The following is a 65,112-nucleotide window of genomic DNA, read 5'->3' as shown; positions in this document are numbered from 1 at the left end:
CTCCAAAGTAGGATGGATTCCATCTCTTCCTATCAGGTTCGGTTTTCCCCAGAAGGATCTCCAATAATCAATGAAGCCCACCTCGTTTTCTGGACACCACCTCGATAGCCAGCGGTTAAATGAGGACATGCGGCTATACATGTCATCACAGTGTCATTTCCTCATTGCTCATTGTCAGCTTGAGGATCCGCCCACTTCCTGGTTTCCCGTCGTGAATCACTAAACCCTAAAGCTTGACTCTGTATAATTCATCCAATCCATCATAACATGCTGAACAAAAAATTATTTTGTTTGAAAAAACTGTACCCATCAGACCATATTTTCTTTGCATTTTGCAAATAATATGAAACCAATGGAACAATAAGGAAAGACACTGGAACAGAAATCAGCATACAAATGCAAACAAATTTCAAAGAAAGAGTTTCATCTGCCATGCAAACTACTGAATGAAATGGACTTTCGTCTCTTGAAAATGTAAAATAAATATGATCCTACTGAAATGTAAATGATATGTTTATTATGGATTTTGTTTGAAATGCAAAGATAGATTTGTTTAGAGAATATAACTGCAGAACAGCAGCGTGTTTTGCTTGCATGATGAATTCATGTTGGGTGTGGGATACATATGTATGTGTATATACGTATATATGCATATGTGTGTATCCATAAAATGAAGAGTCCGTCCTTAAGACTGCTCTACTGTAAAGTGCCTTGAGATACCATTGGTTATGATTTGGCGCTATACAAATAAAGATTGATTGATTGATTGATTGATTGCTTCAGTTACTGATCTGACTGCCGGTTGGTCTTTGAAGGTAGGATGCTTGTTGTCTTATAAAAGTTTTGACTGGGTTAAAGAGAAAAAAACAAGATGCATTCTTGTGTTTCTTACCTATTATAAAAGATACAAAAAAGAAAAGAAAAGAAAGTACTTTTTGCCAATGTTATTAATCAAATTTAACAGCAGCTTTTATCTGTTTAAATTAATGTTATTAACTATTAATGTTAAGTTAGTTAAATGCAATCCGTATATACGTTTTGGTAATGTAATTGTATCTGAATTTGGGACTTCAAGTTTCCTCAGGAAAGAAACATGTTATCATTCTGTGCCATAAATACATACAGTATATGAATATATACAGGGTCGGACTGGGACTCATTTTCAGCCCTGGCCCACTTTAGATCAAAACATATTATTACAAAAATCATGTTCTAACCTTACATATTATTTCAAGTTGAGCGCACATCTCTAACATTAGTCTTTACAACACGTCCTTTTCAAAAATAGCAGATTTTACACTTATCAATTGAAGGCAGTGGTTACAAACCATTTCTGCTGTACCCCCCTTAGAAAAATGAAAACCTCTCAGAGCCCCCCCATCGTGACAAAATGCTAAAAAAAAAAAGTGTAACCTTTTTTGAAAACAAACAAACAAAAAATTGGACTATTTTTTAAATCTCATAGAAAATAATGTACAATTTGCAATCACATATTTTAGAACAGTAATACAGCTTTATATCAATACATTGCAAAGAAAAAACATTTTCATTAAATATATTTTATATCAGCATCACTTATAAGAGAACTAGAATGGATGAAGATGAGATCTTTAGGACATGACCATTGTGCAGCCCTCCAGGACCGCGTTTGGACACCCCTGAAACTGACAGAGTGCACGGATGGAATGAGTCAGCAGTATTATGATTGAGGATCGCGTGTGAACACCAGTGTCACGGACTGAGTTTTCCTGGTACTGAGATAGATTATGAGTATATATGTGCATGCGCACTACCAGAGAAATATTTTTTGCCAACAAAAATTATAATTCAGTTTTGTTTATTTTTGTTTTCGAAGTGAACGGACACGTGTTTTATTAGTTTATTGGATTAGGTTAGGGTTAGAGTTACGGTTGCATGCACATATATGCTCATAATCGATCTCAATACCAAGTAAACTAAGTCCACCCAGTGCGGAACAGCAGTCCCCAACTAAGGGTGCCCCGGACCTATCCACCGATCCGCAGATAGCAGGACAGACCTACCAGGCAACCGACGGCAACCGCAACCACCGGAACAGCTAGCGCCGCCCCCCAGCAAACAGCATCATCTCGAAGCGCCAAGCAACCCTGCCCCAACCCCGATACAGAAGCCAGCAACCCCCAGCGTGCCCACCCCCCACACCGGCGAGATAGGCCGCCCCAGGCCCACACACATCGAGGACAGCCCCCAAGGCGACCAGGAGACGAGACATGGACCAAACCACATCCATAAGGAAGAGGTACCCCCAATCCCCGCCGGGCCGACACTGCCCGGAGAGAACCAAGCCACCCAGGCCACCCCACAAGCCCAGGGAGATCCAGGTCTACAGTTTGATTAGTGTGTTAGAAAAGAGTGGTGCTGGCAGTTCGCTTGCAGGCTAGATCATTAGGCTAAGAAATCAAGATTAAATGCAGTTAAAAAAGGAGTCCAGCGCTCCTCAAAGCAGGTTATTTCATTTTTTCTGAGAGCAGACATCTTTTCCATGGAAATATATTCTATGAGGAGATTTTGCCTTTGGTTTATGTTTAAGGATTTTTTTATCTTTCCAATTCACTAATATTGTTTTCTTTGCTATGGTGAGTGTCGCGAGGATGGATTGTGATCTGTTTGCTGGAAGATCAAGCTTCGACAGGTCTCCTATCTACGGTGGCTGGGAAGTGTCAGGTGAATGCATTTACAGAAACAAACACAAATGCAAACAGGTCACAACACGAATGCAAACCGGCCACAACAGAAGTGTTTCCGACGGACCGGTATTACAGTCGGACGGGTATTATGATATGATAGCCTGATATGAAAAATATAAGAGTATCCTAATCAACTTTCACTTACTTTCATACGCGTTTCGATGTCTTCTTCTTGTTCTTCTCTGTTCTGGTGGGTTAAAAACATCCGCCAGAAACGTGTCCGTCTGTAATACCGGTCCGTCGGAAACACTTCCGTTGTGGCCATTTTGCATTCGTGTTGTGACCTTTTTGCATTTGTGTTCATTTCTTTAAATACATTCACCTGACACTTACCAGCCACCGTAGTTTGGTGCGGAATCCAGATTGAAATTGTTCGAAAAGGTGATTATTGTTGAGATGGGATGTGATTTGTGAGGCATTTGTCTGTGTTAAATGAGTGGGAAATGTTGTCACAGGGTTTGAGGAGTTTGTTGACGGTGGAGAAGTGAAGTGGAAAAATCATGAGGAGAGATGGATTTCAGGTTTATAAAACAAATGGTTCGCTTGTCCTTGGGGTGGAGGGTGGGGAGGTGGAGGTCCATGGTGATAGCCAGATGGTCGGAGATGCAGAGGTCAGTACTGGAAAGTTGCTGGATGGTGAGACCGGTGGAGCAGAATAAACCTAGGGTGTGACCATTGGTGTGTGTGGGGAAGTTGACTTGCTGAGTGAAGTTGTGGCAGTCCAGTAGAGCAAGGAATTCAGAGGCATAGGGGCAGTTGATGTTGTCCAGATGGAAGTTGAAATCGCCGAGGAGGAGAATGGAAGGTAAGATGGGTGAGAGCTGTGTGATAAAATCAGATAAATTGGTAAAAAAAGATGGATTGGGTTTAGGAGGGCGGTAAATGACTGCAAAGACGAGGTCGGGAAGGACCGGGGAGTTTGAAGGTGATGTGTTCGAATGACTGAAAGGATGTTATGGATATGGTGCTGATGTTGATGGCTTTTTTATGGACTGAGGCTACGCCACCACCCCGGCCAGTGAGACGGGGCTGTTCAATGCAAGTGTAACCAGGGGGAGTGGCTTGATTTAGTGAGAAATAGTCTAGAGGTTTATGCCAGGTTTCAGTGATGCAGAGGAAGTCCAGGTTATTGTCAGTTATGAATTCATGTAGGATGAGGACTTTATTGTTAAGTAAATGGGTGTTAAGGAGAGCCAGTTTCAGTATTTTCAGTGTTGGGGTGGCTATGAGGAACAAGGGAGTGGACGGAAGATGGGATTAGGCCGTTTTATACGTTTAGTGTCATTTTTGTAGGGTTTAGGGGGGCTGGCTGTGATTATGGACTGAATGGGAAAGGTGTGAGCAGAGGGATGTCGTAACGGGTGGAGCCTGTAGGGGGAGCTGTGGCAGGAGGAGGCGCTTTGGTGGGGCACAGTATGTATGTATATATATATATATATATATATATATATATATATATATATGAAATACATCAGACATCTTGGTCCAGAAAAGTGCAGTTCTAGGAACAGCAAAGATACTGCGCAGAACCCTCAAGCTCCCAGGCCTCTGGTAGAGGACCCGAGCTTGGAGGAAAAAAGAGACCGCCCAGCCTGTTTTTTTTTTGTTTTTTTTTAATATGAAAGACTTAATATATATATGAAAAACCCGGACGCCATCTTCGTAGTCATTTATATCATTCGTGACAGAAGAGATAATGATAGGCAGACACTGTGCGATTTTTTCAATCGTTGTATCAGCTCCAGCTCAAACTCATGTTCTCACACCTCTTTTGTGTTGAACGATTCTGAGTAAATGGGCTAAAGGTTGACAAGTGGGTATTTTAGATTTCCTGTACACCTATCTTAAAATATAAGTGATACTGGAGCTTCTCAATGTTTTTTTTGGGCGAAAAAAAAATAATTTGAATTAGAAAACACATGATCATGTCGGTCAACACTAATCAACTAGTACAAATTGCTAATTTTTTGCAACATATCAAGCATGCATATTAAGCATGTCGGCAGTTAAATACAGTGGTATGAAAAAGTTTGGGCACCCTTGTAAATGTTCATGATTTTCCTTAATAAATAATTGGTTGTTTGGATAACAAATTCCAGTTAAATTTATCATATAGGAAACAAACACAGTGATATTTGAGAAGTGAAATAAAGTGTATATGATTTACAGAAAGTGTGCTAGAATTATTTAAACAAAATTAGGTATGTGCATAAATGTAGGCACCCTTGCATCTTATTGATTTTAATACTCTTAGCACTAATTATTGGAACTCAAAATTGTTTTGGTAACCTCAGTGATCCTTGATCTCCATACACAGGTGAATCCAATCATGAGTCAGGGTATTTAAGTAGGAAAATTCTAGGTGTTTCCTCTTTGCATCTTCTCTGATTAGTGGCAACATGGGAGCCTCAAAACACCTCTCAAATGACCTGAAAACAAAGATTATTCAACATCATGGTTTAGGGGAGGGATACAAAAAGCTATCCCAGCGATTTAAGCTTTCAGTTTCAACTGTGAGGAACATTGTGAGGAATTGGAAGACCACAGGCACAGTTCTAGTTAAGGCCCGAAGTGGAAGACCAAGAAAGATCTCCGAAAGGCAGTGGCGCAGGATGGTGAGAACAGTCACAGTCAACCCGCAGACCAGCTCCAAAGACCTACAACATCAGCTTGCTGCAGATGGTGTCACTGTGCATCGTTCCACTATTCAGCGCACTTTACACAAGGAGATGCTGTATGGAAGAGTAATGCGGAAAAAGCCTTTTCTCTGCACACGCCACAAACGGGGTCGCTTGAGGTATGCTAAAGCACATTTGGACAAGCCAGCTTCATTTTGGAACAAGGTGCTGTGGACTGATGAAACTAAAATAGAGTTATTTGGGCATAACCAGGGGCGTTATGCATGGCGGAAAAAGAACACAGCATTCCAAGAAAAGCACTTGCTACCTACAGTAAAGTTTGGTGGTGGTTCCATCATGCTGTGGGGCTGTGTGTCCAGTGCAGGCACTGGGAATCTTGTTAAAGTTGAGGGGCGCATGGATTCCTCTCAATATCAGCAGATTCTGGAGAACAATGTCCAGGAATCAGTGACAAAGTTGAAGTTGCGCCGGGGCTGGATCTTTCAACAAGACAATGATCCTAAACACTGCTCAAAATCTACTAAGGCATTCATGCAGAGGAACAAGTACAACATCCTGGAATGGCCGTCTCAGTCCCCAGACCTGAATATTATTGAAAATGTATGGTGTGCTTTAAAACGGGCGGTCCATGCTCGGAAACCATCAAACCTGACTGAACTAGAGATGATCTGCAGAGAAGAATGGTCCAAAATACCTCCCACCAGAATCCAGACCCTAATTGGAAGCTATAGGAAGCGTTTGGAGGCTGTTATTTCAGAAAAAGGAGGATCTACAAAATATTAAGTATTTTTTTTCTTTTGTGGTGCCTAAACTTATGCACATGCCTAATTCTGTTTAAATAATTCTAGCACACTTTCTGTAAATCGAATAAACTTTATTTCACTTCTCAAATATCACTGTGTTTGTCTCCTATATGATAAATTTAACTGGAATTTGTTATCCAAACAACCAATGATTTATAAAGGAAAATCATGAACATTTACAAGGGTGCCCAAACTTTTTCATACCACTGTAAATCTTTCCCAACACAAATAAAATCTATTTTCTTCCGGAATAGTATTTTTGTTTGTTTTGTTATCTTTCCAGAGTTATAAAACTTAAGGTTAGCCACAGGTGTAAGGAAAGTTAATGGTCTGACTCTGTAGAGAGGTTGCAGGAGGTGAAGTGGCAAGAAGGTTATTTTTAGGTTAACAAATTGTTTTATCATGATTTTATTTTGAAGTTAATGTCAGTAATAATCAATATCCTCTTTTAAAAATAACATTTCATTTTTTTGTTATTTAAAAAGCTATTGGGAGCCATACAAAAAGAGTCAAAGAGCCTTATGAGGCTCCAGGGCTGCAGGTTGCAGAACCCTGCTCTAGCACAAAATATAGGACTGCTGAATGTAGGCTTATGAGTATTAAATGATTAAAGATTGAATGTATTGAAGTGATTGTCCAAATATTAAGGTAAAACGTTACATTTCTAAGAATTGTAGCTTAATTATGCATGTGCACACGCTCACCCCTTTAGTTTGCTCCATCTTATTTTAATATCAGGCTAACCCATGGCTGTGACAATATCTTTGCAGACATATCTTACCCAAACTAATAATCTCAACACATGTGAAAAATAAAAAAAAGCATAGCTGTAAAACCTCTTAACGCAATGTGTTTTTTGAGATTAGACGCTGAAGTCTTATAAGCTGATATCACCGTAGGAGTCAAACAAAGTTCACACTGCTTCTGGACGCTGTCTCCTTTTTTCCTTCTGTACATGAAACATTCCTCCAGGTATGGCCCCGGGCACTCGCACTCCTCCGTCTGTTCTTCCTCCTTTTCAGTGTTGAAAGTGTTGTCTTCTGTCTCCATTTTGGCTTTGTTGTCTCCAAATCTTCCGTCCTTCTTCGCTGTGTAGATATGCTACCTCCAAAAACCTGTACCTGCTGCTGCAGTGAAGTTGTCTTTTTGTTATGTGATAGATTCAATGGCGTGGTTGCGATCCGACGGCCTGTATGGTGTTAAGTGTACATTTCAGAAAATATTTGAATATTAATTCAAAATGTGGGCGTACTTAGAAACGACTTTTGATTTTAAAAGTAGCAAAGTAGATTACATGGTGTAAATTGTACTCAAGTATGAGTAAAATTACACACTTGAAAAAAATACTCATAAAAGTACAAGTACCCCAAAAATCTACTTAATTACAGTAACGTGAGTATTTGTGATTCGTTTCTTCCGCCCCTGGTAATTACTGGTCTCTCTCCTGGTTAGTTCTAGTCAGACAGCACACTGATAGCACACACTACTAGGGACTCTCCCATGCTTTGACTACTACTATCAGCATCATACATAATGTAGCAGCACTAGGGTGTCTGCAGACAAAATACCCTCTGATTGGTCTCCTTGTTGGGTGGGCAGTATAAAACGGGAACGCTGGGTGTCATTTCCTCATTGCTCATTGTCAGCTTGAGGATCCGCCCACTTCCTGGTTTCCCGTCGTGAATCGCTAAACCCTAAAGCTTGACTCTGTATAATTCATCCAATCCATCATAACATGCTGAACAAAAAAATATTTTGTTTGAAAAAACTGTACCCATCAGACCATATTTTCTTTGCAATTTGCAAATAATATGAAACCAATGGAACAATAGGGAAAGACACTGGAACAGAAATCAGCATACAAATGCAAACAAATTTCAAAGAAAGCGTTTCATCTGCCATGCAAACTACTGAATTAAATGGACTTTCGTCTCTTGAAAATGTAAAATAAATATGATCCTACTGAAATGTAAATGATATGTTTATTATGGATTTTGTTTGAAATGCAAAGATAGATTTGTTTAGAGAATATAACTGCAGAACAGCAGCGTGTTTTGCTTCAGTTACTGATCTGACTGCCGGTTGGTCTTTGAAGGTAGGATGCTTGTTGTCTTATAAAAGTTTTGACTGGGTTAAAGAGAAAAAAACAAGATGCGTTCTTGTGTTTCTTACCTATTATAAAAGATACAAAAAAGAAAAGAAAAGAAAGTACTTTCTGCCAATGTTATTAATCAAATTTAACAGCAGTTTTTATCTGTTTAAATTAATGTTATTAACTATTAATGTTAAGTTAGTTAAATGCAATCCGTATATACGTTTTGGTAATGTAATTGTATCTGAATTTGGGACTTCAAGTTTCCTCAGGAAAGAAACATGTTATCATTCTGTGCCATAAATACATACAGTATATGAATATATACAGGGTCGGACTGGGACTCATTTTCAGCCCTGGCCCACTTTAGATCAAAACATATTATTACAAAAATCATGTTCTAACCTTACATGTTATTTCAAGTTGAGCGCACATCTCTAACATTAGTCTTTACAACACGTCCTTTTCAAAAATAGCAGATTTTACACTTATCAATTGAAGGCAGTGGTTACAAACCATTTCTGCTGTACCCCCCTTAGAAAAATGAAAACCTCTCAGAGCCCCCCCATCGTGACAAAATGCTAAAAAAAAAGTGTAACCTTTTTTGAAAACAAACAAACAAAAATTTGGACTATTTTTTAAATCTCATAGAAAATAATGTACAATTTGCAATCACATATTTTAGAACAGTAATACAGCTTTATATCAATACATTGCAAAGAAAAAACATTTTCATTAAATATATTCTATATCAGCATCACTTATAAGAGAACTAGAATGGATGAAGATGAGATCTTTAGGACATGACCACTACACTAACTTCAGCTATAATTAATCACCTGCTTCATTTATTATAAACAAGATGGCAAATCATATCAAATGCATAGATTCCTTTTTTTTTGGAAGCATAATTAAGTAGGGATTCAAGGCTGATGGGCTGTGGGGTACAAATGGGAGGGGGTGTGGCCGCACCTCATGCACTATGCCAGGGGTGTCTAAATGTGGTCCACCAGGATGTCAATGTGTCCCTGCTCCAACACTTCTGATATCCTGAAACAGCTTTTCTAACGAGTTTCCCAGCTGTGCAGCCCTCCAGGACCGCGTTTGGACACCCCTGAAACTGACAGAGTGCACGGATGGAATGAGTCAGCAGTATTATGATTGAGGATCGCGTGTGAACACCAGTGTCACGGACTGAGTTTTCCTGGTACTGAGATAGATTATGAGTATATATGTGCATGCGCACTACCAGAGAAATATTTTTTGCCAACAAAAATTATAATTCAGTTTTGTTTATTTTTGTTTTCAAAGTGAACGGACACGTGTTTTATTAGTTTATTGGATTAGGTTAGGGTTAGAGTTACGGTTGCATGCACATATATGCTCATAATCGATCTCAATACCAAGTAAACTAAGTCCGTGACACCGGTCCTCGCAGTCAAATCATCAGACAGGCCCACCGGGTATTGTCCCGGTCCTCCCGATTAGCCACTCCGGGCCTGAATATATAGATTTTGCCATTTATCTGTCACAGAGGAAAGGTGGACTGCCCCAGTGCACTGCAATGGAAGCATTTTTAGCATTAATAGCTTTGCTCTAGAACGCCACATTGGTAGTAATCTGGGCGTGGGAGAGTGTTGGCCTAGCCTGCAATCCTCCAGTCACATGCCTGCTTCTCTCTGTTACGTCATCACTATAGTGGAGTACTCTGGATATCGACTATTATATATTTGCTCCCTGAGACAGAAGTGCTAATCTCTACAACCTGCTGCTCTGTATGAATACAGTTTTGTGATTTTAATCGACTATTCTTTCTCAGTGTTGTAACAGTCATCCCGAACATGGAAGGAAAAGTACAACTCATTGTTATTTTAATAGGTGAGTATGCATTCAGAAACTCTGTATCATTTACTACAGCTTTGTTTGTGTAGTTTAATCTGCCTCAAGACCATGGACATCATCAGAAAGATTTTCTGAGGGGGGGTGCATACTTATCAATGATTAGTCCAATTGGCATTGTAAAACATGTTATTTTTAATAATCTTTTCTTTTTTTTTAACGGTCATTTTCATATATGACAAGTACGATTAAATGTTTGATGTTTGTAGTGATGGTGGAAAATGTAAATAAACCTAACAATTTTCAAATGCATGTGCTGCTGTCAGCCTGTGACCCCAGTGTTAGTTGTTTTCCCTTCTGCAATTCCCCACCACCCTGGTGAATGAGAAGTCAGTGGTTGTTTCTTGCACCATCGCCTGTTTCTTGCATGTCATTACTTCACAAACACTATTACAAAATAGAGAAGTTGTCAACTGTGTAACAAGTTTCTTGGCAATAATCAGAAAGATTGGAGCAGAAATTCCGAAAACTGACATGGCCATGCCTGCTATAAGCGGATAAGGTCTGGTCCTGCTGAATCAGAAAATGAGCAAAATAGTTTTCTGTTCATTTTTATCATTATTTTTTTTTACATACAGCGAGCAAGTCTTTTTTTTTAGTGTAGTTCTTCTCTTTAGGTTTGGCAGGCTTGGTGCATCAATGCTGTTCTTACTATATCTGCTGTTCAATACTCGGCATAGGTGTTGTATTATTAAACTACTTCAAAACCTAAAAATACTCATCTGCACCAAATTTACCTTTCCTAAACCCGGACCCCTCTAACACACCTTTGATGATTTAACCATCACTCACTCCCCCAGCCACATAACCCTGGTAGCATCCTGGACACCACCTTCAGTTTTGATCCTCATGTCAACTCAGTCATCAAAACCTCCAACTTTCAACTCTGCGATATCGCTAAAAAACAACCACTGACTTCTCATTCGCTCATTGTTTTGATCATTAATGTAAATGTACCTCCTGTTGTGAGGCAGAAGCACTAACCACTAGTGTTGAAATACTCGAGACCAGCCTTAGTCTCAAGACCACATTTGAAGGTCTTGGTTTTGTCTTAGACTGACTAGACTCTGGATTTCCTGTCAAGACCAGCACTGGATTCTGATGATTTTCAACTTCATTAATGTAATGATGAGGAAAATAACTTGGTGAAAAGATAAATATCTTCAATTTAATGTGTTAATCTGTCCTGTGATACTGCAACCTTCCAAATGTTGGGACTGAGTGACACACACGTGGTGTCCAAAGGTGGTGAGCTTGGATTTTTAGTGTTTTTGTGTTTTGTTTCTGAAGTTGTTAAGGCTGGGCATTTCATGTTATTTACAGTTAAAATGTTTCTGATTCATTAATGTTGAAATTTAAATCAAGAAATTCCCTGTGCGTTCACTGATTGTTTTTCCTCCTTGAAAATATTTTTGGTTGCCATATATGTCAGACACATGCAAAAACTGGGAGCATCCATCTCTTTTCTAGTCAGAAATATCTCTAAACACTTACTGTATATTCACCTGACGAATAGAAATCTTGTTTTTTTTCAGATATTTGAAGTAATTGTTGACTCATCAGTGGCTTTTTAATACATTGAAGATTTTCTTTTACCCCCAAGAATTTAGTGAAACCAACTTGTTAACAATTGAGATTTTAAATGTTTTGCTTTGATAGAGTTGCAGACACCTTTTTTGGTCTGTCAAATGTATTTAAAAGAAACTGAAACTAAAGAGAGAATGTTCTTTGTTTTACGTGTAAAATATGTGCCTAATGTCTTCCCATCATTTCAGAACTTTGCTTTCTGCCTGCCTGTGATCCACGTGAATACAACCTTGTTAAACTAGCATTCACCTGGACTGAAGCTCAAAACTACTGCAGGTCTAAATACACTGACCTGGTCACCATTGAAAACTCAGAGGAGAATGATAAGGCTATCGACGTTTCTCGTGAATTTTACACTGGTCATGTCTGGATTGGACTGCGTTTCTATCCTTGGAAGTGGGAGTGGTCAATGAAAAAGAAATCTAAATATGCAATAGATTTCAGCAATTGGGCCAACAATGAACCCAATAAACCCACAGACGGGAGGGAGAACTGTGTGGTAACAAGGAATGGTTTATGGTTTGATACCTCCTGTGATGGCACATGGGGTTTTTTCTGCTTCACAGGTAGGAAAAAATTCAAAGAGTCAAAAATCGTTGATTTGTAACAGTTGTCACGGCAAATTTACGGTTATTTAAACTCAGTTGTAAATGTTCTGTGTTGAAAAATGAGATCCAGACAAGGACGTGATGCCACCGATATCTGTCTTTGATAGTGTGTGTGCGTCAGTTGGGGTGCGTGTGTGTGTATATATGTGTGTGTGTGTGTGTGTGTGTGTGTATATGTGAGTGTGTGTGTGCGTGTGAGCATGTGCATGTGTGAGTTTACCTCTGGCCTTGGAGAGGCAGCTGGTGTCTTATCTTGTGTGTGGATGATGATGAAGTCATGTGACTGCCATCTAACGCTCTCCAAAGAAAGAAAGGAAAAACATTTCTGTAGAAGAATCACATCTTATTATAAGTAGGCACACATATTATGAATAAGATACATAAATTAATATGATATATTAAATTTGCTATATCACAGTCCAGAGTGAATTGTTGTATTTACCTTCAACATGAAAAATAGTGACATAGTGACTTTAGATAGAAACTCATGAGTTATGGGGACCACCTGAAATTGAAGCAACAACAAAATTAGATAAATCATTTTGAATGTGACACTGATGACATTGTCATACAGATTTTCTAATGAAAAAAAAACTAATTCTCTTTTAAGGATCTTCAGTGTCTCCCAATTTTAAGTTCATCAGCACTCCCATGAACTGGATCACAGCAGTGGAATACTGCAGAAGGCATCATGTTGACCTCGCTGTTGTCAGGAACCTAACCGAGAACAATCAGTTGAAGGAAATGGTTAAGGATGAATTTACCTGGATTGGTCTCTACAGAGATCCATGGAAGTGGTCGGATGGGAAACCTATTTCATACACAAAGTGGAACATTGGAGAACCAAACCAGGGTGTAAATGGTCCCTGTGTTCTTTTACATAACGGCCACTGGGAAGATCATACGTGCGAGCGTACCCTTTTCTTTGTCTGCAGCAAATGTAAGATTTTAACAACAATTAAAAGTAATGATGATGAATGAATGTCTGATATAATCCTGTCCTAATAGATCCAGTTTGGAAGAAAATAGTGAGAGTGAAAGTCACTCCAACGTCAATCACTGAGAATCTGCATGAGTCAGCAGAAGACATCGTACTGCAGGTAATGACCATGAGCTTATCGTGTAGTTTGAACAAACAGCTCATTATTTATAGTAAATAGAAGGTGTTCAACATAAACAAAGAAGATAAGAGACTTATATTTTCGTGTTTACAACATTAATCACTCATTTTCTTATTTTTTAAAACCTGGTGGTGTAGTGATTCATGCTTCTGCCTCACTCCAAGTAGTTCTAAATTTGTTGCCCGGGTGATTCTGGTGGTTCCCTGCAGAGCCGGCCCTACCACTAAGCAGATTAGGAGGCTGTTTAGGGCTCTGTGGTCACCAGAGGGGTATTCCATAAAGCGGGTTATGTTCAAACTCTGAGTATGTTCAGGCTCAAATGAGGGAAACTCTGAGTATCTCATTCCTAAACGCGAGGTATGTTCTTCTCTGAGTATGTTACCATGACAACATTGTCCATGAACTAAACCTGGTCGCTGGCAGGTTTTATCAAAGAAACCCTGGGTTTCTACCTGGCTCCGCCCACCTGAACACCTTTTCTGAACACTTTAATGAACCTTAATACTCTTCTCTGAAACACATTAATAACATCACACACCACAGACGTGTTCACATCATTAATGTTGTGATGCTTTACGTTTTTTTTGTTTGTTTGTTTGTTTTCTTTATAACATTGTGGATGTAGATCATTAAGTGAAACACACTGAGGTTGATCTGCATTAAAACATCAACTAACGTCTGTAGTAAAGTTCTCTGAATACAAACCTGTGGATAATAAAGGAGGAGATGATAATTTAAATTAATACATTTTTAAGGCTTGATTGTTTTTTTTATATTGTTATACAGTTAAATCTGTAACTCACATCTCTTTGAAGGTATGATGGTGCAGTGAATTGTGATGCTGCTCTTGAAAGTGACGGGTTGCGGGTTCGCGTCCCGCATCAGTGTTCTTTTATGACATTTTTTAGGACGTTGACATGACTCTGGCGACAATATTACAATAAATATCAATATAAATGATGAAATATCAAGCAGCATTTCACCCATTACGGTGAATAAATCACTATTTTCCGGGTGGTTGTCATGGCAGCTGAAGTCATCTTCGATCCATTGATGATGGCTTTTTTATCGCGCGCGTGCACGTAAGTAACAGAAGGTTTACATACTCAGGGTTGATTAACCCACTTCATACCAGCTGTAATGGAATCCGATACCCAGAGTTTCCCATCGCGGGGTATGTTGACCCAGAGTTTATGGATAGACTCAGAGTTTGTTAAACCTCCTTTATGGAATACCCCTCAGGGGCCCCCACACAATGGCTGTCTGTCACACTTCTTTAACCTGTTATTTACAGCGAACTGCAACCTACTTGTTCATGTTTATGCTTATGTTTATGTTTATTAAGAACCCCATTAGCGTCAGCGGCTTACCCCTTCGGCTACTCTCCTGGGGTCTTTTTTTTTTTACAACAAACACATTTTTTTTAAATGCAATAAGTGTAAGCAATCATTTTGATATGCAAAAAACACAATCAAGCTTTTTGTTTAGTTAAAACAGTAATTCAAAGAATTTTTTTTAGAATTCTTCTAAATGCCCATGAGCCACTATCATATTATAATTTGAGTTGCTTCTTAAAGCTATAATTCATTGTTGTTTGTTCTTTAATATAGTGTGGTAAGTGATTTCATTCCTGCATGGCTCGAAACATAACTGTACATTGGCTTAGACTAGACTTGCATATTGGCAGAGTGATACACTGCCTTTCTAATAATAATAATAATATAATAATATATAATAATAATAACAACAACAACAACAACAACAATAATAATAATAATACAAGACTTCTGAGTGTTTTGTTAAGTAACGATGTGTATTTCTACTAAAAGGCAACTTTTGGTAAACCATAAAATGTACTTGTGTAGCAATAATATTTCTTAGAAAGTTACTTATTGTACACAACCATCTCTCTTTCACCCAAAAACAGGCAAGATGTACATGCATTTTTTTTTTTTACACTCGTTCCAAAATCACATTTTGTAATTATTAGCAAGAAGAAATAAAATTAAAAAAAGTGGTTGACGATATTAACGTTTAATGGTTTTCTTGAGAGAGCCGGAGATTGGCACCGGCAGACCCCCGCGACCCTGTTAAACGGGAATAAGCGGGTATGAAGATGGATGGATGGATGGTTTTCTTTTAAATTCTAAACAATATTTTAATTTATTTGGATGTTTAGATTTCTTTTGAGGCTCCTTTTTTATATAAACAATTACATTTACCACTTTATGAATATTATTCACATTTATTTTGTTGTAATGACTGATTTTTTTTTTTAATATTTATATATAATCGTATTATTTTATCATATTGTTTCACTTGTTTTTTTGTTTTAAAGAAAAATGTGTTTTTGAAGTGTTTACCTTGTTCATTGTGTTTCTGCTAAGTAGAATAGCTCAGTATGAAGTATGTATGCATATTTGAAGGAATCTCTGATGCAAATACTTTCTTATTGGCTTATTGAAAATAGTCATTTATGAATACATTTAAAATCCGGCTTTAACATTCACTTCTATTTATTTATTTTTCATTATAGCGGCTTTGCATACATTTTATTTTACCCTCAAGGTTAAAGTGGTTCCTCATCATTGTTATTGAAAATGTTTGACACTCAGGAACATTCAGACAGTAGAGGATCAGTTAGTAAACTATAGACATCATGTTCATAGAGGGAACACTGTAATTCATTTAGTTTATAATAGTATATCGGCAGTGTGGGGGCCCAAAAAGGTATCCCGCTTTGGGCCCCAACATGTCTAGGGGCAGCCCTGGTTCCCTGTGTAGAGTTTGCATATTTTTCATGAGCTTAAATGTGTTTTTTCAATCTAAAAACATGTACATGAAGCTGATTTGAGTCTGACATTTGCTGTTAAAAGTTTTTTTTTTTTTTTTTTAATTAGAAATGATGAATGGATGTTTGCTAGGTATTAACATTAGACATTGTTGACTAAAGGCCAGTTAAAACAGCTCTTGTATTGGTATATCTCTTCATGTGTGTTTCTTCTTTTTAGTGGAATCAGAGAGTGAGGGCGCTTTACCCAGGACATGACATCAGGTTCAGTTGGAGGAAGCAGCCTGATGGAAAGATCTTTCACTCAGAGAAAAAGGAAAAAGAGGAAATCTCAAACATGTGTAGTTAATACTTACCAACCGATGCAGTTTACCCATGTTTATTACAGATGTTTTGCCTTTCCAATAATAATGCGTGTAGGAAATTACATTTTCTACTGTTCACTTTTGTTGCTACTCAAGTGCTTCCAATTCAAAATGTTCTGGTCCTCAGAATGCTAAGGCAGAAATAGGATTCTGTCATTCTATGAGTGATTTATTAATTGTCTTTAGTGAGAGTAGTAGTAAAACTAACTTTTTTCCTAATGTGCATATTATACATATAATTGAATATATCTGTCAAATATTTAGAAAAAAGATCAAACGTCTTCATAAAGTCAGCTTTTTAGTGACATTTTATTTTTTAAGATAATTAGGAATAAGCCACACATAAGGATGTTTTTGTTGTTTCTTTTTTTGGTGACGTGACCACTGTCTGCAGTTCTCAATGATGATACATTAGGGTAAATATAGCACCAAGTCCAGGAACCATGAAACACAAACTATGTCTGCATGACAGTAACTTCATTTCATGTGTAGTTATCAGAAAACTCTTATGTACATACACACAATATAAAATTCAAATAGTTTTTTATGGAGTCAAATGTCTTTTACTGATCTGTGGTTAACCAGCCACAGGTGAGAAGGTTTCCCAACCAAACCACAATGTTTTAGCATGCATCATGGCTGGAAATTCAAAAAGGGTCTTGCTAATGGTCTTGGCTCCTGGAGCAGTGAAGTCAATGTTTGCTAGTTTAGCCATTAGCAAAAACTTTTTTTATATTACGACAGTTGGTCGTTAGATCAGAATGTGGTTTGGTATGAATACTCTATGAATGAATAGGATGAGACACTCAGAGCCCTTTTTTGAAAAATTTCCAGTAATTTCCAAATTTATGGGAACATAATCGTGTGATACATTGTTTCTTTTTAGGCAATTTCCATTAAAGTTGTTTTTTTATTTATTTGTGAGGCAAATATTGCAACAGTTGGTGGTACCGAATCATTAACACATAATATATGAATGGAGCCCATTACTCCATATGTGCCATTTTTCAAATAACTACTCTGTTAATGTTCGTTGAATCGGGCTGTAATTTGACATGGATATTCTATGAGCGGATGTCAAGAGCCTCTCTGAGACCTTTTTGAAAGGGGTGGGTGGGGGCAAACCCCTTTTCCAGTAATTTCTAAATTTATCATAACATAGTCGTGTGATATATTGTTTCAACGTAGATTACAATTTTACGTCGCACAGATTCATTTGTTTTACTCAGTGGAACCGAGTCATTTCACTGAATTCTCTGGAACGTTGTATGTGCTATTTGGCACAGAGACGTTCTGCGGGCCTGGCCGTTGTTCTTCAGAACTTGAATGTCACCGACTACTGCCAAACTTAGGACTGAAGGCATTGTCATGGACCAAATGCATCAGTCCCAGAACATAAGGTGAAGATTTACACAAATAGATGGAATTTATCCATAAATTATTTCAAATTAACAAAAAAGTGCAACTGCAAACAAAACTGATAATCTGATAACCTACGCATCCTAACGAGCCTAACATAACCAAACATTCAGACATGAGTGAACTAAAGCTACTGATCTATTATCAAATTTATCTTGGGTGAAATCACTACATTTAAAATCTGGGGAGACCTGCACGCAAAACTAACACATAATGAGTTTTCAACTTAAAAAAAGAAATGTTACAGAAAAACTGGTAATTGAAATGTGTGCACTCAAAGTAACTAACAGCTGTAAATAAATGTGTTTGAAATAATGAACTGTGTGTGTCATCTTTGGAGACAGAAAAAATATTTAACTTAAGTAGAGGCACATAGTGTGTCCACCACAGGCATGTTATTTCAGTTCACAAATACTGTGTGCTTCCTTTGTAGAAAATGAATATTCCTAAGAGAACTGAAGGAATCATTTTACTTCTTGATTTAAGTTGGAAAATACATTTGTGGGAGTCCCTTAAGACAGAGGGGTGTTTTACTTGACCTAGAAAACAGGTTAATTTTCTCTTTTAATCAAAGGGGAACATTAGTTATATGGAGATTAAATTAGTTCACTCGACCTGACCAGAGGCCTGAAATATGAGAGCTGGATGTCCTCTTATCCAGGTAACTTCAGGGTAAACCCAAGGTTTCCTGTACTGTCCCTGCCTCCTGACCAATCAGTTGCCTAACCCAGGTTACAAACAGTTACAATAAATAGTATTGAAATACAATAACTAATTGAGAATTCATAACAAAACTTTTGATGGCTACAAGCAACATTTCCAACTGGGAATGATATTCTGGGCCCAATTGTTCAAAAGGTGTAATCTGGATCAAAACTATCTGGAATTAGAATCTTTACTATCCAGGACAACGTACGCCATCTTAATGTTATCCCAGCTGTTCAAAGCAAATATGAATTGGATCAGTCTGATTCAGATCCAAACCTTTTGGGCCAGTTATTCAAAACATTTAATCTGGACAATATTATCTGTATTTTACCGTTAACATCCCGTATTTTAATGTAATAATAATTAAAGATGCCTTACTAAACTGAACGCCGTCACTAGCCTCGCGAGAACTGCCACCTGAAATGGCCTGAGTGGCAGTTCTCGCGAGATTAGTACCGACAGCGGCAACAAACCCGGAAACAACTCAGAAGAGAGATGATGAATGAAGACGTTCCGGCAAAAAAACCCAAAAAACTGGTGTAAATACGCTGTGAAATGGGACAGAGTTTATCTTCCTAAAGAGCAGTATGATGGGACACAGTTACACGTTCTGTTAGATTAGTAACTGAGATTTTAACGTCTCCCACAGCGGAAGGAATGACGTAAGTCACCATGAAAAATCAGCCAATCACAACTTACTACATTTGGTTAAATTATTTGGAAATACTTGAAACTACTCACATTGCTCTGTTCTATGTCAACAAACATTGTAATAGTTGGTGATGTAAATATTCATATTGACAACACTTCCTGCCATCTTGCCAAAGACTTGGATTGTCTTGGCCTCTAGCAATTTGTGAAGGTACCCACTCACACCAGGGGCCACACATTAAACCTGGTTATCACCGGCAAAGCCCGCATCAGCTACTTGGAGGTGTATGATCTCGGTGTCTCTGACCATTTGGTAGTATTGATGGCCTTCGCATTTTCATTATCTGCAGTGAGACCTAAGCAGCAGATAACTTTCTGGAACTCGAAACAGATTGACCCGGCCATTTTGAGCAAGGACATTCAACATACCCTCTGTTTTATTCCGGCAACAGTGGATGAACTAGTGATGCGCTATAATACTTCTCATTGTGCTGTTCTTGATCTCCACACCCCCATGAGGACATGCAAGGTTAGTTTTGAAAGTTCTGCTCCCTGGTTTACTAAGGAACTGCCCTGCATGGAAACGGCCAGCTGAGTCTTTGAACGTTGATACAGACATACTGGATTCACTGTGCATAAGCTCGTTTTTCATGATCAATGGTGGGCTTACGCCAAATCTTTGAAGGATATGCACTCTAAATTCTACTCCAACCTTGTCAGTAAAAATGCGGGAAATTCCAAGCACCTCTTTTCAACAATAAACTCTCTGCTGAAGCCACAAATGCCCCCAATTAAGGAAGCAACAGAGGAGCAATGCAACCGCTTTATGACCAAAAATACGGAAGTTATTCTGGTAGCTGGAGAGGTGCCCATGCAGGGCACTTCTCGAGCACTGCCGAAGATTACAGTTGATTCAGAATAGTGCTGCAAGAACCCTAATGCAAGTACGCAAGTATGAGCATATCACCTCCATTCTATACTCCGTCCACTGGCTCCCAGTCCCCTTTTGTATTCAATACAAAACTCTCCTTGTTATGGCCAGGGCCATTACACTCACTCATTAATGTATCAGCGGCCATGGTCCATCATACCTACAAGAACTCACTCCTCTCCAAAGCTCCACCCGCACCCTGAGATCATCCAGCGGCCGGTTCCTCCAGGTTCCCTCCACTAAGCTCTGAACCATGGGGATAGAGCCTTTTGTTCAGTTGCACCCCGGCTCTGGAATAGCCTCCCTGTGGAGCTCAGAGGAGTGCAGAGTCTGGACTCATTTAAAGCTGAACTAAAGACATAATTATTTAGGAAATCTTTTAAGTGTTGAATCTTGTGTAGTTTTATTGTGTTTTCAACTGTAGCACTTTGAGATTCCTTGGAATGAAAAGTGCATTATACATTACATTTTTATTATTATTATTATTACAGCCAATTGATCAGCAGTTTTGCGCAATGATCATGTGATTTTAATTACAATTATTAATATAAAACTGTATTTGTAGGTGCACGCACGCACTTCACTCACTCCATGGGGCTTAGGTATCATTTCTTTCCTCCTTTGTTTTATATCCTTCATATATGATGTGCTGTGAAATGTGCAATGTTCCATTATTTCACACAAATGTATCAATTTCACAGAGCTGTCTCTAAGGTCATTTTTCTCCTGTTGGGGTTGGGGTTCCCTTTTCTCATTATTTGGTCCGTATGACAGGGTCAGAGCTTCCATGGAGGTACTATATCTCACCAAGTTCGTTTTTTAAAAGTCCCAAACATTGCTTACAAGTAATATGCAGCATTTCTAAATGAGGCCCCAGGTCAGTTGAGTATAGCACTTTATAGGCTAATCTTTACACATGCCTGTGTGACAGGGTGGAATGCTTCCTCCCTCCTCCTACCTGCTTCTTGTAGCGCTCCTCCCTGCGCACCTGGGTTGTCTGCTGATTACAGGGCGGGCACCGAATGGATTTAAGTTCAGGTCTGCTGTGGCTCAGATTCCTTGGTCGCTCCTGTGCGCGGATCTCTCCTCCTCCGTGAGGCTGTGGAGTTGTACCTCTGGTAGTATCGCGGTGGCTTAACACCCTGTGGTCACCCTGCGTCAATCACCACCGTTCCTCCTCGTTGGTATGTTATCTGCTGCCTTTTACGCACCATTGGCTGTCACTTTGCGCTCAAAAGTGCTTTCCCTCCAGGGCTCTGGTGTAGGCTGACGGCTGGCTGCTTTGGCCTCATTGATTGCTACTCTTGGGTGAGTTTTACGCAGAGTTGCTCTTTCTGCTGCTGTGCGCACCGGGCACTCACGGGTTTTTCTTTCTTCCCTAGTGCCATCGCAGTGCGCATTGGTCATCGACAGCGGTTTGTTTGAGTCATCAGAGTGGGATGTTTGAGTAAGCGGCATGCCTCGCCTTTTGGCCCAGCTGGCTGTGCCTAGTCCGTCCTAATGCCTTCCTTTTTATGCAGTGTGGTGCTTTGGTAGGCGCACCTTGCGCACACTTTCTGCGGAGGCCGGGAGAGCGCCTCTGTTGGGGTCTTTGGACCGGTGCTTCTCTGACCGGTAAGCTGCTGGTTTCTGCCTGGCTCCTTTGAAATTATAATCCCTCTGTCTCCTAATGTGGTGCTTTGATCTCACAGCGGGACCAAACTGCACCTCCCGCGTCTGCTGGGAATAAGTCTTGGCCCACACCATTCATCGCACCGTGGTGCAACTCCTCCCACCTTTGCTGTTCTCGATACTTTAAAATACAGTAACCCTCCCAAGCTGGACTTGGGAGTTTCGCTATACATTTTGTTACCAACCCGTCTTTAAGGTTCTGCCACTGTATAAGTATTGTACATATAAGTTGTGCATGATTGGTATTTGATTTATTTTGCATTTTGGGTTTTTTTTGTTGCTTCGCATGTGTGTGCTTTGTTTGGATTTGTTTTGTTTGATTCTTCTGTACTAATGGACACGAAATGAGTACTCTTTTAAAGAAATGCTGTGAAATAAAGAACTTTGCTTGTTATAATTAAAGGTTCTGTCTCTGCCCCATGATTGAAGGTAAAACGAGCCTGTCTGCCTTTATGCAAGGTCCTAGGTTTACCCTAGGTGGCGTTGTCACTTCATAACTTAAAGATCCCGCTTATTTTGCCACACCTGCATAAAATAGTTCTGTAAGGGCTTTGCTATTATACCCATATACTGTATATACACAAAGATTGTCATCAATTACAACTGTAACCATTTGCCAGTGACTATTAGTATCACTTTTGTGGTCTTAGATTTTACCTGGAAATCTGTGAAATAAAATCATGACTCGGGCAGAACAAAATGAGCCGTGACTAAAGTAGACAGATTTCCCCAAAAACTGTCCTCCTTTTCAGAAAAAAAGGAGCAGAAGGCCAACAATGCAGTTGGCCTTCTGCTCCTTTGAAAAAAGAAAAATTGCCTTATGTTTAACATTGTTTTTTAGTCCCCTTGTGTCAGAGACAACAAGGATAACATATGATAAAAGTGCGCAAACATAACAAAAAAGATGTGCAGTAAACTGTTCAGCCATAACATTCAAGGCAAAGTGCAATAACCCTATGGAAAAAAGAGGTAAAACATACCTTCCAGGCATTATTGTGACACACACACATTCAAAAAAAGAAAGTTAGTCCGGATCCTCTCTTTTGTTATCAATCAGGGCGTACCCCTCCATTTGGTATGCACGCATGCCCCTCCTCCTGGACCAGCGGCCAAAGCTTGGCACGGGCGAGATGGTATTCCTTGGAAAAAGCCTCCTTGAAGCAAATGTGAAGGTTTTTGCAGACCTTTACCTTATTTCCACACTTCATCCTGAACAAACCGCAAACCAAACTGGGGAGATTGTTGGAGGTGGCAGCATTCTCTTTTTTTTCCCAATGCACAGTGTCATTGTATCCCAAAGCCGCTCCACCAACACCAAGATGATCTGAGTCAGTATTCCGATGACTCTCTCCCTCTCATTCTCATCATCTTTTTCAGCTAAGTCGGTCAGCCGGAGATTCCATCTGCTCTTGTAACTGTCATGCTTCTCAGGAGCATGTCCTCTTTTTTTTTTTAAGATCAGTTATTTGAGCTTGAAGATCTGAAATGTCTTTTTTGTTCTTGGTTCTTGCCTTGATCTATGTGTCAAGGCATTTCAAAAGTTTGAAACACGATGACAATCAGTGTCCATTTTCTGTGTCTGAGATGACGTCAACGTATAGTCTTCCATCTGATTAGTGTTCAGAACCTTCACCCTTTTAGATTTTTTACTTTTAATTGGTGTGTGGTCCCAGCTAACCTTACTTTCTTTGGCCAAAGACCCGTCAAATTCAATCTCCTCAATAAGGTGTTTCTCACAGCAGGCTTCTTAAAGAGCCGCCAGATTGTAATCGTCTTCAGTCATGCTGATGTAGCATGTGCGTTGTTCCTCGCCCCTCCTTTCCACTGATTGCTGGGCGGTGACACACCTTTTATATACAGGTCTGGCCACACCTGCCAGCCTCGCTCCCTTGTTCCTGGTTCCACCGGTGTGGCGTGTACAGGTGTCAAGGAGCCTTTGTGGTGTGGCCATGCACCCACTGGAGAGCTGTCTAACGTGTCAACAATCATAGCGCACGCTTTCCCTTCAGCGTTCAGGCTGTTACCATGGGGACCGGGCTGCCTCGTTGGAATTATATTATAGCGCACGCCTTCCCTTGTGTTCAGGTATGCGCACCGCTGTTCTTCCTCCTGCTTGGTGTGCCTTATTGTGCATAAGTGAAATAGGATGTTGGTTGTTATAGATTGCTGTTGCTATGGAGACTGGGCTGTCCCGTTAGAGGTCCTCTTGGCTCTCATTGACGAGCCGCCTCCTTTGATTTTAGTGTTCCTCTGCTGTCGATGTGGCTGTTTTATTTTCATTAGCAGCCTACGCTTTATTTTGTATTTCTCTTACATTTGAGATTTAATTGTTATTCGGTTATTGATTCATTGAGTTTCATTTATTTTGTAGTTTGCTTTTGGTTAAATTGTATTTTGTTATTTCTATATTGTTTGTTTAGTGTGCTGTGTGGCCATTTTATGGTTCCCCTTGTTCCTGTGGACAGGTGTTATCACATTTCAGTTTGTGTGTGTGCAGTGTCATGGGTGATCGTATGATTTCCTCCTCCCTCCTTGGTTTCGGGGCGCCGAGGTAACCCAGCACTGTCCATTCCCCTCTTTTGGCCTTGTCTCATATTAGGTATAGATAGCAGGTGAGCTGCTTTTAACACTCATTGTAATAAAGATTATTTGTACTTCTGAACACTGTCTCTGGCCCCGTGGTTAATTTTGAACCTGTGTAGCTTTTAGTCTACATGTTACAACTGGCGATAACTTCCTGGAGTAAAATTCTCCAGCCAATTTGATTATTTTATTATCCTCATCTTGCCACACTAAACTAACAAACAGGTTCAACAAGGCTTCCCCACTAGTTTTTCTGGACAAAGTACAGAAGAACTGAAATAAAAGTTTGAAAAAGTCACATAAAAAGGCAAGGATATGGTTATTGCAGGACAAAAGGCGTGAAAAAATGACTGATGTAAAAATTTTGAAAAGAGCCTGCTGCAGACCTCGTCTCACTCCACCATCTTGGGACCTCTCGTTTATGCCGACATCTGTGCCTGCGAGACAAAAGAGGCGTTGGTTCTGTGGATGGTATGTGTTTATATTCCCTTCTTTATTTAGCTTCCAGGACACTGTCTACATTGGGTTTTGTTTATTATGACAGTGTATAATTCATCTCTCCCAGCCAGCACTGGTGGAATCTGGTCTGTGTGGTTTTCCTCCTGCTACTACTGCGTGACAGTCAACTCAGCGTTTTCATAGAGATACTTTTAACATAGTAACTTCCTTTATTTTAGGATTATTCCTAAGTACAACATTTTTACATTGGTTATTTTACAGTGCAGGGCTATCTTCTGCCGCTGCTTCTGGACTTACACTGCCATCTTGGCTCACAATAAGTGCTGCTTATGGTGGCTTGACTACTAGCTTTGTACTGGACCCTGTTGGCCCCAATCGTTCTCCTAAGCCAACGTTGACAAGCATTTGGGGCTTTGTGCAAAAGCAAGGCCAGCTTTAAATAGGAGTAATGGAGAAAATCCAGGACTATCTTTATGGCAGCCCATTCCTCATCATCGCAGAAATCCATTAAGGTACATCCTTACCACTGCTAAGCTTGACACCACAAGCTACAGATGGTTGACTGCATTATAAACATTACATTTTCAGTTGCAAAATAGAGCAGAGAAGAAGAATCAGGACACAGACAGGTTGTCTAGACCAGTGTTTCTCAAATAGGGGTACGCAATGGCACTACAAAGGGTATTTGAGAGAGTGGATAATTAACAAATGTGAGAATGAAAAATATGGATTTTATGTTTATTTTTAGTTAAAAATGTAATAATTATAATGGAAATCATATTGATTAGATTATGAACTGATAAAGTCATGGTCCAACACCAGGTGCGAGATGACCGGAAATGATAAAAACTATAGAAATAAAAACATTCTTGGAGGCACTAAATCAGTGTTTTTCAACCTTGTGGTCGTGGTTTCCATCTGGGGTTGTCTGGAATTTAAATGGGGTCGACTGAAATATCTAAAAATTGATGAATTTCAAACAACACACAATCTTAACTGTATTCTATACTTTCACTTTCTCACATATAAATCTATTTCAAGTAAAATGCACTACAAATACACCTGAGCTGGCGAAACTTGTCGTTAATCCTGGCTGCTCTATATTTTTTGGTATTCTGAGGAAAATGTTGTTGTCGATCAAAGGGGGTACTCGGATTCAGAAATAAGAGAAAAAGGGTACTCGATCCAAAAAAGTCAGAGAACCACTGGTCTAGACGTCCACATGACACACAACCTGATGACATACTGTCAAAAAGAACTTGAAAGAATACAACAGTTCACACAAAAGCATTTGGTGGAGTTTGACCAATCATCTGATCGACAAATGTGCTGTCAAAGCAATTTGTGAAAAGTGCATTGTTCACCAGCTGTCAGACGATGAGCCACAAGAGTTAACGCCCACCACCTCCTTGGTCCCGTCACTTTCTCACCACCCAAAGGCTATCCCAGAAAGCTTTCTAGAATAGGAACAGCTTGGTGGTCTACCCATCATTTCCTTTTTACAAAACCTGACCTGAGGAATAAGCAAGAGGTCAATGTTTGCATATGAGAAGTGCTTAACCATAAAGAGTGAGGAATTTTGGCAACAAAACAAATGCCACTCATAAAATGTAGTTGAAGTTTTTATTCAAGCTTTTGCTGATTAAATTTTTGCAAAATGACAAAGTTCCATTATTATATGTGAAGCTTATAAAAAAGTAGAGTTTAGTTATATTTGCTTGTTAAAAGTTTCAGAACCCTTAAAAACTAACAAGCTGTTAATCATTTTCATCTAAACCTTTTTCAGCAAACTCTCAATGTCCTTTGATTGAACAAACTACCAATAATAGTAAGTGGAAAATATTTGTATAGTAGGGATTTTCTTGTCACATGTTGAATCAGGCCCATCAGTGGTTACTTCATAAATCAATACATATAGTGCAATGATATACAAGGACAGATATATAAATGCAGAGAGCTCAAACAATTTAAAAAGAAGCTTTAACATCACAACGCTGAATTCAGAGTTTACAGCATTAGGACTATTTTTAAATGAAGACCAGTGCTGTGGAAAGCAGGTCTTCCTGAACAGATGTCTTCACTCGTTTTCAAACTTGCCGTATGGATGATCGCTATCACTGAGCAGACCTACAAAAGGAACAAAGTATTAAACGAATCCACTCAAATCTGCACCCGTTTTCACACGAGGTTGATAAATTAGGGCCATTGACTCTAAAAACCCTTAAAGGCAACAATGTTCACAATGACACAAAGTGACAACAAAAACACAAAGCCTTTGTTGTTTCCTGTGTTAATGCTCATTATTCTAATGCTGACATGAGTATTGATAATGTGACACACAGATCAGATGCAATCACATTTATGCCACCCCGCTCTGTTTAAAGTTATACTGTACATAAAGTAGTGGTGGGACTGAATTAAGAAATAATTAATTGTAATTAATTACACTTGATTAATCTAAATTAATCGCAATATTTGACACGAGAAGCAACGTTTTTCCAATTGAAATGGATTTTGGTATATGACTAAATCAATGAAAACAATAGATTAAACAACAAAAGTGTGTTTATTTTCATCACTGAGTGCGAACATAATGTGCAAATTGAATAAATATGATTGCGTTGTTCACAAAGCACCAGCTTCTATTTCAGGAAGTTATATTCAGGCTTTTCCAGATTATTTGTTTATCAGTTTAAAAAAACAGCAGTACAGAACATTTCAGAGAAGTGGAAACTGAACAGTCCAAAATAATTAGAATATCTGTGCCACATAGCAGTTCATAGGTTGGGTCAAACGATGCCATTTGTATCTGGTGTTTTTATTAAAACTAAAATCAAAGCAAACAGAGCACACCACCAAATTGCATCAGTATTATGGGTATATCGCGAACTCGGGCAATGAAAAAGGTTCCGGGCTGTTTGGAGCAGGGTTGGGGTAAATTATAATTAATTTCAGTTATGGTGTAATTATAATTGGAATTGTACTTGAAAAATATTGTTTCTGTTGTAATTGTAATTGACTTTAGATAATTGACTTTGCAATAGTAATTGGCATGAAAATTCAATAAAAATTCTATGGCTTACACATATCACTCACTGCTCTAGGCCAGCCTTGTCTACAAAATACAAAAGCAATCAACAAAAGTCTCTTCCAACCAGGCAAAGAAAGGAAAGTTACATTTACACAAGCCTCACAATGGGCCCCCATTGGTTTAACTCATGCACGACCTGGCCAGGCCTGGGCTGCCATTGGCCACGGTTACATGATGGTTTTTAATTCCAAATGATTCATTCTGAATTAAATAATTCAGAATAAAAGTGTAAAAATAGTAAATCCAGAACAAGGTTTACATGGAAAACAGGTTTATTTGGCTTTAGTTAAATCTGCTTTAGGTCTGGGGGTTGGGAAGGCTCTGATTGGACAGGGAGAGAACGTGATGTATCACGTCTATTGGGAAAAACACAAAACAATCCTTTTATTGTCGGCTATAACACAGACATGAGAAGTGTTTTTTATTTTGATTGTAGTTTTGAAGAAGCAGCTCGATAATAACACACAGTTTCAGTTTGAACAGCGGAGCGGAAGAGAAATAGGAACTAATCACTGGTAAAAAGCCCAGTAAACCTCTGGAAAACAGTCACCAGGAATAGCTCTAACAACTGGTAAAATGATAAACTGGGTCCTAGTGCCAGCCGTCCGGTGAAGTCTGTTCCATTTACCACGTTCACCGAGGTCCGTGTGTGTTTAATAAGTCCGTGTGAAAGACTGCATGTTTATGCCTCTGTCCATTTACTCTTTTCATTATATTCATGTCTTTTAAGGCTCTTATTAAATAGTCTAGGCTGGAGTCCGGGCCGCCGCCATCTTGGATTATGTCGTCACCCGCGCATCATCGCTGCGTCATCGTGCAAGTGCAAATCGATTCGAATTAACTTAAAGCGGAATTAGGCGAGTGAAGTGTTTACAAGAAAGAGGAATTATCTAATTCGGAATTAAAAACTGTAATTGTTTTTATTCAGCTATTTACTTTGTTATATTGAGACTAGCTTGTTTTATTTGCACAATGACACAGAATCATGTTTTCAGCACCAGCTGACATTGTGAATGTATATATAGTGTAGTCATTTATTCATGCATATATTAGACTAACTGCCTCATTTTCTCAGAAAGCTATGTTTACTTTTCGGTTTCCACCCAAAGTTGCAGCTCAGTAAAATATGACGCGCACGTCTTCTACATCTCATATGTTTTTATTGGCTGTGCACTAGTCTAGTCTAGTCTTTTAAACACACACATCTTAAAGAATAACCAAGGCTTAACTGAGATGCTAATTTTCCGCCTGAGTTTCCTAGTGTTTTTATTCCACTTGAAGTCTCTAAGACACACTAGTTATTTAAAAAAGACAAAACTGTTTGAACAAAGCCTTACGTTAGACTTGTTTATGTGAAATATACCAAGTTATTGCATCTCAGAATATCTAAAGGGAAGTTGACATACCGTATTTCCTGCGAATCTCGTCATGCCGTGCTTTCCTTTCCACTTTCCTGCAAATGAAAACACAATGTTTTTCTAACTAGGCATAAAATGAATCTGTTCCCCAATAGTTAAGGTTTACTCATTTAGATTATTCACATTTTCATTTAGATTATTCAGACTATTTTGAAGGTTATTTACCAGTAAGACCAATCAATTATTATTCAGAATCTTTCATCAAAGAAGGAAAAACTCATAATGGTAACTGACAAAACTTGAATCTCACCTGTGATGCAAATTGTTTAACAAGTCATTATGGTGAAGTTCATTTCCATTAATTATGAGGGGTAACATTAATTGTCTCAGGCCAATTCCATTAGTTTTACTCTTTTTTTAAAATTTGATTTGGATTACTGCGTTCAATTAATTATTGTTTTGTACTTTTTTGGATTTTAAGTTTCGTCAGTGAACTTTGAGTTTTTCTTTCTTTGATGGAAAAGTACTAACAAGGTTGTCTTGGTGTTTCCTTAGATTCCATAGATCGATCACTGTGATCGATACTAATCAAAGCACACTAGACACAGAGTAGTGGGCCTCATTTTGGACATCCTTTACTGCTTAATGTGTGGAGCACTGGCTTGTTTTTGTCTCCGATGAAGGTTGATTGAGTCCTAAACATAGAAACACTCTTGAGGTGCCAATGAAATATTTCACTAAGAATCCTCGTAACAGACCAGATGAAATAAAGCAGTCAGAGAACGCGCCAACATGCTGGTAGAATAGAACACAGTTTGATTGTCCCCTCATTCAAAGTTTAAATGTAATACATGGCAAATAGATAATTCCTCTAAAACAGTCAGTCTGTGTTTAATAATTCCTTCCAAGTCAAATTCAATGACTTTTTTTCCCTCAGTGACTCCCTTAGTTTTCATGTTTCCAGGCTGATGTTCTTACCGTTCCTCAGAACGCTGCTTGATCTCCTCCCTCCTCCTGGTCAACCTCTCCTCATCTCTGTCAAGCCTTCACACAGAAGCAAACAAAGGAGCATCAGAATCACACACAAAAACCAAAGTCGACTGTAGTAGAGGGAAAAACATCCACACACTACAATCAATTACCTTTGGGCTTTACATTTTTAAAGAGCCACTTGGAACCTTTAGCTTAAAGAGTTCAACATTCTCTGTATCACTTTTGAATATTGTGTCCTTTTCCCTGTTGTGAAACACATTATTAAATGCTGATCGTAGTGAGAGAATATCTACCTTGAAGAACTGATTGGTAATAAATGGTTGTTTTCTGTGGAACTGAACAGTTGCTGATACACAGTATGTTCTGGCTTTACACAGATTATTATTAGATATTTTTCTGATTCTTGACTTCTGATTTTAATGCAGCGTTTATAAACCCCCCCAAACCTGATTAATCAACTATAGCAGACTATTCCACCTCTTTCACACATTTATACACTCTGGTGAATTGGAACTTTATATCAGAGAAAAAAAACATAATCAGAACAGTAAATATTTATAGAAGGAACCCCAGAAAACTTCATTGTTTTTATCCACCTAAAAGTAGATGTACAGTATATTAATTGCCAACTATGAGCAGTTTGGTCTAACTTAACATATTAACAAAAGGAACAAAGGATTTATATCTAGTAGCTTAAATTTTCATTTCAGATAGAAATAGTTTGTTCAGGACAATTGACTTTCGTTTATTGTCAAAGCAGGGGAAAGGACTCAGTCAGTTTGACTCATGCTATCAAAAAGGATGAGAGTTCAACTAAAAATCCTTAAAACAAAATGTATGGACCAAAGAATTAGCAACAAACTTCCACAATTGCTTTTTCATATCTCTGCAACAAGGAGGAAAAATCCCAAAAGGTTGTGATTTAAGTCAAGATTAATAACAGTTAGATTTGCAATTAATGATTTACTTTTTTAATGGATTAACACCTGGAAATACTAAAAAAAGTTTTTTCCTTTGTTAATTGGTACCGTCGTAGTAATTGTTGCACACTTCGACTTCCAGGTGTGCATGGGTTGTTTAAACTCTCTTTTTAATCTGCATAACTGAGAAACACATACATCAGTCACACCGTCTATTTAATACGAGCAATTTACTCAGATGCTCCCATCTTTACCCGAGGACCCCTGCAGCAACGTAGCTGCCCCCGATGTTGCCTGTGTGCATCCTCCGCTTGGTAAAAGTAATCACCATCCAATACAAACAATGTGCTTCAACTGCTAGCATGTATTGCGGCACATGAAGCTGCTCGTCATGTTTACAACTCGCAATGCTTCATTCTATATGCACACGCACAGATGAATACTGTTGAAACGGGTCTGGGCCGTGTTCTGTCACCCTCAGGTCTTTTTAAGCCTGATTAAAGCTCTGTGTGCATCCTCTGCTTTGATCACCATCCAATATGAATGGTGTGCTTCATAATCTCAAAATGAATGAGTTGGGGAAGGGGGGTGTCCACATAATACCTCATTTTAATTTGAAAAGCACATATCAGTTTTCTGAATAAAATGTTTTTTTTTTGTCTCTACAGTGTATTAGTATTTATTAGTGGAGGACCTACAGTATATAAAGTATGAGTAACTCTAACTACATTCATCATGACCCTTCACCATTTTGCACTGCCCAATCCCCCTATGCTGTGAAAAGTTCCTGGTGAGAACCCCGTCTATAAAGAGGCTGATATTGGGTCGTATGGGAGCCGCCATTTAAAACAGCATTCGCCCTTCATTGCTTCGCTGGGCTCGGTGGGATGGAGGCCGATGCTCTGAACCCTAATTCCCCTCAGCTGCTCAAATTAAATGGTTTCTTAGGTTTTATTGTAAATTGTTGTGATGGTGTTGATGTCTAGGCCTTACCCTGATGACCGTCTTTTACAGCGGCAGCAGCAGCAGCAGCAGCAAACCATGATGCTGATGAGGATGATTCCACCCAGCACTGCCATGGTGATGATGAGGGCCTCAAAGTTCACTAAGAGTAGAAAAAAGGGTGCATTTGTACTGGTTTCAATATCATCTTTGACCACAGTCAGTGTATGAAAAGTAAAAATAGATTTAGCAAAGAGAGTTGAGATGTTTTTGTATTTGTAGCTTAATCTGAATGCTTGTCACACTTTAACTTTACTTAAAACAATACATTAAGTTTCATTTTTCATGAACTCAATAACTGTAGAGCACTATACCATTAGGTATCCTGAGGTAGGATTATCTTTTGCGTTGATAATTTAAGATCCCTTAATCTTTTTTTGGGAGAATGAAAGAACTATTAATAACTTACTATTGCAATAATTCAAAGACAATATGTCTTTAACCAATTCATCTTGTACAACTGTAATTATTTTTTTTTTTAATTGACTAAACCCAAGTCTCTCTTAGTTAGACAACTATTGTGAAGGTCTTGGGCACATGGACCCGCCCCAGATTGAAGTAGGACCCTTAGTGGTTACAGATGATGTGCAGTTTTGGAATTATATGATACTGAGTGACAATAATTCACATTTTAAATACAGAAATTTGTGGTTCTCCAAAACAAAACTAGAGATTTACATCAAATATTAAGCCAATTAACATTATGGAAGTCTGTAAAAGCAGGAATAATTGAACTAATGTATTGAAAACTGTAGCAGGTTAAAAAAAAACCTGCAGCAGGTTTGGTGATAATAATAACATCAGGCCAAAGATACAAATGTTCTTGTACAGAAAATTTAAGACGGAAGCCAAATTTGCCACAACTGTGCCGAAGTATTCCACAAGTTTGGAAACAAGTGTGTAACTGTATTATGTCAGTCAAATTGATTCCTATCATTGTTAGTCTTATGTTTGACCACTAGATGTTGCAAATTGGCTTGAAATAAACATGTATCCATTTTTATTCAGGTCTCTACGGTGCCAAGTGTAATGCTGTTTTTGGTTTCACTCTTCGGTGGCCTTACGCAGGACTGAATGATTGACAAACATAAACATGTGCCCATGATAGTTTATTTCTATGCGTTAGCTGCGTACTCAGCTTTACAGCAACTTATTTAGCATGGCCTGCAGCACTCTATGACTCAGAGCAGGAGATGTTTGTAAAGAGGATGAATGAATAGACAGGAGGAACTTTTGGAAATGATATGAAAATGTGGTTGAATACAATATGAAAAATAGACTCACACCAACAGACTCCCCATCGTGCCTGGGACAACTGACACACTGACGCCGGAGGCAACAACCAGCGCACAGGATACTCAGTGCAATTGTTGGAGGCAAAGCACCACAGACACTGCAGAAACACACACACACACACACCTTTGTTTGGTGGAAAAATGTTGTCTGCCTAGCATAAAAATTTGACTGTTATTGAACAATGAATGGAATATTATTCACATTCTTTTATCAGTGACTCAGACCCATCCAGCATTAAAAAAAAATCAATATACATACTGTATATGTATATTGTAAGAATTCCTGTGTAATGCGACTGCTTTAGGAACACTGCTTATGAGGTTGTGTCAAATGTGACAGCAAGAGCTCATGACTGAACTGAAGTTAAAAGAGTGGATGAACACAATTATTGCTCTGCGTGTTAACTTTTCATATATCTCTGAACATTGGAAGGGACTGAACCACACTGAGAATAACAACAAACACGTGATCCATCACTCCAGGAATTTTCAAACTTAGAAACTTTACATGGGAATTAAGTTTAGGGTTGGTCCTTACAGGAACATTAAATATACAGTAGTTGGGAAAATATATCTTAGCATCACAGAAACATCAGCATCAATTATTTAAAATTACTCGAATATTCAGGTAAATTAAAATATATAATAAATAAATATAACATTTTATAATTTTGTATGGAAATATGCCAGAAATGTCCCGCCCCTTTGGAACCCTAGTCAGAAGTGCATTGCAGAAATAACCCAATCATTTATTTGTTTTCCTGGACACCAACAGAAAAGATTTAATGAAACACATACTTTAAGAAAATCCAGTATACTGTTGACTTTTGGGGGTTCCTTAAAAAATTATAACCTGAAAAGTTTCTAACCTGGAGGAACTAGACACAAAGAAATGTAAAAAAAAAAAGAAAAGATTAATATCCTCGTGTGGAGCCACATAAGACTGGTTTATGTGTTGCTTGTTTATGTATTAAGTTAAAAAAAACAGGATTTTCTTTCTTTCTGTACATTTAAATATATAAAGTACTAGGGTTGTTGAAAAAAATTGATTCTGTGATATATCGTGATATTACGTAGCGCGATTCTCAGATCGATTCAAAATGCATCCATACTGATTTTTTTTTAATTAAAAAAAAATATAAGATTTTTTTTAACCTTTTTTTAACCAGGAAAGTCTTTTCCACTGCAGGAGACATTCTAATTACACAAAGGGCATGTTGACCAACTTGTGGTTTTTCAATAAAATCTAAAAAGAAAGTCACTTTCTGCATTTATTTGTTGTTCAAGGCATATAACTCAGTTGCACTAAAGTCATGTCGTACTAAAGTCAAAATTGGTTTAAAAGCTACAGGCAGTGTATGTTATTTTTAAAGCCAATGTTTTGAGTGTAAAATATGCCATTAAAATATATTTCATACATAATGTTCTCATGAAGGTATACAGTACACTACAATAATCGCCTTATACTTTAATATCAAGATATATCGTATTGTGACCTACAGTATGTATCGAGATACGAATCGTATCGCCAGATGCCAGGCAATACACACCCTTATAAAGTACGATAGATATTAGTTGCAATGAAGCTTGTCAATGTACACTCTGTAAAGAAGAAGAACAAGAATATCCTGTTTTTTTAAGCCACAGTTGTTATTCTTTGACTACACTTCCTTACTCAGAGATCTGACAGCTTCCAGATTTCTATTTTATTTTGGCAGTGTCCATAAAAACAAGAAAACAGAACAATCAACACTGAATCATTTAACATATCAGCCAAAAGGGTGTAGGTTGAAGCAAAAGCTTATACACACCCCATCACAGAAAACAAAACAAGGCTCTTTATGATTATTTTTTAAATATGATCTCATATTTAAACTAACGTTACTATTTTTTACAATTTACAAATTCAATATATATTCTACACAAAGTTGTATATATTCAGTTTATACATAAACATCAAACATATATACATATGTACACACATACAGTACATACACATGTATGTGACTGACATGCACAGAATATTAATAATACATTATTAAATATTTACTACGCACATTTCATCAATTACATTTTAAATATAAAACATAGTGTGGCAATACTTAAATTAACAATATTATCTATCACAATATATACATTTTATTATGTGTATTAAGTATTAACATATTGTATACCATTACATACAGTACATATACATTATTGCTGTCCGAGGTAAAATTGTTAAATTGTTGCTCTTCTTTCTTAAACTTACTAACTATATAGCTTTTTAAACGGGTTCGTGTTGGTGCTTTGTTTTCATCCTTTGAGTAGTTCCATAATTAAACCCTTGTTATTGTTATACTCGTCCTTTTCAGTGTTGTTCTGCCATATTGCATCTTGAAATGTAGCTTTCCTCTTAAATAATATTCCCCTTCTCTCTGTAAAAATCATTTTAATTTGAACACTATCGATTAGACGTATTTGCAAAAGTTCTTGATTTCCGGGTTAAAACCACTATATACGTTGTTTTATCAGACTAAGGTGCGTTACACCGGCATGAGGAAGGAATAGAAACACTAAAGTAGAGCGCAGGCTAATGTGACGTCACGGTTGTGTAGCGAACTAACTTCCGCATACAGAAGCTGTTCGTGATTATGGTTTCGATACCGCGCACCGTATCAGAAAAGCTCACGTCCCACCTTTAAATAATATACATAGCAACATTTACTACATGTATCACGAAGCAGGAGGTCAGCTCTAGCCCGTTATAAACATCTGTTGGAACAGTCAGTAAAGCTGAGACACTCTTACCCTGGAGTGAGAAACACAGGAGCCACAGTTTGTGAAGGTTGAGCAGGCTGAAAGCAGAGAACAAAGAAGACTTATTAAGACACTCGTGTTAAACAGTGATAGCACTACGAGCTATCAACACAACTGTTTGAACATACAATAACTTACCTTGTGGCGCTGGTGTAGTGGTTTGGCATTCTCCAAAGTTTATAAAGATAACATAAACGAGGACAGCAACACAGAAGACGCTGGTCCAGGTCCGCTGTTCTTTTAAAGAAGACATGATAACACGCACGGATGAACTACAACTGCTCTATTTCCGACCAACTCTGTCGTTGTTATGACAAAATATGGCCTGAATGTGTTCTTCTTGTTCTTCTTTTGGTTTTCGGCAGCCCAGACTCAAGAAGACGTATTGCTGCCCTCTACAGGATGAAGACGTATTACTGCAATTACAGAAAAACACGACACAAACGCAAGAATGCGTTCAAAAAAATACAAAGATTTACAACACTGCAGTAAAATACTATAAGAAAATACTCCAAAAATGAACAAAGCAACAACAGTAATACACAAAATTACTCAGAAAATATATAGACTCTGCAAACCCACAGTATTTACAAACAAACGACAACAGAAATACATGTAATTTACTCTAAAAAACACAAAAATTATAACACACATACACAATATGACTCCAAAAAACATGTATTTTACAGGAAAAATACAGAAAAGGACTACAGAAATGCACTAAATGCCTCACAATGAGTACAACAACAAACATACACAGAATGAGAGAAAAACACACAAAATAATTATAAAACTCTTTGTTCATTAATCTAAATGCTGACATGAATGTTGATCATGTGACCCTCCGATCAAACAAACACATTTTTGTGGCCCCGCTGTGATAAAAGTTGCCCACCCCTCCCTCTCCCCACAGGTGGACTGTCTATCAGGGTGCTTCCACTGCCAGCCCAGAGTTTATTTTTTTAAAAATAATAATAATATATATTTTTAAATTAAATGTATTTATTTTTAGTTTAAATAACAATGTCCCAACCTCAGCCTTGTAAAAAACACTTAATCTCTTTTTTTTTGTTTTTATACACATGATGTTTAGTTGTACTGAAAAATAAAATATTCCCTCACTTCCTTGCTCCCACTGTTTCTTCCAGGACCTTGTTACTTCATGTTGAATTAAGTGTTTGTATTCTGCTGTTCCGCAATGCCCTTCCACTGCTCCCAATTGTTTACTGCTGTTTTTGCTGCCTTGTCAGCCTCCTCATTCCCGAGCACTGCAACATGTGCTGGGACCCAGACAAAACCAACAACACAACCAAATTTCTCTACTCCTTTTAGTGTTTTCTTTAATTCAATTATTAACTCTTCTCACTCTTCAATGCCATTAGTGCTGCTGCTGAGTTTGAACAAAATGTATGACTGCTTGCTCTGGCTCGACTTCCTCCACAGATAGATAGATAGATAGATAGATAGATAGATAGATAGATAGATAGATAGATAGATAGATAGATAGATAGAATTTCCAATAAACCAACATACTGGGAGTAAAGTGTTCTACCTGGACAATAGGACACTAAGATATACAGGAGCTTGATCATTAATTCCTTTGTATGCTAACAAGAGGATTTGAAATCATATTTTAGATCAAAGTTATTTTTGTCAATTCAATGTTTTTGTCATAGCATTCGTTGATAAATGTCTTTATGCGACAATAAATAGATTTTGACTAATTTGAAAAAAAAAATAAAACATGTTAACAAAAACTGTATCAAAATGTATTGATAGTTGTGTCGACTAATTAAACTGAACTGAACAAAATCCAATCAGAACTCATGTGATCATGTGGTCTTATGCATTCATCAAAACAAATCTGTCTGCGTGTATTTAAAAACATTAATAACATCCCATATTAGGTTGAAAGGTAATCAAATGTTTAACAAAATTAACACTTATTGTTAATATTTTAGTCAGCTATATCTGTAACAATTTAGTCAACTAAAATCTTAATGTCAATTAGTTTACTAAAACTGCCATAGTCCCGATGACTAAAATTTGACTAAAACTAAGTTGCATTTTTGTCACAAGACTATGACTAAAACGGAATCAAAGTTTGCTGTCAATTATCAACATTATAGATTGTATACAGATGTAAATATACTGTATCTATATCGTTATAGATTTTACAGGAAACCAAGATAAATGCTTCATCTGGCAATAAAAAAAAGTCCTATTATGTATTTGATGAGGCAGTACAGAGCGTAAAGAAAGGCCACATACTTTAGCATTTACAGCTGAATGCATGTCATTTGCTAGACACAATTTATCAACACCAACTATTATGACATGTTTTTAGGTGCCCATTCAATACATGTTTGGAGAACATGCCAGGCCCACAGGCAGGTGAGCTCTTCAACTATGCTGGCAGAACTTATTCTAACTCTACCCAACACCTCGACTGGAAAATTTGTTCGGTTTAAAATGACATGATTATAAATTACGTTACACCATACAACAGTAGGTTCATGTGCCCTGTTTGTTTTGTTTCCTAAGCATCTTATAAAGTGTGTTAGCTCTACATTTGAAACTGTATTTCCCTCCATAAACGCTAGATGGTGCTAGTGTTCTACTGAATGTGAATAGATTAAAGCAATGAGAGTGTACCATTGTCAAAACTTCAGAGGAAACAATGTCAGGACCTACTTGACTGTTACAAAAGTTAAAATGATGACATTACTTGTTTGCCAAGAATACATATCAAAACTGTCAGTCTTTTCTAAAGATTTCTGTTGAATCCTTAGAATCTGTGGGCTATGATCAAAGACAAGTACAAAAACAGCACCTGAAATCAGACCTTCCAACAAATAATTCAAATTATTAAATTGATGTATTAAAACTTAATAACAAGTCCAATGCACTATTACAAGAAAAGTTATTTCTCTTTGACTGTAACGTTGGAGTTATTGTTAACGTACCTTTTATTAATTTTACGTCTGTTTCCTTCCTCAGGAATCATTTGGACATTTTGTATTTCATCTTTCAAGAGACACAAAAACAGTGTTGGTATAGCGAACACCTTTGGCTGTTATTTCTGCCATCAAATTTAAAGATAGACTTCAAATTGTAATTTACTGTAGAGCTGTAATTGGGCCTCAAAAGTTCAGTCTGACACGGCCAGAGTTACTAAATCCGAACCGAATATCTGAGATGGTAGGATGGGAAAACGATAGCATGGGCAAAACTTCTGCTCAGGTAAGGGTATTGTTGAGAGTTCGGCAGGTGTTTAATTGCTCGTGGCCAGATAAAAGTACACTAGTATACTGTGCTGTCCCACAAATATATACACTGGAGGTCTCTAGGGTTCACTGTTGACTCCTACTGACCTGTGTGTTGGTAGGTGTGAGACTGGCTCAGAGCTGCTCCCAAAACACGGGCGAGTTGTCCCGACCGCTCACTGCAAATAATTAGCCAGACCAGCGGTCGCTGTGTTTAAATATTATCTGTCAATACTGTAAACCATTCTGACACTCTAACCCACCTTCCTCCCAAACTGACACGCACGCACGCACACACACACACACACACCAGTTTAATAGATTTTGGTAATTGTGGTGGAGCTGAGCTATCTTTTTTGCATGCTTGGTAAAGATGGTCTAAGATGGAAGGTGGAATTTTTTCAAAAACCATCAAAAATCAAAATTTATGATTTCAAAGAATTGTTAATATACACTGTTTATTGACATACATAAGTCACCTCAAAGTTTTATGTTTGTAATTAATTTGATTAATTATCAAGTTATTTCTTGCTGCTCTCAACAATTTACAAGATGTTTTGATAGTGTTCTTTGGTACGAGCTGCTTGTAGGTAATCTGCACCAAATTTCACTCCTCTTTCAGCCCCATCACTTATGACATTCATGAAAGCAAAGTTAATCACAGATGTCAGGTAAGAGTCAATCTCATTCCAGTTTATAACATCTTCAAGCAGAAATACATGGTTCATCTTCAGGTTATGGAATGTGAACTAGGAATCTGTGCATGGTAAATAGGTCAGCAAGAGATGTTTCACTGTTGATTTCTGCGAGAAATTTTGTTTTTTAAAACCCAGTAACCAATCGTTGTGCAGGTTCTGTGACAACCTCAGATGGTTTCACAGCATTTAGCCTGACAACTAGACCTTGCTTTGTGTAAGGGATACCGTATCATCAGTTAATTTTTTAGTGCTGCAATAATACTCAATACTACAAAACATTGGGAGTGATGACATCATAGTCAAGTAGAGTCTTATATAGTAGTAGGTCTTTCCAGGGAGCATCTACATCCTTTGTCACACTGGGTATTGCCGGTGGTAGTTCAAATGTTCAAAGATGACAACTCCAGAAAAACTTTGAGATTGCATTTTGCACTATATAAATAAAGTTGAATTGTAATGAATTGAATTGAACGTCAGGTCATGTGTCCACCTGTCAACTCTGTTTCAGGAAGGAAAAACATGGCAAACTTTCATTCAATTTTTACTGGAAATTTCTTTATACTACAGTTCATTTCGATTGCTTAAGAACAATTTTGAAAACTGGTCTTGTTTTCTCAAAACACTACACACAATTAGCACAAAATAACACCTTAGACCCTTTGTTTAATTAAATATTCTTGTCTAAACTATACACCAATTTATAAAATGTATTTTGTCACCATATGAAACACACAAGCATCATATTACTTAATTCTGTCTGAACTAGTTAAACACTGCTGTTCTTAACCATAAACACTTTTAGCAATTGTACTTCTCATTGATTGGAGTACTGAATTACACAACTGCAAATATACAATAAGTTCACCAAAACACTTGACAAGACCAATGCTGCAGACTGAGGAAAATATTTCTCTCCATACACCTAAATCAGACAACATGGAGAATCACAACAAAACATGTCTGCAGTAATGTGTGTAACACTGATAATGTAACCCAGCAAACAACATAAAATACTGTATCTAGTACAGGTTAAAAATTACAGAAATAATAAATAAAATAAAAAATAAATCTGATAAATAAAACAGAAAATACTAGACATTATCTCTTTGCCTTCCTGGATCTCGCTAGAGAATTTCATCAACATCACAGGCAATATCCTCATTGGCAAGACAACGTTGGAAGAAGCACTTTGAATGTCTAATCCACCCTTGCACAGCTACGGCGCTGACTTGATCACAGGGGTCATCCATGGCCCGAAGAGGAAAGGAGAGTGTGAACTGTGGATGGTGTTGAAACCAGTCCTGGACCAGAGCAGCACTGTGGGATGACACATTGTCCCAGATGACAATGTATTGCGTCTGCTGTATTTGGTTCCTTGCTGTGACTGTGTTGTGCAATCGGTCTAAAAATGTGAGTATGTGAGGGGTATTGGATGCGTCACAAAATGTTTGTATGACCAGATTACATACAAAGTCAATGGATAGATGCAACCAGATGCAAAATCTTTCCTGTGCGGCGGTGCGGTCTGATTCGCATGTCAAGAGTGTTGCCCGTGTGAGCGCGCTCCCAATTTTCCATCATATTCGCACACTGTAATAATAATAATAATAATAATAATAATAATAATAATAATAATACATTTTCTTTGAACATCAGTGCCTTTCAGGTTACTTAACAGTACATGGTAAAACCACAACAACAGAGTATAAAATCACAATAAAATTTAAGCTAAAATAGTATAAAAACAACAATAAAAGCCCTTATTGCGTACAGCTTCTTGATCGACCGGCTCCGGATACACATGCTCCCTCTCTCCTGTACACTGGTAAAGCTACCTGTGCCCCAAACAGCAGTTAAAGGGGGCACACACCCTCACTCACTCTGATAACACCCCCACAACTGTGGATGTGTGTACATTAGGGATGCAACAATATTCAATGTTTTACCGAACCGTTCAATATGCCCTGTTTGGTTCAATGCACAACGGCAAACAACTGTATTTTTGGTATGTTTCCCCATCACAAAACTTTTTCAAAAATTTGTGCAGCCGTGCATGCTGTGTGATCCTCTCAGGAGCAGAGACTTGTGAGCAGCACATGGTTCAGGCTCAGTGCCATGCGCTGCTCATGCCGCCTTCAGAGCCAATCAGAACATCCCTGAATTTCCTAGGAGCCAATCAGCGCTCTGCATGCAAATGTTGAACGCTGAGGAGCACTGACTGGCTCCTGGGAAACTTCCTCCACTGTCAGAACATTGTGTTTGCGGCATGTGTTGCGGCTCATTAATTTCTGCTATTGTTAAAATATATAAAGGCTCATTCACCAGATAGGTGACATTTTTGTGTAATGTAAAAAGTTGCAAAATTTCAGAGACTGAATCTTTAAAGAAGTTATTGAATTCCGTTGCCACAGTGGCTGGATCTTTCACCAACTGACTTTCAATTTGTACTACTACTTCACTGTTCTTGTTGGCCCCTCTGCCAGGTACTTTATTTATGGTTTCCCAGACCTTTTTTCCATTACCATTGGCATACTCAATAACTGACACATAGACATTTGCTTTAGCTTTGCGCATTACTTGAATTACTTCGTGTCTAGCTGATGTGAATAGTTGCCTGTCTGAAATTAGTCCAGTTTTGAGGTATTTTTTAAGTAATAAGTCCCTGCTCTTCATTAGTTTTCTGCATTTTTCACCAAGCCATGGTAGATTTGCTTTACTGGTTTTATTGTTCTTCAACCTTTTTGGGAAGTTTAGGGTTAGGGTTAGGGTTAGGATTAGGAGTGGAAAGTAGTACTACTTATTCATCGCATGCAACAATTTCATTCGAATCTATGTCCTTCATGGCTCTTGCTAGATTTTGTAATTATATTTTCGGGATAATATTATAAAAAGAAGAGCTCTGATCAGATGTATAAAGTCTTTTAAAATGCATTTTAGTTATTTTCCTTGTAAAAAAAATATTGCGTTATGGTCAGATAGACCAGTTAAAAAGTTATATGTTTTTATGATGCTTTATTTGTAAATAGATCTATTGTGGTTTTAGATTGATTGGTTACACAAGTTGGCTTTTCAACTAATTGGACCATATTAAAAAAGATCAGTTACCTGTTTTAAGTTTTTCCTCTCTTTCTTATTGTCCCAGTTAATGTTAAAATCACCAGTTGATATTATCTCTTTATTCGGACAGCAAGACTTCAGAAGCAGCTTCAACTGATCATAAAATTCTACATTAGTTGAGAGTTTTCGATACATGCACATAACCTGGAAACTCATTTCCTTTAAGAGTTCAATATTTACCCCAACGCACTCAAGTGCAATTTCCTCAGGCCATGTAATCTGTGAACATTTAAGTCTATCTCATACATAGATCATTATCTCTATCAGCCTCCTCTATCCCTGTCCTTTCTAAATACATTGTATCCTGCCATATTAATGGCTGCCTCAGGTGAGGAGGTCATCAACCAAGTTTCGGTAAACCCAATAAAGTCAACATTTGATTGAATCAATAAATGTTCCATTTGTTCTTGTTTTGGTATTATGCTTTGAACATTTAAGTGTCCACCCAGTAAGACCTCTGGGCTTTTGTGAACAATGTCTTTTCATAATTGGATTACATTTTTAGAGAGTTTACCATAATGCAAATTAGCAGTTGCACACTGAGAAGGTGATTTGGCCTGGCTACCTCTCATCTGTTCCTCTGTATTGCTGTTTAGGGAATTAAAGTCTGTGATTAACTTCATCTGACCTGATGAAGCCATCTCCTCCTTGGTGGTGGTTAATCTAGCAAGCGTTGGATGCACTCCAGATACAGGTGGAGGAGGCCCAGCTAACAGTGGTGTAGGCCCAGCTGCAGGTGGAGGAGGCCCAGGTTGCAGTGGAGGCCCAGCTAGCTGTGGAGAAGGCCCAGGTAGTAATGGTGGGCATTCCATAAGCTCTGGGTAGAGCACAGTAGACATTGGGTGTAGTCCAAGTAGCAGCTGTAATCCATTTGTTGTGCATGAGATCCAGTTACCTGATTGTATAGTGGAGTTAGTTCTGTCTTTATAGCATCCATGTGGTCCAATGATTGAGGACCAAGATTTATCTCAACATCACCCATCAGGAGCAATATCATCATGAAATGTACAATACCCAAAAAAGGTTTAGATGATAGTCCATTTTTACCTGGAGGTGGTCTTGCATGGCCATCATTCAGTACTTTTGTGAAGAGGTGTTGAGTCATCTTGGCAGGGCAGAGAATCTGATTTTCATTCTTTCTTCAGGGACATGTTAAGCCCACCAACAGGTATAGAGATACAAGAGCAAGTAACAGATAGGATGTGACAACCCTGGAGGCACCAACCCTCGAAACGCTATAGGTTATTTACATAACCCTGGTTTCATGAGTAATATGAGAGATATGTCTCACTCATATTTATGACAAAGAACCCTCCACTTGCAATCATACAGGGAGCTAGTGGAGGAGGCCCAGGTGCCCTGTAAGCTGGAGATCACACACTGTGAGGGTCCCACCGCTAGCAGATGGAGCCATTCAGGGACCAAGCCCACAGTCCCAGTCGCTCTGGGTGTGGGTGGAAGATCGTTCCTCCTGCCTGTGACAGCAGATCCCTGCACAGCGGGAGCTGCCAAGGAGGAATGCACAGCAGCTGGTAAATCTCAGCCAGCCAGTGCATGGCTGGCCGATGAGGGGCCACCAGGATCAGTAATCTTGCTTCTTCACCCTGTACATAGTTGGAGGTATGAGGGCCAACGGGGGACACACATAAAGCCATGCGCGCGGCCAAACGTGCGCCAGTGCGTCTACGCCGAGGGGATGTACTGTGCAGGGATGTGTTTTTCTCTGCGGTGAACAGATCCACCTCGGCAGTAACTTTTTTTCATGTGTTATTACATTTCTCAGTAGGGAAATCTACACTATAAATTCAAATAGTTTTTATGGAGTTAAAGTCCATGTACAGCAGAAATAAATTATTATGAGTTTGTCACACCACAGAAACATTGACCACTGAGCCAAATTTGGAAGATGAAAAAAATCGCTAAATATATAAAATTAAGTCCCAAAATCATGTGAAAACAAGTGCTTTTATCTGCTCTTAAATGCTAGGGGCGTGTCACTTAGAGGCGCTCAAACCATGTCCACGCTTGGGAAGGAAGGCCTTGTATTAACCCTAAACCTATTGGAGAGAGCATTGTGAAAGAACCAAAAAGTTAGGAAAAATGCATAAATGCTCGGCTTGGGCCAAAACCGCGCCCGCTAGAGGCGAAAAACAAAATCGCGGCATATAAAAATGCTCCTTTCATGGAAAATGTTTCACCAGCGGAAGCGTTTTATTCCCCTGAGTCTGAATATGTGGTTTGTTTTTGGCTATGAGCCCACTGGAGGCCATGGAGGTTTGGTGTGCTTCAGCAGCAGGGACGGGTTTATGCTGATTAGGGCTCCGTTACGTAACAAGACTATGATGTCTTCAGATTTGAATGGTTGGCCACAAGTCAAAGACTGTTTGATCGAGGCGATAGTAGAATCTTCATCTTGGGCTTTAACAAGATCTTTGGAAGTCAGTTGGGTTAGGGAACCTGGATCCAATCGGATTGGATAAGCAAAACAGTCTGGTATGGCTTCAGGTGACACTCCAAGTGACTCCGCCAGTGTGGTAGGCTCTTTGGGTGTCTCTACACAGCTGATCTGTCTACAGAGGACTTTGACACTTTCAGGGGACATACTTTCCCAACATTCCTCTGTTGTGGGGAGAGGATTGCATGACAAAGAATCTGCGTTGATGTTGCTGCTGCCTGGTCGATATTGTAAAGTAAAGATGTACTTTGAGAGCGCCGAGAGCCATCGATGACCAGTTGCATTAAGCTTGGCAGTAGTGAGAAGGTAAGTAAGGGGGTTGTTATTGGTTCTCATGGTGAACTGGGGCCCATAGAGGTAGTCGTGAAATTAATCCACCACAGCCCACTTACTGTAAGTGCCAAAAACTCGGGCTGGTGCACAGGATAGTTCTTTTCAGAGGCACTCAACTTTCTGCTGGCGAAAACGACTGGTCTTAAACCTTCTGGGTATTCTTGGTTTAGAACGGCACCTAAACCTTGGAAACTTGCATCCACATGCAGGGTATAAGGCTTTGCTGGATCAGCAAATGCCAACACAGGGGCATTTGTGAGGCAGCTGATAATCTTGTGGAATGCTTCATCGCAGGACTTGTCCCACCTGTCCCCGAAAGGCTCATCAACTTTGTAGTAGGTTTTTGTCATTCGATGGTTTAGACTTAGTTTTCTTTTGAGTGGGAGGATAACCTTTACAGAGTTCAGTGAGGGGTCTGGCAATGATGGAATCGTTTTTTATGAAGCGTCGGTAATAGCAACAGAATCCCAAAAATGACTGTAGCAACAGAAGGTTAGTTGGTAGTTTCCACCGGGTAACCGCTTCCACTTTGGCTGGGTCTGTGGCAATGCCATGCTCAGACACTATGTGCCCAACATAGGTGACACGTGAACGACAAACCTGGCACTTGTCAATAGACAACTTGAGTCCAGCTTCCTCAAGACGGTTAATGACTTTTAGGAGTCGTTGTTCATGTTCCTCCAGGGTTTTACCAAAGACGATCAGGTCATCCAGGTAGACAATTACCTCCAGCAGGTGCATATCACCGACAGCCTTTTCCATCAGTGGGTCAGGGCATACTAAGGCAAGGACAGATTTGACTTTGCCAGACTTTCCCTTTCTGGGTAGCTGTAGACTTACTTGAATGTAGCCTTTATAAGGGTAACTGCTCTCGGACTCACTTAGGCCCCAAATAGCTAATCCACTAACAGGATTCAGTGGGATGTGGGACAGATGTTTCGCATACCAACTGTCAAAAATCTGAAAAATCGTCACTTGGGAACCACTGTCCATCAGTGCAGTGCATGGATTACCGTTGATTTTATTTTGGGTAATGGAGGGTGGTCCCACTAAACCGTCAGGCAAACTATTTTTCTGCAGCTGTACTGAATTTCTCTTGGCATTTGCATTTGTGGTCTTATACCTTGTGTCATCGTCAGGTCTCTGATTTATCTTGGTCTTTCTCTGGGCTTGTAGCAACTTTTGTATAACTTTTGGGTAGTTTTCAGGAGCTGCACATTTTGTGGCATAGTGCCCATCTTCGCCGCACCGATAGCAGAAAAACTCTCTGGGTTGCCTGGTTGTGAATTTTCCTTGTGGCACAGATTTTGAATGAGGCTCCCGTTGGTGAGTCTCTGCCGCTTGGCTGTACTTGGGTCTGACTGACATGACTGAGACTTGTTTACGGAGCTTTCCAACTTCTTTCATTAATGCTTGGATGTCCTTATTTTCAGAGCTCTCTGCTGATGAGTTGACTGCAGTTGAAGAGCTTAGATCTTTACTCTGTTTACTTGGCATGGCAGAAGATGCAGTATGTTCATTTACTTGGGTTCTTAACTCTTGTATCTCAGCTCTTAAATCTTGGATTTCAGGGCTTGTGGTAAATGCTTTTAACATACACAGCTTTTGATGGCTGCAACCTACGACCTGCTGCTTCATGTTCTTCCTCTAACCGTATCTCGTTCAGCAGTTCTAGGAATGTTGGGAGGTCATTTCTACGCTCCCTTAATCTTAAGTTTAAGATCATGACATCAGATCTTGTGGCCCCTTTTATGAGTTGATCAAGTCGGGCTTTGTCTGTAGCAGATGGTTGAAGTCCCCCCTTTTTTACAACTCTATTCAGGATTCTTTCTAGCCTTTGCAGAAATTCTGCGAGCTTCTCACTTGGATGTTGACACAGCATACGGAATGAAAAATACAGCTCCTCCCCAGATTCAGGCGTACCAAAAGTGTTCTCTACTATGTCAATGTATTCATTGGCTGTCACATCTGGATCATTAAATCGGACAGCTTGCAGAATCTCTAAAGCAGGACCCTTCACACTTTCCATTATCCTCATTTTCTTTTCTCTTTCAGGTTGAACACACTCTTCCATCATTAACAAGGCTTGTTCTATCCAGTTTTCCAGCTGTTCTTCTCCTGGAGGTAGAGTGACTCCTGAGAAGGTTCTCAGTCTTCTGTATGAACTGCGGTCATTGTTTGTAGGCTGGTTTGCCTGTTGTAATATATCACCAACTGCTCTGATGATGGCTTCCCGGAGTGGAGCCTTGAAGGGGGAAACTTTGGTCTGGTGATTGGATGTTTGACTCATCCTGGCTCTGGGCTGGCTGAACTGGGTTTTCGTCTTCCTCAGAGGATCCAAATATTCTCCATGGCACAGCAAAACCTTGGGGCAGAACATCCAGAGGAATACTTTTTGCATTTACTTGCTCTCTGCACTCACATAGCACAGTTATACCTCTCACCTTAACTCTCCCCAGTGCTTCGATATTCTGCAGTGTATCTTCAATGAAATTGATTTCAAGATCTTTGAGTATGTCTTTAACCAGCAAGGCATTGGCTGGGTTGATGCCTTCACCTTTACACCAATTCTTTAGCTGAGCCATCTCATGAGTTGTGTTTCAAACTTCAAATTTATTTTATTTTTTTTATTTTTTTATTTCTTAATTTTTTTAGTTTTTTTTTTAATATTTCTCAAACTAATCTTTAATTTTAAATCCCGGACGAGCCCCCAATTTTATGTAGCGCCAGCACACCACTCTATATGAAGTCCTTCTTGAGAATGGAGGGGTGCTCGGGTTCAGTTAAATTTGTAAAGGTAGATACCACAAAGGTGTACCTCAAGAGTGTATGATCCCACCAATATACACAACTAATTCACTATATAATACTAATTAATAACGCTGAGATCCAGAGATGAAATATTTTCATCTAAAACATTGAGTGCGGTGAAAACACAAGGCAACTGCGGTTCCCAAACACAGTAGCCGACACGTGGCTCCCCGTTAACCCGCAGTGGCCTCCTCCTCGTCCGCAGCTCTCTCACCCCTCTCACCCGCTCGGCTAACTCCTCCGTCCGCAGCTCTCTTCAGCCCAATCCTGCACGGTACAACTTGTCCTCCGGTCCTCCGCTCTCCGCGCTGAAATCTGTCGAACTCGTCAAAACTCCTGCAAGCCTTCACTTAGCTTCACTCCGTCTGTACGTCCGTGTTTCTCCGGTCAGCATCCGGGGCTTCTCGATCACACCTCACTCTCCTCTCCCCTCTCCTTCCTTTCCGCGCTCGTGCGGCTGTTGTCTACATCAGCATTTTACGATTGCATAATTCACAAGATTACGACAATCAACCATTGGAAATAAACCCAGGTGTATAAAAGAAGGGTAAAAAAACATAATACACATTGGCTTCAATAGTATTATTTCAAATATATATTATGCACCAATAATGTAAACTGTTAAATAAAATATTATCAAAAACATTTACGTCACTAAATAATGACATAAAAATAGTAATGACACCAACTATAATAGTAAATAAACATTTACCCACTCCAGCCCACTGCCTGATGAACATTTAATAGATCTTATAATTATTTGACTCACAGGCTACATACATATGCTCCCCAAACGTGTGCACAATCAGCACACACTGGATACACTCACTTCAGTGCACATTGCCTCACACACACTCAAACCTACACAATCTGTAAACACACAAGCTGCAGCACACAAAACACACTCAAACGAGCAAAATCTGCATGTGCACAAACACTCACCGATGTCTGAAGGCAGTGGAACGTCAGTCACGGAGGGAGGGAGGGAGGGAGGGGAGAGAGAGAGTCCGTTTTGGAACGACTTTTTTTCTGATACAAATGTGTGCTCACTGCTCACGGCAAATGTGTAAGTGTTGGCTGCGATGTTTTTACTTCTTTCCTCTCGTGTGGCAATGGAAATTGGCGTGCCGCTCATGCGATAGTTCTGCGTCTTTTTCGTTGGTGTTTTAGAAGGTTGGCTTCGCAGTCAGGAAGTGGCAGCGGGGCATTACCGGTCGGCGGACCACGGCTGTGTAGTTCCATGGCCGTGTGTACAAATTAGGGTGGCAGCAGGGGGTTTTGGTGTGGCATCTGCCACCCTATGCCACCCCGGTAGATCCGCCCCTGCCTAGCTCCACAACTAAATTTCAAAGGTTTAATGCTTTGTACATGTTTTAAGGAATACATTTATGACCTATTTAATGTGTTGAGAAGAAAATTAGCTTTACACGGTCTTTAAATGCTTTATGCTGCTCTGTGGTTAACCAGTCAACACAATGACGTTACCATAGTGGGCGAGAATGTTTCCGAACCAAACCACAAGGTTTTGGCTCACATGTATATAGAAAGGAAATTCAAAAAGTGCCTTGATGGGTGGGGCCCCTGGAGCAGTGAAGTCAACATTTGCACATTTTTATGGGAGATGCTTGTTAACAGTTGTGTTTCATGACGAAAGCTGCCTCCCATCTCAGTCAATCGCAAAACCAGTTACTCTTACATGTTTACAACAAAATAACTAATAACTTTATTAAAGCACAGTCATCTTTCTATTCACGTAGTCTGCCTCAGTTTATCACACACTGGTATAAGAGTGCATTGTTTCCACACAGTGAACCCCGTGTAAGGGACAGGCTGGATACAATACTTTTCGGGTGTTTTTTTTAATTTTTTTTCAACACTAATTTAAAAAAAAAAAAGAGATTTAGTTTATTTATTATTTATTTTAGGACATGACAATAAATTATGTTACACGATACAACTGTTTTTTTGTTTTTTTACACCATCTAAAAGAATATGTGTTTGCTCTACATTTCAGCTGTGGTCAAATCTCTCATTTGAAACTACTGTATGATATTTCCCTCTATAAACGCTAGATGGTGCTGGTGACATTTGGCACATAGTACTAGGGTGGCTAAAAAAAAAATTCTGTCCATTGTTCATGAAATATGATAATACTGTATGTGAATGTGAAAATTTGACTTGGTGAACTGTGCTCTCTCTAAAAATGTAAACATTAAATAATAACAATCAACTAGAAAAAAATTTAAACAGTAGTTAAAGACTAATATGTGCAAAATTAAATAAAAAATATAACAAATAATAATAATAATAATAATAATAATAATAATAATAATAATAATAATAATAATAGTCTATACTATAATTTCAGGATGGTCTGTGTGTGTGTGTGTGTGTGTGTGTGTGTGTGTGTGTGTGGAGCAAATATCTCCCCAACGTGGTGCCTGTTCGACCTGAAACTTTGTCAACGGGTTCCAAATACCTCGAGTGTGTGTATCTGTTATTTTGGAGTAATTTGGTCATTTCAAAATGTTTATTTTAATTTTATTTCACTTCTGGCTGGTACGGCAAGTGAAACCTATTCAGCTTTTGACCTCAGAGTGTGAGGGGGCGCTAGCGCACCATCTATATCTATTTCACTGCACAGCTCACTTCCGGTGCATGCATGAGCTCCTGTGGACTTCTCATTTGAGGAAAAATACTTTTTTACTGTTCTTTATTTGGTGATGATGTTTCAAAACGTTTATTTTCATGTTAGGTTGACCGTATGCTTTTTAGACTGGACAGACCTCACCCGGAATTTTTTGACGGCAATGGCTGCTGTGTTGAAAGCTGCACATTTCTTTGCGGCGCGTGTGTGAGAGAACCAACGGAGGCGATTTGAGTCCCAGGTAGAGAGTCTCGCACGCACACACACACACACACACACACACACACACACACACACACACACACACACACACACACACACACACACACACACACACATCGATCAGAGGGGTATTCCATAAAGGAGGGTTAACAAACTCTGAGTCTATCGATAAACTCTGGGTCAACATACCCCGCGATGGGAAACTCTGGGTATCGGATTCCGTTACAGCTGGTATGAAGTGGGTTAATCAACCCTGAGTATGTAAACCTTGGGTTACTTACGTGCACGCGCGCGATAAAAAGCCATCATCAATGGATCAGAAAACACTCAAACTGCCATGACAACCAAACGGAAGAGAGTGATTTATTGACCCTGCTGGGTGAAATAAGCCGGTGTTTGATGAATATGAGCCTGTTCTAAAGGTGTGTTCAGTCTTCAGTGATTATAGTGGCTTAAATCACCCGTAATTAGTCACACTTTTTGGTCACTTCATCACTTTATTACTTCAGTGACGTGACGAGCGGTGAATAATATGAATAAAATGTGTCTAAGGAGACGTGTCAGCAACATAGGATGGCTACATAGAGAGCCCTCCTGTTACTGGATATAAAGACAGTGGCTGCTGCTTCATATCACATCATTTATATTGATTCTTAATGTAATATTGTCACCAGAGTCATGTCGACGTCCTAAAAAATGTCATAAAAAAACACTGAAGCGGGACGCGAACCCACGATCCATCGCTTTCAAGAGCAGTGTCACACTTCACTGCACCATCTTATCATCAAAGATGTATGATCTACAGACTTAACTGTATAACAATATAAAACAACAATCGAGCCTTAAAAGTTGATTTATTTAAATTATCATCTCCTCCTTTATATTGTCTACAGGTTTTTATCCAGAGAACTTTACTACAGACGTCAGTAAATGTTTTAATGCAGATCAACCTCTCAGTGACTTTCACTTAATGATCCTAATCTACAATGTTATAAAGAAAATGACCATTATCACAAAAAAAAAAAAAAAAGACGTAAAGCAACACAACATTAATGATGTGATCACGTCTGTGGTGTGTGATGTTACTAATGTGTTTCAGAGAAAAGTGTTCAAGTTTATTAAAGTGTTAAGAAATGGTGTTCAGGTGGGCGGAGCCAGGTAGAAACCCAGGGTTTCTTTGATAAAACCTGCCAGCGACCAGGTTTAGTTCACAGACAATGTTGCCATGGTAACATACTCAGAGAAGAACATACCTCGCTTTTTGGAATGGGATACTCAGAGTTTCCCTAATTTGAGCCTGAACATACTCAGAGTTTGAACATAACCCGCTTTATAAAATACCCCTCAGGTGGGCTTCACTATCGACCACTGTCTTCGTGACATGTGTGCAGGTATGTGAGTGTTGAGTGAATAACGGACCACCATTTAGTCCGGTTACAGTCTGTGTCACGACATCCGTCCATTGGGTGGTAGTGACTGTAGTGTTATGCTCTGAGTCAGATCTAAGTGTTTACATGTTACGTAGACGGTGCTACATAGTGAAGGTCACCTGATTACTGCAGCTTCACTCACGACACACCTGCCACAACACCTAACTACTGAAAATAGATAAGTTTAGTGAAAGTTAGGCAGGTACACGTGGATGGACTGGTGCGTATAAATTTAGAATGGATTCACCCCTTCCCCCACCACCATCCCAAACACACACACACACACACACACACACACACACACACACACACACACACACACACACACACACACACACACACACACACACACACACACCGAATGACAACAAAAATATGAAAATTATTGCTGTATTTAAATATATGTTTGTGTCCTCATCATGTTGTTCAACTTATGTTATTAATGATCAACAACACCTTATTGACCCACCTTTGTTTTATATGTATTGCTGCCATTTGATTTGTTTTAATAAATACTGATTTGAGGAAATCTCAATTTCATTCTATTTAAATGTCCTACTCAATTCTATAAATGTATCAAAAAAAATAAAAAAATACAAACCTAATGGTGTGTGCAACAGCAGGGCAGGTTGTGTTTCTGTCTTACAAAAAGTGGATGTAAAGAGCAATTAAATCATCTGAATAAAATAAAATAAATGTGTGCTTACAAGTAGCCAACAAACAATAAACAAAGTCCTTGTAGAATACAAAATAAGTAACTTTATTTACACAAAATAGAATAGTAGATAGTAGATTTACAAACCAACTCAATAAACATTTACTTAAAAAATTATAATAATAATTGTGGGTTTTCTATTAGAAAGGACCAAAGCCTGCCTCTATCTGCTACAGAATAAACACCAGTCCAACCAGTGCTGTAGAGTTCATCATGAGCTGGAGGTTATGGACCATGGACGTAGTCCTGGTCCTGCTGGTTCTGGTTCATGAACCATGTCTCTGACTGCTCCATGGAAGAAAATCTGCATTAACATCTTCCTCCTTTTTTCCTGCATAGAAGCATTAAAAATAATATTAGAATGTATTATTTATTTTGGCAGTCTCCACAATAAGAAAATACAAAAACAAACAATTGTGTAATCCTTAAGACAAAAGTGTGTAGGTTGACGCAAAGCTTATACAAACCTACCTTATCACAACAAAACTAAACAAGGCTCTATATATAATATCACACAAAAAATATTTAGCTTATATTACTATTTTTACAATATATATCCTACACAAGTTTTATATATACAGTTTATACATTCACATCAAACATATACACATACGTACATACACATGAATGTATATATGACATGTACTTGGTAAAATTGTCATTCTTATTTCTTATACTTTCTAACAATTTATGATTTAAAAAGCTTTTTAAACTGGTTTATGTTGTTTTATTTCATCCCTTAGGCAGTTCCATAATGTAACCCCTGATATTGGTATACTCATCCTTTTGACTGTTGTTCTAGCATTTTTCATCTTGAAATGTAGTTTTCCTCTTAAATTATATTCTCCTTCTCTCTCTAAAAATATTTTCTGCAACGCTTTTGGAAGTGAACCTTTACTTTATGAATTATTTGGACAGTTTTGAGTTTAATGAGATCTGGGAGTTTTAAATCTGGTGTTTTTAACAATAATCTGTGTGTGTTCTCTTTATCCTGTGTTATGTATCAGTCTGGTGGATCTTTTTTTGCATTATGAATAACAATTGGATGTTCTTCATGTATGTATTTCCCCAAACTTCTAGACAGAAAATCAAATATGGTAAAACAAGTGTACAATAAAGAGTGTGCAATGCTAAGAATGAGCCATATTTTGTTCAGGAATAGAAAAGAATAATAGTTTTTAATAATAGTTTCATTTTTTCATAAACAAATATAAATTCAAGTAAATGGTGTATAATGATATTTCAGGATGGACCAACAGATAATATTGATCATGTTGATGTTTGCATAGAATGAATGAATCTAACTGGATTTGTTCTGAGATGAAGATGAGCTGAACTCCAAATCCAACTCTGAAATGAGCAGAAACATTGTTACCATGTAGTTCAATAATATTATTATATGGACATTATGTAACAATAAGGGAAGTTCTGAATACAGGTCAGTGAAATATTGCTGCTGCTTTCAGGAATAATAAAGCATTGTTATGGTTTCATAGCTAACCAGCACTGCACTCTGAAATGAAGCATAGGGGTTTTTCAATTTAATTCATACTTTCTTTTCAATATACTTAAAATTGTTAGTTTTAAGGGTGTTATTAATAATGTTTCATTTGATTTAATTAATTTCAAACAGTTTTAATGCTAAATGATAGTAATAATATCTAGAATGTACTAAACACTTTTAATTAAATCCAAAGAGCCTTTTCCCCGCCATTTCTGAGCATGTGCAGAAGATGACACAAATCTACGAGCATGCGCATTTGCCTAACTTCTTGTGGACCGGACTCTGTCTCTCCTTCCACCTTAAAGCACTGTGCTGATCAGCTGTCTCCAGTGTTCACAGACATTTTTAACACCTCACTGGAGACATGCACCGTACCAGCCTGTTTTAAGGCCTCCACCATCGTTCCTGTCCCTAAAAAGCTGAGGATCACAGGACTTAATGACTACAGACCCATCGCTCTGAAATCTGTGGTCATGAAGTCCTTTGAACGCCTCATGCTCTCCCACATCAAGGACATCACCGACCCCCACCTGGACCCCTGCAGTTTGCTTATAGATCCAACAGGTCTGTAGACGATGCTGTAAACCTGGCTCTCCACTTCATCCTCCAGCACCTGGACTCCCCAGGCTCCTACGCCAGGATCCTGTTTGTGGACTTCAGCTCTGCTTTCAACACTATAATCCCAGCTCTCCTTCAGGACAAGCTTTCCCAGCTGAACGTGCCAGACTCCACCTGCAGGTGGATCACAGACTTCCTGTCTGACAGGAAGCAGCACGTGAAGCTGGGAAAAACCATCTCTGCTCCCCAGACCATCAGCACTGGATCTCCTCAGGGCTGTGTTCTTTCTCCTCTGCTCTTCTCCCTGTACACCAACAGCTGCTCCTCCTCTCACCAGTCGGTCAAACTCCTGAAGTTTGCAGATGACACGACCATCATCGGTCTCATCTCTGATGGAGACGAGTCTGACTACAGGTGGGAGACAGACCGGCTGGTGTCCTGGTGCAGCCAGAACAACCAGGAGCTCAACGCTTTAAAGACAGTGGAGATGATAGCAGACTTCAGGAAGAACCCAGCCCCCCTCACCCCCCTCACCCTGGGAGACTCTACAGTGAGCTCTGTGGAGTACTTCTGCTTCCTGGGGACCATCATCACTCAGGACCTCAAGTGGGAGCTGAACATCAGCTTCCTCAACAAAAAAGCTCAGCAGAGGATGTACTTCCTGCGGCCGCTGAAGAAGTTCAGTCTGCCAACAAAGATGATGGTGAACTTCTACAGCTCCATAGTCCAGTCCATCCTCTGCTCCTCCATCACCATCTGGTACGCTGCAGCTACGGCCAAGGACAAGGCCAGACTGCAGCGTATCATCCACTCTGCAGAGAAGGTCATCGGCTGCAATCTGCCCTCCCTCCAGGACCTGTACCCCTCCAGGATTTTGAGGCGTGCAGGAAAGATTGTGGCCGACCCCTCCCACCCCGGTCATAAACTGTTTCAATCTCTCCCTTCTGAAAGGAGGTTTCGGTCCATCAGGACCAGAACCTCCAGACACAAAAACAGCTTCTTTCCCTCTGCCACCATCCACATGAACACACCCCAAGTCACCCACTGAACCCCCCCCCACCCGATCACCACCTCCATGATGACATTATCTGCTGCACTGTATATATATATATATATATATATATATATATATATATATATATATATATATATATATATATATATATATATTTATATTTATCCTATTTATCCTTTATTCTCTATCTATCCTTTATTTATCCCTCATCCTTTATATTTATCATTATTATTATTATTGTTGCTGGGTTGTTCTTTGGTTTTTTTTCTTTATTTATTTATTTTGTTGTTTGTTTTGTGCACCAACTACCAAGACAAATTCCTTGTACTGTCCTTAAAATTGTACATGGCCATTAAAAACATTTCTGATTCTGATTCTGATTCATGATCCACACTGCCGTGAGGTCTGACCATGTTGTCTGGAAAGATCGACTAATCGCCAATCATCCGTCAAATTTTAGGTAATTTCTTCTTTTTATTAATGGCATATTATTTAACTAGTACTTTGTGATAATACATGGGGTGTATTTTTCCGATTAAAAAAAACATTTTGCTTGCGTCGAAAACATTCATTTGCATATTCGACGTTATTGTACACCTGAATATTGCCTCGACTGCAGGTGACAGTTAGCTCTCCACTACTTGCTTCACTTCAACTGTAAACTGAAGTTTTCACGAGTTTTAGAGCAAGCAAGGCGGCGCGCCTGTCGGCTGCGACTGCAGAGGCTAGTGTTAGCAACAGATATTAAACAGCCGATAACTAAGTCAGTTTTAATAATTTTTCAGTGAACCTGCAGCATAATTATGCTAAACTAGTATACGCCAGGCAATCTTAGACTTAGGTCAATCAAACAGTTATAGTCCAGTAGATGCGGCAACTCTGGATCTACGACGTATCTTCGTATTGTTACGCCGAATGCAACCAGCAGCCTATGAGGCAGCAGAGCCTCGTACCAGTGGTGTCTGCCAGTGAAGGAGATGTAAGTGGTGTGATCGGAAGTAGAAGCGGGGATGCCGAGCGGGGCTAGTAACCAAGCTAAGTCTAAGTATTTAGTTTTTCTCGTCTTTCGCCTCCAAAAAGGCGGGATGATAAGGGGGTTCACCCTCAGCACCACTTTGTTCCATAGCAGAATGAACGGAGTAAACTACAAACTATTTGGTCCATTCTGTATGGTTTAAGACTGAATGAAAACGGAACATATTGAAACAAGGGGAGGCGGGGGCACTAGCAATTTTGTTTACAAAGGTTCTAACTGGATTGGAAGTGTTACCTGTTATGCCTCATTGTTTAATATTTATTGCAAGTGCAATTTTGTTTTTTGAGGGACTTGATAAACCATTTTATTTATGGCTTTGGTTGTGTCGTTTTGCATTTGAGGTGGGATTTTTTTTTTCCTTAACAGAGAGAGGGTCTATTTTATTGTTTCTGTTTGTGATATTGATTTGCTAACAGAGACTGAGAGTCCGTTTTATTTTAATTGTTTGTTTTATTTGTTTAAAATATTTAGTTGTTCTTGACATTTCAATTACAATTGTAGTTTATTGCATTTGAAAGGGTGTACTTGCATAATTATGTTATGATTACATTAGTGGTTAATTTGGTCTAAAAAAAAAATTGACAATATCGTTTATCAGCAACAATTTCTGGGACAATATATCATCCAGCAAAATCTGTTATCGGCTCAGGCCTATGTGAGAGCTTGTAGAATGTGATGTGCACTTGTGTATAAAAAAAATCCACACACGTGAAATAAATTTAGTCACATATGATGGAAAAAAAATGTGTAGACTGATATTTACACATAATTACAGCTGCAAACTTGTAATCCAACATTTATTCACATGTTGTTTAACTCATTCAGTGCCAGCCATTTTCAGATTTTCTACCCCCTCAGTGCCAGCCGTTTTTGAGCATTTTGACTGATTTTAAAGACCCACAGAATATTTTCTACTATGACTATCTGAAATCTGACACCAGATTCTGAAAGATTGAAGCCTCTACTTTCATCAAAAAAAAAAAAAAAAAAACATTTGTTTCTGGCTCGTTTCGTTCTTTTGTAATCAGCCGTTGAATAGAGCAAGTTTTACACAATCTTCAGTTTCAGAGCAAAAAGCTGAGAAAACATCCTTCTTCTAAAAAACCCTGTCAGTGACTTTAAAGCTATTTATTTTTTTTTGCTTTAGTGACAACTCTAACATCTGAACATTGTTTCCTTATATAAAACAAAAAAAAAAAAACAAAACACAGAGACAGGGCTTTTGATGGCAAAATTATTATTATTTTACTATCTGGGTCTGAGATAAATGGATTTCTTACTGTATTTTGGCGTTCTTCCAAGTTTCTCCCCCATCATTCTGTACACACACAGTTGACGAGTTATCTCGTCAATGGCACTGAGCGTTTGGATATGAAATGACAAGTTATCTCGTCAATGGCATTGAGTGAGTTAATTACTTAAATGATCGTTTACGGCTTCTCCAATCTGCCGCTACAGATGCACAAACTACTTTTTTTGTGTGAATCTGTGCTGCTTGAGTTTTGCAACACATTTTGCCAGACATCTGTAGCAAAACTAATTTGTGCTAGTAGAAATCCCCCCTCTGCTCCCTGTGTGTGGGATTGACCACTCAGAAGTGAGGATTTGAAGACAGTGGGCTGTGTTTTTGTAGTGCAGCAGCCGGTGATATGACCGAACAGTCGTTTTTCTTCACTGTAAAGGCAGGATGCTGATATTTGCCTCCACAGATTGTTTGAAAAAGGTTGTTAGTAATTTCTGAACAAAAATAGTCAAGGAGAGTGATTCCCCTTGTTTATATTTAGGTTAACACTGTGGAGATGAGGATCGAGAGCTGACAGCTGATGCAGTGGTGGTTGATGTATTTTACAAAATCTTTATTTTCATGAGACATGTTCATTGTTTTATTGCTTCGTCACATTATACAGATAGTAGATTTTGTAAAATGCATTAACCGCCACTGCAAAAGCTGTCAGCTCTCGATTCTCATCTCCACATAACGCTTACCTAAATTTAAACAAGGGGAAGCACTCTCCATGACTATTTTTGTACAAACAATCTGTGGAGGGAAATTATAGCATCCTGTCTTTACAGTGAAGAAAAATTACTTTATTTCGGTCATATCACCAGCTGCTACGCTAAAAAGACACAGTGCTCTGTCTCCAAATCCTTGCTTCTGATTGGTCAATCACACACACGGGGACCAGAGGGGAGATTTCTACTTGCACTAATCAGTTTTGCCACAGATGTCTGGCAAAATGTGTTGCAAAACTCAAGCAGCGCAGATTCACACAAGAAAATAAGTTGTAACCGGAGAGTTGTGGTTGTAAACGATTATTTATGTAAGTAATTGAAAAACGTGAATAGATGTTGGATTACAAGTTTGCAGCTGTAACTTTGTGTAAATATCAATCTATACATTTTTTCCCATCATTTGACATTAAATTCATTTCATGTGTGTGGATTTTTTATACACAAGCTCACATCACATTCTACAAGTTCTCACATCACATTTTTCAACCTCGCATCACATTCTACAAGTTCTCACATTTTGCAACATATCTACCTTCATATAAACACGCACACAGGAGGTGGAGGAAGAGAATGACATGCGATAGGAGAGAGAAGGCACTGTTTGTAAAATGAGTAACAAAAATGATGAACCATTTGGAGTTTAAATTTTATTTCTTTATTTCAAAATGTGACTTGATTAAGTTTTGACGATTTTTGTGCTGCTCCTTTGCACATGGATCGTACTGATTTATTGTGGGTTTTCTCTCTCTCAGGTTGCTAGCTGTGGAGTTTTGAGCTGTGCTCTGAATGTGCATGTCAAAGGTAGCAAATGCTTTTATATGATTTGCTTTTTGCTGTTCACACATTTTTACTTTTTAATCTTCTTATTTGGTCTCTCAGGTTATGAATGTGGAGTTGTAAGCTTTGCTCTTAAAGTGTATCTAAAAGGTACCAAATCCTAAAACACTTAAACACTCGAATCTTGGTCTGAGACACACATATCCATACATTTACAGTCATTGTCCTTGTACCTTCAAAACATGGGGAGGTCTTAGGACTCATTTAAGTCGTGCACATAATGCTAAGCCCTCTAGCACTGTAGAGCATGTTATTTTGACTTGTCCTTCTTGTCCTGAAAGCCAAATATCAACGAGCAGAGAATACTTCCTCCATATCAGGGGTCGGGAACCTTTTTGACTCAGAGAGCCATGAAAGCAAAATATTTGGAAATTTATTTTAGTGAGAGCCATATAATATATTTTAAGCCTGAATTTACCTACATGTGAGTTTAATAAGCCTCTGAATTTATTCTTTTAAATAATGTTGTTATAATACTCACCATTAATGCGACTTCTGGTGCTGCATGGATTTGCTGATGGCTTTGTAGTCTGGTTGGTACTTGGTGAGGTTAAGCTTTATGCAGGCGTTGAGGCTTTCATCCGTTAAACGTGATCGTAGGTTGGACTTGATGTTTTTAAGATGTGAAAATGACTGCTCACATGAATACGTAGATCCAAACATGGTCAACACAGCAATACTCACACACTTCAGTGTGTTGTATGTGACAGGAAGCGCATTCCAAGTTTTGATAATCAGCTCATCTTCTGGTTGAAGTTTTTTCATTTCTGTCCACATGTGCTTGCTCGCCAACTCCGTTTTCTCTCGTGCGATTCTTTCCAAATCATCATTCAGTGACTTGAACTTATTCACCCACATGTCTGAGGCCTTCAGGTCAGCCACTTCTGCTTCAAAATCTCTGAGGGAGACATCAGGAATGTAACTCAGTCGGCTGTATTCAGTGAACACACGTTTGGATGGGTGATGAACTTAAAAAGACGAGTGTGCTCACGAAAATCTCCAAAGCGTGCTTTGAACGACTGTAGGAGACTAGATGTGAAACCAGCGAGCTGGTGGAGATCAAAGTTTTGAGTGGGCTCACTTGCTGTGCATGCATCTTTAAATTGTCTGAGTTTTTCCAAAATGTAGTAAATGACTTGTTTCAAGATCCATGATAAAGAGCTCCAGCTTGTTTTCAAAAGCAAACACGGCGTGTTGAAGGGATAACTGTATTTCCAATGCCTTGCATTTTCACGTTGAGCTGGTTCAGATGTTCAGTCATATCCACGACATAGTAAAACTTGAGGAGCCACTCGGTTTCGGCTAGCTCAGGATGCTCGATGCCTTTTATTTCAAGGAAAGTCCGGATTTCGTTCAGGCAAGTCGCAAAACTGCTGAGCACCTTCCCTCTTGACAACCAACGCACATTGCTGTGCAAAAGCAGACCGTGATAGTTATTTCCAACTTCATCCAGCAGTGTTTTAAACTGGCGATCATTTAAGGCTCTGGCAACAATAAAGTTGATCACACGAATGACCAGCGACATCACTTCGCCAAGCTGCCCGTCACACACATCTGAGCACAAAGTGCCTCCTGGTGTAGAATGCAATGGAAACTTAGGATGGGTCTATTTTCATGTTCACATAGAAGCACCACAAATCCTTTGTTTTTCCCCACCATCGGTACACACTGAGAGAAGTTTATCCATCGGCAGATTTTTTTCATGAGCGAACTCCATGAAAGACTTGAATAAATCTTCACCTCTTGTGGACCCTTTTATTGGCAGAACAGCAAGACTTTCTTCGCGCAGTGTGTCACCAGCAGCATATCTTGCAATCACACTGAACTGCGACAAATGAGTTACGTCTGTTGACTCATCCAAAGCCAGGGAAAAGAACGGCGCTGCATTTATGTCCTTCACTTGCGTTTCCTCCACTTGGTTTGCCATCATGATGGTATGATCATGAACAGTTCTTGCCAACAGAGGCATGTCTTGTATCCGTTTATTATCTTGTCTTTGTTCGGAATATCATCAAAAAGTTCATTGGCTACATCCAGCATGAACGTTTTAGCATACTCCCCATCTTAGAATGGTTTTCCGTTCCTCACTATTGCTAAAGATCCAGCAAAACTAGCGGAATTATAGTCACCTTGCCGGGTCCATAGGCGGAGTTGCTGCTAGCTAGCTTGTACCCTGCTCAGTGGCTCTTGGCACGCTTTCTTCCTGCTGTCTCCCGCAGGGTATTTTGATGCAAAGGTAGCATGGCGTGTGTCGAAATGCCGCTTTACATTCGACCGTTTCATCGATGCAATTTTGTCATTGCAAATTAGGCACACCGCAGAACCTGCTCTCTCCACAAAGGCGTATTCTTCAGTCCATTCGTCCTGAAATGTACGATACTCATCATCTTTTTTTCTTTTCGCCATCTTCTTTGTCGAAGGGTTAGCTTTGAGCTAATGACCGAGCAGACTGATTCAAAAGGGGGCGTGTACCTTATTACCCATAATCCTGCAGCCCTGAACAAGACATGAGCAGTGGAAAATCGATGGATGGATTAAAACAAGCGATAATATTTTATGTTTTATCTGAAAAGCCGAAATCTGCGAGCCAGATGCAATCATCAAAAGAGCCACACCTGGCTCGCCAGCCATAGGTTCCCGGCCCCTGCTCCATATTGGAGACGGCAGATTGTGTTTATCAAAATTGTTCTTTAAAAATTGATGTATATGGTACTTTCCAGACACACAAGAGTAGAAAACATTTTACCTGCACATTAAGAGATTTCAAAATTGAAATACTGAAGAAAAGTGAATTTACAAGTGCCCATGATCTTTCAGAGGAGTCTGCAGACGAAGGGCCTTCTGACTTGCATAGTGAAGCTGGTGTAGTTGGTCAAAATTTAGAGGAAACAAACAAAAAACAAACTTTGTGCGGTTTATTGGATTCTGGGCAACTTGCCTTCTGGTTGAAGCTCAGTCCTTTCCTCAATCTATTTAGCATTGTTGTGTAAAAGTGAATTTATTAAATCTTTTGGTTATGAAAAAGTTTTTCAACCTCTTCTGCGTGATTTCGTCAGTCTTGAGAAGCAAGGTTTATTCGTTTCCCTCCTTGGTTCGGTCATCAAGGGTACAGTTCAGTGTGTTGTCGCTGATAACCTTGGGGCCCTGTCGCTTCTGTACAGCCCACCTTTCTGAAATCAATACGCATGTGGTAAAGACAGGAGCATTTGAACGAAGAACAAAGGAAAATAATCAGCTTCATATCAAGACTGCTCAAGAACAAGGTGTGAACTGTTTAGGTGTAAGAAAATCCTGTGTTTTATCAGATAACCTCTTGTATTTTAATGTCGTTACTGGTTACCCTCCCGACATTGTCCATGATTTTTTGAAGTTCCTGTTGAGTTGGACATACTCGTGTCAAAAACGTATTTAATTCTGGAACAACTGAATGATCGTGTTTGTTCTTTTCCTTACAAGGAAGGAGATAAAACTAACCGTCCGACTGTGTTAACAAAAGCTGTAAGTAAAAAGGAGAGGTGTTCTCTTGGGGTTAATGCACATGAAAATTGGTCTCTCATTCTCTTGCTTCCCTTTATCATTGGACCAAATGTTACCACTGATGAACAAGCTTGGCTGGTTATTTTAGACTTGAAAGATCTTGTCGAGCTTGTTGTAGCTCCTGTTCATAGTCTACAATCTGTTGCATATTTGGAGTGGAAGGTCTCAGAGCATCAAAAGCGTTACCAACAACTATTTACTAATCAAAAACTGATGCCTAAACACCACTTAATTGAGCACTATGCAGAAATGATCAAATGTTTTGGTCCTCTAGTCTCTTTATGGACTATGAGATTCGAGACCAAGCATAGTTTCTTCAAACAGGAACATCAAAAACTTCAGAAACATAGCTGGCTCTTTAGCTCGTAAACATCAGTTATTGATTGCATATAAAATGCTTTGTCCTG

General features: G+C 38.9%; 2 protein-coding genes and 1 long non-coding RNA gene across 5 annotated transcripts; 2 read left to right on the top strand and 1 right to left on the bottom strand.

Moving 5' to 3' along the window:
• The first annotated feature begins 8,239 nt into the window (after window positions 1–8,239).
• LOC114478283 (C-type mannose receptor 2-like) lies at window positions 8,240–18,230 on the top strand. 2 transcript variants are annotated; one of them, XM_028471260.1, is made up of 6 exons: window positions 8,240–8,263; window positions 10,080–10,138; window positions 11,935–12,312; window positions 12,965–13,294; window positions 13,363–13,454; window positions 16,487–18,230. In XM_028471260.1, exons 2-6 carry the CDS (start codon window positions 10,102–10,104, stop codon window positions 16,613–16,615), a joined length of 966 nt encoding a protein of 321 aa, XP_028327061.1. In that variant the 5' UTR covers window positions 8,240–8,263; window positions 10,080–10,101; the 3' UTR covers window positions 16,616–18,230. The 2 variants fall into 2 exon arrangements, with proteins under 2 accessions (XP_028327061.1, XP_028327062.1); XM_028471261.1 differs by lacking the exon at window positions 8,240–8,263 and having other exon boundaries at window positions 10,010–10,138.
• A 3,186-nt stretch (window positions 18,231–21,416) lies between these two features.
• On the top strand, window positions 21,417–22,191 carry LOC114478557 (uncharacterized). 2 transcript variants are annotated; one of them, XR_003675874.1, is made up of 5 exons: window positions 21,417–21,524; window positions 21,593–21,648; window positions 21,723–21,787; window positions 21,861–21,954; window positions 22,032–22,191. It is a non-coding gene; the product is annotated as an uncharacterized LOC114478557 (long non-coding RNA). The 2 variants fall into 2 exon arrangements; XR_003675873.1 differs by having other exon boundaries at window positions 21,723–21,954.
• Window positions 22,192–26,662: 4,471 nt separating this feature from the next.
• On the bottom strand, window positions 26,663–36,873 carry LOC114478612 (pituitary tumor-transforming gene 1 protein-interacting protein). The gene is made up of 7 exons (XM_028471787.1): window positions 36,650–36,873; window positions 36,503–36,549; window positions 33,702–33,810; window positions 32,409–32,520; window positions 30,481–30,546; window positions 29,551–29,597; window positions 26,663–27,180 (listed from the first exon to the last, which is right to left on the bottom strand). Exons 1-7 carry the CDS (start codon window positions 36,762–36,764, stop codon window positions 27,131–27,133), a joined length of 546 nt encoding a protein of 181 aa, XP_028327588.1. The 5' UTR covers window positions 36,765–36,873; the 3' UTR covers window positions 26,663–27,130.
• Window positions 36,874–65,112: the final 28,239 nt, after the last annotated feature.

This window comes from Gouania willdenowi, chromosome 16 (genome assembly GCF_900634775.1).
Source record: "Gouania willdenowi chromosome 16, fGouWil2.1, whole genome shotgun sequence".
Taxonomy (NCBI): domain Eukaryota; kingdom Metazoa; phylum Chordata; class Actinopteri; order Blenniiformes; family Gobiesocidae; genus Gouania; species Gouania willdenowi.
Note: the sequence above shows the minus strand (reverse complement) of the source record. Positions and strands in the feature narration are given on the sequence as shown.

Coding starts and splice junctions, on each gene's coding strand:
- LOC114478283 (XM_028471260.1), top strand. CDS start 10,102: ATGGAAGGAAAAGTACAACTCATTGTTATTTTAATAG. Junction 13,295..13,362: donor TTTCTTTGTCTGCAGCAAAT/GTAAGATTTTAA, acceptor CTGTCCTAATAG/ATCCAGTTTGGAAGAAAATA. Junction 13,455..16,486: donor CAGAAGACATCGTACTGCAG/GTAATGACCATG, acceptor TCTTCTTTTTAG/TGGAATCAGAGAGTGAGGGC.
- LOC114478612 (XM_028471787.1), bottom strand. CDS start 36,764: ATGTCTTCTTTAAAAGAACAGCGGACCTGGACCAGCGTCTTCTGTGTT. Junction 32,521..33,701: donor ACGATGGGGAGTCTGTTGGT/GTGAGTCTATTT, acceptor TTCTACTCTTAG/TGAACTTTGAGGCCCTCATC. Junction 29,598..30,480: donor AAGCAGCGTTCTGAGGAACG/GTAAGAACATCA, acceptor TTTCATTTGCAG/GAAAGTGGAAAGGAAAGCAC.